At 47.6% G+C, this 72,089-nt stretch overlaps 1 protein-coding gene across 1 annotated transcript; it reads right to left on the bottom strand.

Annotated features, from left to right (window-relative positions):
• Nucleotides 1-3,966: 3,966 nt before the first annotated feature.
• Nucleotides 3,967-43,389, bottom strand: FBXO32 (F-box protein 32). The gene is made up of 9 exons (XM_075352896.1): nucleotides 43,171-43,389; nucleotides 29,947-30,068; nucleotides 29,722-29,771; nucleotides 27,678-27,770; nucleotides 14,131-14,224; nucleotides 12,518-12,702; nucleotides 10,888-11,070; nucleotides 10,043-10,186; nucleotides 3,967-8,242 (listed from the first exon to the last, which is right to left on the bottom strand). The coding sequence occupies exons 1-9, from the start codon at nucleotides 43,281-43,283 to the stop codon at nucleotides 8,153-8,155; spliced, it is 1,074 nt and encodes a 357-aa protein (XP_075209011.1). The 5' UTR covers nucleotides 43,284-43,389; the 3' UTR covers nucleotides 3,967-8,152.
• Nucleotides 43,390-72,089: the final 28,700 nt, after the last annotated feature.

Below are 72,089 nucleotides of genomic sequence, written 5' to 3' on the forward strand. Positions count from 1 at the left end.
CTATTTAATGCCCAGCGTCATCGGTGGTGACGCGCGTACATGTGTCCATTGTCACCGCCTAAGATGCTGGGTTTAGGCTCTGTGTATGATCAGAAGTCCCGGCACTTCCGGTCATGTGCACTATGAAGCTGGGTGTACGCGTCCCAGCTTCAGAGAGGTTTAGTGTGCATGATGTAATTGCCGGTGACTTCTGATCATGCGCACTGACCCTAAACCCGGCGTCATCGGCCCTTACAATGGACACAGGTACGTGCATCACCGTTCATGATGCTAGGCATTGAATAGCATGTTAGCATACCCCTGTGGGGGTGCTAACATGCTAACAGGGTGGACTAGTCAGGGGGAAATAACGCCCTTGCAACTAGTCCCTGGCCTCATTAGCATATCATAAAGGATCTGTAAAAATACTTTTTCTAAAGATCTCTTTAGCTATGCTACTAAATACAGGGACAGTTAGGCAGGGATTAGTAATATACACCCAGAACTGCTCATGGTTCTGGGTGCATATTGGACCTGACAGGTTCCCTTTAACTTGCCAAAAAGCTGTAACTTTTTTTTACCAAGTAAAAATTCCCCCGTTTTCCTGAATCTGGCTGTGTGTGTGATCGCAACTTACACAGTGCAGCAGAGCTGAGCTTTGTCTCATTACAAACACAACATGTACAGCTCTCATCTCAAAGACCCTGGCCCCTATAAGAGTCAATTAGGACCCAAACTTTGGTGCTGTAATAAAAAGCAAAATGGGGGTAAGAGCTGGACAATTGCCCTGCAAACAAATGTGAATAGTTAAAAAATTAATAAAAAATGACTTGGGGTCCCATCTATTTGTGATAACCATTGTAGGTAAAGCCAACAGCTGTGAGCTTCTACTTTTAGGCTGGGAAGGGCCAAATAGCCATGGGCCTTCCCAACCTGATAATATCAGCCCCCAGCTGTCTACTTTAACTTGGCTGATTTGCAACTAACACAGTGCAGCAGAGCTGAACTTTGTCTCATTACAAACACAACATGTGCTGCTCTCGTCTCAAAGTGCAGTCAGCGCAGCTGAGGAGCTCTGCCTGATTACAAGTAACACTTTGTAAGCTTCCATCTCACAGGCAGAAAGCAGAGAGGATGGAAGCACAGCTGAGCTGACAGTACTATGGATGGAGAGCTGCAGCACAAAAGATCATTTCACCCATGAACGGACATTTTGTTCATTCATCTTTTGAATGAATCAAGGCCATCATTTTTGTTTCACGCTTTTTCTTACCTGGATTTTTCTGCCAGAAAAATCCACATTAAAGATCTCCCTGTGCACAAAATGTAGAATATGCACTTTTTCCACTGCAAAGTCTGTAGCAATATTTACTACAGTTTTTACATTGTGGTAATTGCACGGAGTGTCGGCCACTGGGGAACATACCCTGATAAAACAATGGATGCCACGTCGTTAAGCTGTTTACTCCCAATATCTGCTGATCTCAGTAGCTCCCCGCAGTGAGATCTCCATGATTAATTAGATTCTGGAGAATGATCCCAAATAAGAGAAACCCTTTATATGCAGGTGAGGGCCGCACCGAGGCTGTGCTGCTGTTCAGTGATGCCTTGTGCTTCTGTATTCTCCATCCACTGCTTCTCTTTAGTGATAGGATTGCGTCTAGACAGTGGTAAAAACAGGAAATGTATATGATTATACTAGAAGCTACCACTGCGAACCAGAGCCAAAGAGCCGGACTAAATTTACAGCTGTGCAAATTAAGACCACGTTCCTTCGCCAACTTTTGCTTACAGTCACTGCACAAACATAATGAGAAAAAAAGAATACTAGTAGCTCTGCAACTAGAGATGAGAGGACCCATGGAAGTTCGAGTTTGCTGGATTCGGCTGGACTTTAGTTAAAAGTTCGTACTTAACTCCAGACTCTGAACCCTATAAGAGTCAATTGGGACCCAAACTTTGGTGCTGTAAAAGGAAGCAAAATGGGGGTAAGAGCTGGACAATTGCCCTGCAAACAAATGTGAATAGGGAATAAATAAATAAAAAATGACTTGGAGGACCCCTATTTTTTGATAACCATTGTAGGTAAAGCCAACAACAGCTGTGGGCTGCTATTTTTAGGCTGGGAAGGCCCAAATAACCATGGGCCTTCCCAACCTGATAATATCAGCCCCATCTGTCTGCTTTATTTTGACTGGTTATCAAATATAGAGGGAATTCAATGCCATTTTTTTTTAAATTATTTAAATCATTTTTAAAAATGACGTGGGGTCCCCTCTAGTTGTGATAACCAGCCAAGGTAAAGCAGACATTCTGGAAAGGCTGGAAAGGCCCATGGATATTTGGCCCTTCCCAGCCTAAAAATAGCAGCCCGCAGCTGCCACAGAAGTGGCGCTTCCATTAGATGCACCCATTGTGGCGCTTTGCCCTGCTCTTACCGATTATCCTGATGCTGTGGCAATCAAGGTACTACATTTGGGGTTGATGTCAGCTCTGAATTGACAGCTGGCATCAAGCCCAGGAGTTAGTAATGGAGATGCGTCTGTCAGATACTCCCATTATTAACACGGCAAGTGTGCAGTTAAAACACACACTCGAAAAATATAGTATATTTCAATAAATCTCCCCCGACACTCCTTCGTTCACCAATTGATTAATTCAAAAGAAATTCTTGAAGTTCTGACGAAATCCAATGGTCTAATGTCCCACGATTGCCCATAGGACCCTATGGAGCTTTGTTTTGATAACGAGGCTCCATAGGTCACTTGCAGTCAGCGGCAGGTACATGAGAAATTCCGGGTCTGACACTGACCAAGAGTGACCTATGGAGCATTGTTCTGAGAACAAAGCTCCATAGGATTCGATGGGTGTTGTGGAACATTACACCATTAGATTACTTTACTTTTCACCCAGGCACAGTGAATAGTCAGTATTTTTCTATGAAGGGAGATGAGCTCTAGGAACAGGCACATACAGTATGTACAGAGGTGCTACTGTGCCAACAAATAATAACCAAGATTGTCCTGCAGATCAGTGGGTGTGCCAAACAAGGTCCATGCACAGGGCTTTAATGTTGACTAGGATACTTGACACTGGTAATCCAGTGGTTACTCCCGTCTTTAAATAACAGGATTTATTCAGCTGCTGGAGATCTATTGGCTTAGGAAGGACCGCCCCCGAAGAGCAGGAGATAGTAATACAACTACATTACCTGTAAACACTACAGTTCTTCAATGTACATCAGGAACTGATGGCACATTTAATATTACTGCTCTTCTTATACAATCCTAGAAATTCTGTTAATATGACATGTACATTTTTATGAAAAAGACCTCCTTACACTGAATTTCTCATAGCTAACCTGACTGATAGGTGCTTAGTGTCCCAAGAAGCCCTCACTTCATTCTTACAGCACATTAAGAAGGATTTTTGGTAAAGGTAATGAATGCTGGATAATAGCAGGGCATAGAACAATGTGTTGTGTGGGTATGGTCACGACTGATAGTGAATTAGACAGTATTAGTTCTAAATGAGTCACAGCAGAGACCCCAGGATGAATTATGAGGTGTCTTGGTCTCTACTCCTGCTTTTTCTTCTGTCAGAAGCGTAAAAGAAATGTGGGGGTTTTAGTTCAGGACAGGCAAACCATTGGACGACAGCAGGAGCTGGGAAGTTAGGGAAAGGACGTTCCAGAACCTATAGTGCTGGCAGAGTGCAGGTGAATATGAACTGACCACTTAAAAGAAGTGAATGTCAAGTTACATAGTATGGAAATCATGACAGTTCCTGGACTGGTATGTACACCAAAACCAGGACCATGCTTTTCTACAGGGGTGTTACTTTAATTTAATAGGGCTGAGCTGCAATACCTGTGACGACCTTCACACAAGAGTGGCACCACTTCTGGGAAAAAACTAAAAGTAAGGCCTTTTCTTCCTTATCTCATACAACCCTTGAATGTTTAAAGAAAGCAGAAAATGCCAGGAATGCTTGTAAACATGTCATGTTTTATTGCAGTGTATGAGTTCATACAGTAAAAATTTCACAGGTCACGGCGGGTGAACAGCTTTATGGTCCGTCTCATTATAATACACTCACAGCAGTAAACCAGCAGTCTGCAGTGTAGCCGATGTGTCACACAGAAATACGGGGGGTCGTAGATATAATGAAGCCGTATTTACCGGATGCTTTAAAAGCGAAAAGCGAAATCGGCAAAGATCCAATAAATATATATATACATGTGTGTCTCCAAACTTGACAAATCTTGCGGTGAAATCTGCTTAAAAGTCATTAAAAAACAAAACACACTCCGACAGTAAGGGATAGAAGGCAGCGCCGACATATAGAGGAGGCCCCATAGCAAAAAAGCAATATGGGGCACTCCACGTCATGAAAGCTGACACCTCATATCCCTAATCTCCGGTTGTTTGCACCGAAGGGTTCAGCCCCATAGCAGTCTGTGCTGTCGCCTTCATCTATAATATATATTATATATATATATATATATATATATATATATATATATACCGTATACAAAGCTATATATATATATATATATATATATATATATATATATATCTTTGTAGATATTTCTGAAAAAGAAGAATCCATTATACATGGTGAATAATTACTATAACATAGGAATCGTGGAGCCATCACACCCCAAAAAAGTAACAAAAAAAAAACACTGCGTAAAACAAGTCTGTCTAACATGCAAAGTGGAAAAGTAAAAAGTCATGGTGGAATGAATATATATATATATTATATATATATATATATATATATATATATATATATATTTATATATATATATATATTATATATATATATATACACATATACGGGGTGGTCCAAAAGTAGGTGGACAGTGTAATAGGGTTATGAAACATGGTGTAAAGTGAAACTGACACAGCTGCCCTCAGCAACCAATCAGAATCCACATTTCATTCGTCACAGACTGTTTGGAAAATGAAAGGTGGAATCTGATTGGTCGCTAAGGGCAACTGAGTCAGTTTCACTTTACACCATGTTTGATAACCCTATTACGCATACTGTCCACCTACTTTTGGACCACCCTGTAATATATATATATATATATATATATATATTATATATATATATACACACACACACACATACACACACACACACACACACACTGTATATACACGTTCCTCCCTTATAATAGATTGCACTTCAGATTTCTGTCGTCTACATATCAGCAGGTGAGGACCTCTCTATTGCCCAATTTTTGGGCCCATAAGTAAAGTTGAAGAGACGTTCTAGGCAACAAGTCTACTGAGTAAAATATTTGCAGGCTATCCAAGCCATGTCCTGACCCTTTCATCTATCATTACAGCTGATGAATGGGACTAATCAGGGACTCAAGGTGACAGAGACCTTGGGCACCCAATGGGTCTCCACCATTTACTGTTCTGCTCACGGTTTGGTGGCTTTGCGAGGTGCAGAGGTGGCCTCATGGGTCTCTCAATGTCTACTTCTCTTACAAGTCGTTATAATATTGGTCAGAGGAAGTCTCTTGGGTGGCATGGGGGTCTCCACCAACTTTTTGCGAGATGCAGAGGTGGCCACACGGGTCTCTCAATGTCTACCTCTCTTAGTCGTTATAATATAGGTCAGAGGAAGTCTCTTTGGTGGCATAGGGGTCTCCACCAATTTCTTCTTCCAGCCCTAGCCCTAGCGATGAAGACCATTAATCTGCCACACTCAGGCCCTTCCTTTTCAGCCACACAAATGCAGCCATGCTAGGGATTGAAATGGAAGCACTTTGTGCTTCACGTCTCAAAATTTTAGGGAGTAGAGGAACCTTCCACCATTATGCCTGAGGGGAACAGATACGGTATACAGAGACTGAAAATTTACCTTGTCCTTTTACACATTATTTTTGATTAAAATATCAATCTTTGTACCGCTATGATTATTATTATTATTATTATTATTATTATTATTATCCCAAAACTGTTCAGCCTGGATGATCCACTCCTTTTCTCTGAAATATTGAGCCCAGGACTAATTATTGTCCTTGATTAAAAAAAAAAAAAAAAAGTCTGCTTTCCTCCATGAATAGCCCTATACCTGGCCATACATGTTTCTGGTATTGCAGCTCTCCTGTGGTGCTGGTTGTGGAAGAGAGCAGCCATGGAGAAACCCTTTAATGATAGATCCTGAGGTCAGTGTGTCAACCGAAAAGTAGATCATCCAGGTGGAAATGTTTTGGACATGTACAATATTAATATCCTTAAAGGCAAATGTTGCAACCCTTAGAGTAAAATAACCCATCCTGTCTACAGTCCTTAGGACTGTAACCAAGTTTAGAATAAGACTGCCTAGATGAAGAAGTGAACTTCAATTGAAAATTTCACTTGCAACAAATATATATTATTTTTATCTGGTATGAATGCCGCTGTTCTCCTGAATCCGGAGTTGTTTTTCTTTTGTTCTTGCGCCTTTCTGTTCCTGAGATATGGCTTCCTCTTCCCGGTGTATAAATCTAGGCTCTTTCTTAAGTGGGCGTGGTCCTCAACTCTGCTCTGTGGGCATCCCCGCCCACTGGACTATAGAGACTAAACTTTTATGCAGGGAAGAAGATGTCATATCTCAGGAACGGAGAGGCACAGGAACAAAATAAAAGTAACGCCGGATTCAGGAGAACAGTAGCTTTTACATAGGGTAACCAAATTACATATTTATGGCAAGTGGCAGATCCCCTTTAAGTCACACCATACTTGTGACTATGACCTTGCAGAATACAAAATCTCATATTGAATGGAGAAGGGCTATATTTGGACTCACACAGTGTCGGACATATTATTGGTACAACCTGTATGGTCAAACAGGGCCTAAAAGTTAAGGAGGCCCATTACTACCTCCAAACAAGGAGGAATTGTGCATTTTGAGGAGCTCTTTGGCTGCAAAGAGCCCATATATTGTTCTTGCACAGGGGTCCTTTTCTGTCTGTAATTATATACTGTAGTAATCCCTGGTGTTTTACATCATTGCACTTCCATCATATATCATTGCACCAATAGACAATACACTCATAGGTTGTAGAATATAGACCTTTTGCCCCATCCAACCCCCAACCTTATTGATAGTAGACGCTCCTTGATCATTTTGATCATTTTAACCCTTCACATATGCCAAATATGTACATAAGCCAGCTGTACCATGCTTACAAACAGACAAACACATATAAAAAGTACAAAAGTGCATCTTGTGTGAACATATATGTAAAATTTGTGCAAAAAAAAAAAAAGTGCTGTGTAACTCGCCTTTATGGAAATAAAAAGCTTCCTCTTTCAATAGGTTAAGACACCGAGGAAATATTTATCACTACAACGCTATAAAATAGTCCAAACTAGAACATAGTGTGAGAACGACCACACAAAAGTATAATAGATGGCGTAAAAAAAAAATCTATTTCCTATCTGACAATGTTTATTTGAATCCTGACCATTCCTTAAAGGGGTTTTCCACTTTTTGCGGTGATTATTTTAATGAATTTATCTGAGGCTAAAAATCATTTTTGCAATTGGGATTCATTAAAAATTTTGCACCGTTTCCGTTTTAAAGCTGATTTATGACCACATCAAAGTTGAACAAGCAGGAACATAAAGAGCCTGTACAAGCCAAACGGAGCAAAATTTTTAATGAAACCCAATTACAAAAAATATTTTCAGCCCTAAATACATATATTTAAGTAAAATATATTTTTTTTTCCTAAAGGTGGACAACCCCTCAAAATTCACATTATCACACCTGACCGCTTGCTTCAAGAGATGGGTGACTACTATCGGTTTAGGGAGGAGAAGAGGTAGAAATACATGTAGTGGGTGAGTTCTCGGAGTACAGTAAAGTGGGACATTTGAAGTAGATCCCAATATTCTCATTATAATGGTTCATTCATGGGCCCGACATTCATTCACGTCGCCGGAGGAACTATTATATAAACAGTATCCTCTCAATTTCAACTTCTTGGATCTAAATCCTCCAGTTTTTCGTTATTTTTTCATCTTTTCTTCAGACATGCACTCTCTCGGTGAACGTCGGTATTGCCAGAGGCTACGATCAATGTCTATATATGAAATTTACAATATTTACAGCTTGATCTCGCCCATTCAAGGGTTCAGTTCGTTAAGTTCAGCAAATCAATTCAGAATCGGAACAAGTTGATAAAATCCTGTGGGGACAGAGAAACCAGGCAGCTCTCCGGGTTGTTGGCTGTGCAGGGGTGCTCTGTGCCCTAAAAGGGAAGATATGAGAGTGAGCGGCACAGTAGATGGTAGTACCAAAGCTTTGCCAACAGGTGGCAGTCTCGCTATCACCTTTCTACATTGATAGGGGCACTAGCCTGTCCTACAGTAGCTTATTGGTTCTAGCGGGGTTGTCCTGGACTCCAACAAATAGAGCACAGTGCAATATAAGGGTGATAACAGAGACAACAGCTGCACTCTGCTTCAGTTGTATGTGTGCTCTGGTTGGCCCTATTATCGAGGCACCCTAGCTGTCTTCTGTGAGCACTCTGGCCCTATTTGTGGGCACTCTGGCTCTGTTATGTGAGCACTCTGGCCCTGTTATGTGGGCACTCTGGCCCTGTTATGCGAGCACTCTGGCCCTGCTATGTGGGCACTCTGGCCCTGCTATGTGGGCACTCTGGCCCTGCTATGTGGGCACTCTGGCCCTGCTATGTGGGCACTCTGGCTCTCATATGTGGGCACTCTGCCCCTCTATGTGGGCACTCTGCCCCTCTATGTGGGCACTCTGGCCCTCTTATGCGGGCACTCTGGCCCTCTTATGCGGGCACTCTGGCCCTCTTATGCGGGCACTCTGGCCCTCTTATGCGGGCACTCTGGCCCTCTTATGCGGGCACTCTGGCCCTCTTATGCGGGCACTCTGGCCCTGCTATGTGGGCACTCTGGCTCTCATATGTGGGCACTCTGGCTCTCATATGTGGGCACTCTGCCCCTCTTATGCGGGCACTCTGGCCCTCTTATGCGGGCACTCTGGCCCTCTTATGCGGGCACTCTGGCCCTCTTATGCGGGCACTCTGGCCCTCTTATGCGGGCACTCTGGCCCTGCTATGTGGGCACTCTGGCTCTCATATGTGGGCACTCTGCCCCTCTATGTGGGCACTCTGCCCCTCTATGTGGGCACTCTGGCCCTCTTATGTGGGCACTCTGGCCCTCTTATGCGGGCACTCTGGCCCTCTTATGCGGGCACTCTGGCCCTCTTATGCGGGCACTCTGGCCCTCTTATGCGGGCACTCTGGCCCTCTTATGCGGGCACTCTGGCCCTCTTATGCGGGCACTCTGGCCCTCTTATGCGGGCACTCTGGCCCTCTTATGCGGGCCCTCTGGCCCTCTTATGCGGGCCCTCTGGCCCTCTTATGCGGGCCCTCTGGCCCTCTTATGCGGGCACTCTGGCCCTCTTATGCGGGCACTCTGGCCCTCTTATGCGGGCACTCTGGCCCTCTTATGCGGGCACTCTGGCCCTGTTATGCGGGCACTCTGGCCCTGTTATGCGGGCACTCTGGCCCTGTTATGCAGGCACTCTGGCCCTGTTATGCAGGCACTCTGGCCCGGTTATGCAGGCACTCTGGCCCGGTTATGCAGGCACTCTGGCCCTGTTATGCAGGCACTCTGGCCCTGTTATGCGGGCACTCTGGCCCTGTTATGCGGGCACTCTGGCCCTGTTATGCGGGCACTCTGGCCCTGTTATGCAGGCACTCTGGCCCTGTTATGCAGGCACTCTGGCCCTGTTATGCAGGCACTCTGGCCCTGTTATGCGGGCACTCTGGCCCTGTTATGCGGGCACTCTGGCCCTGTTATGCGGGCACTCTGGCCCTGTTATGGTGACATTCCGGCTGTTATTATCAGGACATGCTTTGCATCTTGACAAAATCTAAATTCTCCCTGGAATCATGTGGGCAACTATCCAGTAAGGCCCCCGATATGCAATGATATAATAAACTGTGCCTGTTGCCATTAGATATTAGATGATGGGTCCAGGTCTGCATTGACTTGCAATCATCCCTTCTTCTTACCTTCCAGGACAAGATGTGACAATGCCGGCAGAACTGTAATGTGTCCCCATACTGCTCTCTCCTGGGGTAACACCGCACCAGCTTAAAGTACATTTTCTTCCAATCCAGGTGCCCCTTGTCTGACATGATAAGCCTCTTACGAATCTAAAAATGAAAGAAATAAGTATGAATATAATGTAATTTATTACAGTCTTTAATACAAAATAGTGAATATGTGTCGCAGTGTCTGGGGGGGCGTCGCAGTGCCCGGGAGAGCTGCAGTATTTCTAGAGGAATGTCACAGAGTCCGGGGGTATCGCAGTGACCGAGGGGTGTTGCAGTGTGTGTGGAGCGTCATAGAGTCCGTGGGAACATCACAGGGTCCAGGGGGGGCGTCATAGTGTCATGAGGGGTGGGTTAGAGTGTTCGACAGGTGTCACAGTGTCTGTGGGGCGTCACGGTGTCAGGGGAGTGGGTCAGAGTGTTCAGCGGGTGTCACAGTGTTTCTAGGGGGACGTCACAGTGTCCTAGGCGAGGGATTTCGCAGTGCCTGGGTAGCAACACAATGTCCTGGGGGGTGTCATAGTGTCGGGGGGGTGGGTCAGAGTGTTCAGCAGGTGTCAAAGTGTCTGGGGAGCATCACAGTGTCCGGGGGGATGGGTCAGAGTGTTCGGCAGGTGTCACAGTGTTTCTGGGGAGACGTCAGTGTCCCGGGCAGGGGGCGTCGCAGTGTCTTGTGGGACATCGTAGTGTCTGGGAGGCATCGCAGTGTACCCCAGGTATGAGGAGACAGCGGCTATTGTAAGGGATGAAGGAACGCAGTGATGGGTGGACAGATTGTGTATTGTGCCTGCGGGTAGAGTTACCTGCCGCTCCGTAAAGTGATACTGACAGAGCTTTTTCCACAACAGACGGTCCTCGCTGAGAACCTGCAGATCTGAGGACACTTGGCCCAGGCACACGATATCCCGGCCATCTGTTAACCTCTGCAGGATGTTGAGTTGCAGACACAAGGGCAGATCTGCTAAGGTCATTCCTTTCCCCGCAGGCTAAAGATAGAGGAGACAATGCGTTAATCTGCGAGGAATCAGCACAAGGACAAAGCGATCATTTTTCTCTATTTTTCAAATTTTAAAGCAAAATTCTACTTCTATTAGAACTAATAAAATTCTACCTAAGAAGTTGAGTAACTTTGTAAACACTTCGCTGATGGGGTTTTGTATTGATTCTGGATTATTCTATCACATGTTTTCCAATCCCAATCACAGTTAACTTTCACTCTTCTGCTGGTTGCCTAGGGAACAGTGTTAGCTCCACCCACTATTACACCTAAGTGCTGAGGGGAGATCACACAGGACGTCATTGTGGTCCCACAATGCACTGCTCTATCCTAATGGTGCGCCAGCGGAAGGCAGTCTTTCTTTTTTCTCTTTCTCCCTTCGTTCTTTCATTCTTTTTCTCTCCTTTCTTTCTTCCTTCCTTCCTTCATATCCTTCAGTCTTTTTCTTTTGTTCTTTCTTTTTCTCATTTTCTCTTTCTTTCTGACGCTTTCCTTTGTTTTCTTCCTTCCCTCTTTCCTTCTATTTCTTTCTTCTCTTTCTTTCATTCTCTTTAATTTCTCTCCTTGATTATTTGTTGTTTTTCTTTTCCTTCCATCTTTGTTTCCTACCTTCTTTTCTTACTTCCTTCTTTCCTTTTTCATTACTTCTTTCCATTTCATTCTTTAGTTGTTTCTTATATTTTCTTTCTTTCCTTTCTCTTTTTCTGTCATTCGTTTTCCTTTTTCCTTCTTTTTTTTTTCTTTCTTTCCCTTTCTTTTTTTTTCTCCTTCATTCATTGTTTTTTTTTCTTTCCTACTTTGTTTTTTACTTTCTTTCCTTCACTTTCTCCTTTCTTTTTTCTTCCTTTTTCTCTCATTCATTTATTGGTTTTCTTTCTTGCTTCTTTCCTTCCCTTTCTCCTTCCTTCGTTCCCTTTCTCCTTCCTTCCTTTTCTCCTTCCTTCCTTTTCTCCTTCCTTCCCTTTCTCCTTCCTTCCTTCCCGTTCTCCTTCCGTCCCTTTCCTTCCCTTTCTCCTTCCTTCCCTTTCTCCTTCCTTCCTTCCTTCCTTCCCTCCCTTTTTCTTTCCTTCCCTTTCTCCTTCCTTTCCTTACTCCTTCCTTCCTTCCCTTTCTCCTTCCTTCCCTTTCTCCTTCCTTCCTTCCCTTTTGCCTTCCTTCCTTCTTCCTTCCTTCCTTTCCCATCCATTAATGTAACATCCGTCAGTGCCTTATCACCCCCTAGGCTCCCTCACTATCTATCTATCCCTCTATCTATCTATCCCTCTATCTATCTATCTATCACTATCCATCCATCCATTTTTCTATCTATCTATCTAATTATCTATCTATCTGTCCCTCATCTATCTATCTATCTATCTATATCCATCCATCCATCCATCTATCCATCTATCCATCCTTATATATTTATTATGACTGTATCTTGGTTTTCTATTTACCCTGGTGATCTGGATGTTATTGAGCTGCTGCTGCCAGTCCATGATGGTCTCCATTCGGGGGACCCAGAAGTTGATGTTCCCCACCAGTACAGACTTGCCCACTCCTTGGACTAGGGTGCACAGGGACGTGTACAGGGTTTGCAGTAATTCCTTGATCAGACGAATATTCTGCTGATCTCCAAGAACTGCCATGAAAAAGGGCAAAAGATGATGATGAGTAATCTAGATAGTTTAGCTGCTTCTCCATCCTAAATTTGTCAAGTGACCTAACGTAATCCCAGTAGATTCCCCACCGATTGGTCATGTGATCTGTATAAATTCATCATAAGTCACAACCTGCAATTGTTTTTGAACCATGATGCTTGGACTGGCCGAGGGGTCTCCTGACCCAAACGGTTCAAATATGCATGAGAGGCTGTCTAATTTGGGTAGGAGACCTACAGCCGGTCTGCTTATAGAGGTCCATACTTGGACCATGAAGCATGGATATGTGACTCCAGCCTAAAGGTATCGTCACACTAAGCGACGCTCCAGCGATCCCACCAGCGACCTGACCTGGCAGGGATCGCTGGTGCGTCGCTACATGGTAGCTGGTGAGCTGTCAAACAGGCAGATCTCACCAGTGAGCAGCCCCCAGCCAGCAGCGACGCGTGGAAGCGATGCTGCGCTTGGCAACTAAGGTAAATATCGGGTAAACAAGGAAAGCACTTCTCTTGGTTACCCGATATTTACCTTAGTTACTAGCGTCCGCCGCTCTCACGCTGCCAGTGCCGGCTCCCTGTTCCCTGCACTCCTAGCCAGAGTACACATCGGGTTAATTACCCCATGTGTACTCCAGCTACATGTGCGGGGAGCAGGGAGCCGGCACTGGCAGCGTGAGAGCACACCGCTTAGCGCTGGCTCCCTGCACTCCTAGCCAGAGTACACATCGGGTTAATTACCCGATGTGTATTCCGGCTACGTGTGCAGGGAGCAGGGAGCCGGCACTGGCAGCGTGAGAGCGGCGGACGCTGGTAACGAAGGTAAATATCGGGTAACCAAGGAAAGGGCTTCTTGGTTACCCGATGTTTACCTTGGTTACCAGCGTCCGCAGAAGCCGGCTCCCTGCACCCTGCACATTTAGTTGTTGCTCTGTCGCTGTCACACACAGCGATGTGCGCTTCACAGCGGGAGAGCAACAACTAAAAAATGGTCCAGGACATTCAGCAACAACCAGCGACCTCACAGCAGGGGCCAGGTTGTTGCTGGATGTCACACACAACAACAACGCTAGCAAGGTCACTGCTACGTCACAAAAGTCGTGACTCAGCAGCAATGTTGCTAGCGATGTTGCTTAGTGAGACGTGGCCTTAAGGCTAGAAAACCAGTGTAACATAAAGCCATTGTACAAACAACATGTTCTAAATCCTATTCTGACCTGGTGTGTAAAGGGAATTTAACTCTTCATCCGCCATTACTTTCTCCAAATACATACTGCCCCTTTTAATCCATCTTTGTTTGTGCCACAGAATCAGAAGGGGTTATTATTTGCACCAAAAACCATCCCCATTTACGACCGACATCCCATGCTATCCTCATACTCATGGGATTCCCAGCAGATACTGTGCACGTACCTTTCTGTACAACCTTCTCTAGGATGTTCATGTAGTTCTTCTGGGCGATGCCGCTCAGGGACGTCAGCTGAGACTTGGCAATCAGTTCTAAGAGCTGAGGGGAAAGAAGAAAATATTAATTGGGATAAAATTAAGAAGAGAACAAACATGAATTACCAGGTAATGCTTTAAAAAAATTGTTTAAAAGAACTAAAGGCTACTTTACACACTGCGATATCGGTCCCGATATCGCTAGTGTGGGTAGCCGCCCCCATCTGTTGCGCGACACGGGCAAATCGCTGCCCGTGCCGCACAACATCGCCCAGACCGGTCACACATACATACCTGTCCGGCGACGTCGCTGTGACGGGCGAACCGCCTTCTTTCTAAGGGGGCGGTCCGTGCGGCGTCACAGCGACGTCACTGAACCGCCGCCCAATAGCAGCGGAGGGGCGGAGCTGAGCGGGACGTAACATCCCGCCCACCTCCTTCCTTCCTCATAGCGGCCGGGAGGCAGGTAAGGGGAGCTTCCTCGTTCCTGCGGCGTCACACGCAGCGATGTGTGCTGCCGCAGGAACGAGGAACAACCTCGTTACTGCTGCAGTAACGAGATTTGAGAATGGACCCCCGTGTCGCCGATTAGCGATTTTGCACGTTTTTGCAACGATGCAAAATCGCTTATCGGTGTTACACGCAACGGCATCGCTAATGCGGCCGGATGTGCGTCACGAATTCCGTGACCCCAACGAGTTCGCATTAGCGATGTCGCAGCGTGTAAAGCCCGCTTAAGAGTCCTCTTTTAAACAATTTTTTTATCTCTACTGGCTAACACGGTACAAAGATATATTTTACAGGTAATGCTTTGTGATTAGAGTTAAGCAATTTGATTCACTTTGCCCTGGTCCAGTCTTCACTGCTGCGGTGAGCACCTCCAGCCTGGCATGGGTGCCTTAAACGCTTACTAGACCATGTGACGTTACAACATTGTGGTGCCTGTCGTGATTTTGCCTAGAGATGACCCAGAGTTGCCCAAAATGCTTGGCACAGAAATAAAGATTGTTGTCACGTTGGGGCGAGGGAACACCTGGCAGCACAGAGGGAAAACCAGAGAAGATGTAAAGGAAAGACCTGGCAATAAGGAGAGGGAAGAATGGTCACCACATCCCACTCAACGGTGGCTGATCCCTGCACTCCCTAACATCCATAGAAGGGTCTCTTCCCCCATGCGCCACCACTAGCCTCAACTCTCACACATCCTGAAGTTACCCTGACTAGGGTGTTGGCTAGTGGGACACTAGTCTTATTTCTACGATAAAACAACACAAGGAAGGTAAGAAAAACATGTGGGTTAAATAGACAACAAAAATCACTCCTTGGTTTCTTCAGCAGGAAACTTCACAGCTGCAACTGAAGCAACACCACAGCTATGCAGAGACGAGCTCCTATAAAGTGATCAGCATACAGAATATTGATCACCGGCATGGAGTAAAGCCAGGAGTGAGTATACATAGCGGAAGGGCGTGATGAAAAAATGCTGCAGCTGTGATTAAGGCTAAGAGTAATCTCAGCCAGCAGAGAAAAAGTCCTTAACCCCTTTAACAACAAAAGAAAGTAAATTCACTCCAATACAAGATGTAACCTGCGGACACAATACACTTGTGACAACTGGCTGCCATAGAGGACAGAAGAAGAGCAGTGCAAATTATATTGCTCATTTCTCATTGCTTTAATTTACAACTGTTTTTGGGAAGCAAGCTGACAACTAATATGACCACCATTACTGCGCCACCAAGGGTTGTCTTCCAGCTCTATGAATGGCAAATCTATAAGTAGTCATGTTCTCCCTATATTTCAATATTAGGGAAAGCAATTTGACAACCCCGGCAGAACCTATAATGACGGCTATATTGGTTGTCACCCAGCTTTCACAGAAAAAGAAAAAAAGAACATTTATTAACAATTCTATTTCTTCTAATTAAGGGGAAAATGCTCCAGGATATGCACACTTGTTGTCACTCCAGTAACTGTTACATGGCTGGGATAATGTGCACCTGAGCTGTCCCTCAAGGTAGGGATCCCTAGGCTAATCCCTGTCTCCAAGATTACCCCTAAAGGTTGAGATGCTTGGGTCTTGTACCTTGCTAAGCTCCTGGAACCGACTCACTTAGATGTCCTCCTCCCCTCCCAAGGTAGTGAATGGGGAAGAGAGCAAGGGAACTCAGGCAAGGTAACAAATATACAAGGGCTCCAAAATCTTCTCCAGAAGGTAACGTAACCGATGCTAAATGAACACCACCTCTTTTTAAACAGAAACAAACTCCTCCACCATGGTCAGAATAGAAATTCTATATCTGGCATGGAGTGAAGCCAGGGGAAGGTAAATATAGTGGAAGGGGTAGGTAATCATAGGTTGCAGCTGTAATAAGGGCTAAGAGAATTCTTAGCGAGCAGTGAAGGGATCCTTAACCACTTCAGCATAAAAGGAAAATGCATCAGAAAGACAATGGTCTAAGGGATCTCAACAGAGAGCCTATGACCGATTAAACGCTGACACCCCCTGACCTCAGGTCCCCCAGAGGTAACATCAGGACGTGGCACAATCATGACACTTGTTAATCTTACCCCTAATTTTATACACTTTATGCCTCAAAATAGAACGCCAGACCCATCAATGCTGTCAGCACTGCATCCTTACGCTTGCCATCCACCTTTTTTTGCCAATGTAAACATTTCCACCTTATGAATCCTATGTAGAGCAATGCAATGCAGAAAGGCACGGCACTGTCCTTATTTATTTACTACTGAAACTTCCCAACTGGCAAGGCATTAAGTCATATGGCAAATAGCTACTTTACAAGCGCCTGTTTACACCTGGCAGCCACCATCAACAAGTGTCATCCACCTGCAGCCATCACTCTGCACCGTCACCGGCATGTGACTGTCACTGGGATACCGGCATCATGACTCCGTGTGGGATCAGGTTCTTTTTCCATTGCACACGCCAATACACATCTTACCAGATGTCAATCACCCCTGCAACACACTAGCATCAGGATGGCGCAGATTTTTTAAAATTATTTTTATTTTTTTGTTTATGTTTTCCTGGAAATCAGATCCTACTCACTTATTTACTCTGGTGACTAAACAAGAAATAACATATCTTAGTGACCATCAGTGACTAGAAGCAACATGCAAAACATAGCCTTGTGTGTAACCTGAGGAAGCTATGAATCAGTCCAAGGTCAAATAAATATTACATTACTGATCACTTGGTACTGCGATGGGGTCATTAGCAATGGAAGGACCTAACCTCAAAGTTTGCACAAACCCAAAATGTTATTTCCATCTATATTTATAGTAATATATTGCCTTTTGTATCCTCAATGACAATACAAATAATACCGGCCAAATGAAAACATTACTGATCACGTGGTACCGCAATGGGATCATTAGCAATGGCAGGGACTAAATCTCAAAGTATGCGCCCACTCAAAATGTTATTTCCATCTATATTTATATTAATATATTGCCTTTTGTATCATCAGTGACAATACAAGTATGCAGCCACTCAAAATGTTATTTCCAGCTATATTTATAGTAGTATATTGCCTTTTGTATCCTCAATGACCATACAAATAATAATCAGCCAAATCAAAACATTACTGATTACGTGGTACCGCAATGGGGTCATTAGCAGTGGCAGGGACTAAATCTCAAAGTATGAGCCCACTCAAAATGTTATTTCCATCTATATTTATATTAATATATTGCCTTTTGTATCATCAATGACAATACAAATAATACCGGCCAAATCAAAACATTTCTGATCACGTGGTACCGCGATGGGGTCATTAGCAGTGGCACGACCTAAACTTTAAAGTATGCAGCCACTCAAAATGTTATTTCCATCTATATTTATGTTAATATATTGCCTTTTGTATCATCAATGACCATACAAATAATAACGGCCAAGTCAAAACACCATAACTATGAGACTGCCAGTATTGCAAGTTTACATAGAATACTATCCACCTGGTTTTTGCTATGTAATCTGAAAGCAGTATTATGTAGGGGCAGAAATCCTAATTCCAGCGATAGTGGGCTATGCATTGCTGTTTCAATGAAATCAGTGTTTTATCAGCAGGAGATTTTCTTCACACAAGAGGTCTAGGTGTCTCGTGCCTGCTAGTCCAACCACATCCCCACCACTGATTATCAGCTTTCGGTCAATATACAGTTTACACAAGAAGCAGCCAATCAGTGGTGTGGGTGTGGTTATACAAGGAGAGCTGCCAATCAGTTGTGTGATCGTGGCTATACAAGGGGAGCTACCAATGAGTGGTGTGGGTGGGGTTATACAAGGAGAGCTGTCAATCAATGGTGGAAGCAGGGTTATACAGGGCTCAGTATTCCGAGCTCTGCAAAAATGCAGCAGAGAAAACTGTGATTGAATCACAACTCCTGCACCCAGTAAAATAAGTGATGCATCACTGAAATCAGGATCTCTGCCCCTACATCATGCTGCTGTTAGATTAGATAGAAAATACCTGCTGACAGATTCCTTTCAACAATTAAATAGCTATAGGGGGTGTAGAGGTGTAAGTTGCCCCATGGGTCAGGTGCCCAGGAGGATCCAAAATTCCCCCTGTATTATAAATTAAACATAGTCAGTTGGGCCCCTGTTTTACAGTGGCATGTAAAAGTGTGGGCACCACTGGTCAAAATTACTGTTATTGTGAACAGTTAAGCAAGTTTAAGATGAAATTATCTCTAAAAGGCATAAAGTTAAAGAGGACACATTTCCTTTGTATTTTAGGCAAGAAAAAAAAGTATCATATTTTACACTAAGGAAAATGGGCCACTGCAAAAGTTTAGGCACCCTTGGAGATCTGTGTGCTCTGATAATTTTGACTAAGATTTCAGACCTTAATTAGCCTGTTAGGGTTATGGCTTTTCACCATCATCGTTATGAAAGGCCTGGTGATGCAAATTTCACAGCTTTATAAAAACCAAGCTTCCTCTAACCTTGTACCAAAAAAAACAGCAGCCATGGGTTCTTATAAGCAGCTGCCTAGCACTCTGAAAATGAAAATGGTGGAGGAGCAGGAGAAGGCTACAAGAAGATAGCAAAGCATTTTCAAAAATGGCAGTTACCAGGAACAGAGGAGGTCAAGATATGGTCTTGTAGATCAAGCAAAATTGCTGAGAAAGCTGCTCGTATGATTGCTAGAAGTCAAATCAGAACCCCTGCATGACTGCAAAAGACCCTCAGGAAGATTTAACAGACTCTGGATTTGTGGTTCATTGACACCTGAACAAATATGGGCTTCATGAAAGAATCATCAGCTGAAAACCTCTACTGCGTCCTCACCATAAAATTCAGAGTCAGAAATAAGCAAAAGAAGGTCTAAACAAGTTGATGCATTTTGGAAACAAGTCCGGTTTTGAACTGGTTCCTGAAATATTGGATAGAACAAAGATCATCTATATATATAATTGCCTTATTCTGTCTGTCTGTCTGTCTGTCTGTCTATCTGTCTGTCTGTCATGCTCCGAAATTGTGTCCTTACGGTGACACAAAGCTGATTGGCCGCTGGGCTCGCCATGGCCCCGCCCCCCCACACGGATTGGCCTCTCGCCCCGGCTCTCTGCAGGCCCCGCCCCCCTCACGCAATGCACGCTCGCTCTGGCCCAACTGACAGGGAGCTCCGATTCCCAGGTGAGTACACACACACATCAGATCACACTCACTCTCACACACACCTCACACATCACAACATGCTGGGATATCGCTTGCTTCTACACCGGCTCCGTCAGGATCCCGGCAGCGCCAGACATAACCTTGCGATGCTGGGATCTTGACGGAGGCCGTGAAAGCTGGTAACCATTATAAACATCGGGTAACTAAGGTCCCTTAGTTACCCGATGTGTATCATAGTTACCAGTGTACACCGGCTCACACTCACTCTCACACACACCTCACACACACATCACATCGCATCCACACATCAAGGTCCTGCAGCTGCGGAACATACACACACATAACAGCACACACACACACACACACACAAATCAGATCACACTCACCCTCACACATCACATCGCATCCACATACTCACAACATCCTGGGATATCGCTTGCTTCTCGGCGGCGATACTGTGCAGTTGTGAGCTTCCAGGACCTGCCGGGGGATCACATGGCCAGAAGCATGTGATATCCCCGGATGTTGTGAGTATCAGCGCGTATGTGCAATATCGTCAGTGTGTGTGTCTTTGTGTGTGAGTGTATGCGATCGGGTGTGTGTGAGTGGATGCGATCGGGTGTGTGTGAGTGGATGCGATCGGGTGTGTGAGTGGATGCGATCGGGTGTGTGTGAGTGGATGCGATCGGGTGGGTGTGTGTGGGTGTGTGTGAGTGGATGCGATCGGATCTGTGAGTGTCGGTAGAGGAGCACGGCGTGCTGGAGGAGGCTGAGAGGACAGAGGCTGATCCTGGGGAAGGCTGGGATGGGGAGGCTGATGCTGGGGACAGAGAAGCTGATGCTGAGGACAGAGAGGCTGATGCTGGGGACAGAGAAGCTGATGCTGGGGACAGAGAGGCTGATGCTGCGGGAGGCTGATGCTGGGGACAGAGAGGCTGATGCTGGAGACAGAGAGGCTGATGCTGGAGACAGAGAGGCTGATGCTGGGGACAGAGAGGCTGATGCTGGGGACAGAGTGGCTGATGCTGGGGACAGAGTGGCTGATGCTGGGGACAGAGAGGCTGATGCTGGGGACAGAGAGGCTGATGCTGGGGACAGAGAGGCTGATGCTGGGGACAGAGAGGCTGATGCTGGGGACAGAGAGGCTGATGCTGGAGACAGAGAGGCTGATGCTGGAGACAGAGAGGCTGATGCTGGGGACAGAGAAGCTGATGCTGGGGACAGAGAGGCTGATGCTGGGGACAGAGAGGCTGATGCTGGGGACAGAGAGGCTGATGCTGGGGACAGAGAGGCTGATGCTGGGGACAGAGAGGCTGATGCTGGGGACAGAGAGGCTGATGCTGGGGACAGAGAGGCTGATGCTGGGGACAGAGAGGCTGATGCTAGGGACAGAGAGGCTGATGCTGGGGACAGAGAGGCTGATGCTGGGGACAGAGAGGCTGATGCTGGGGACAGAGAGGCTGATGCTGGGGACAGAGAGGCTGATGCTGGAGACAGAGAGGCTGATGCTGGAGACAGAGAGGCTGATGCTGGAGACAGAGAGGCTGATGCTGGAGACAGAGAGGCTGATGCTGGAGACAGAGAGGCTGATGCTGGGGACAGAGAGGCTGATGCTGGGAGGAGAGAGGCTGATGCTGCAGGTAGAGAGGCTGATGCTGGCGCAGCATGGCGGATGGAGCACCTTTGGGAGTGCGCAGCATGGCGGATGGAGCACGTTTGGGAGTGCGCAGCATGGCGGATGGAGCACGTTTGGGAGTGCGCAGCATGCCGGATGGAGCACGTTTGGGAGTGCGCAGCATGCCGGATGGAGCACGTTTGGGAGTGCGCAGCATGGCGGATGGAGCACGTTTGGGAGTGCGCAGCATGGCGGATGGAGCACGTTTGGAAATGCGCAGCATGGCGGATGGAGCACGTTTGGGAGTGCGCAGCATGGGGGATGCAGCACGATGGGGAGTGCGGAGAATGGCGGATGGAGCACGTTTGGGAGTGCGCAGCATGGAGGATGCAGCACGATGGGGAGTGCGGAGTATGGCGGATGGAGCACGTTTGGGAGTGCGCAGCATGGCGGATGGACCACGTTTGGGAGTGCGCAGCATGGCGGATGGAGCACGTTTGGGAGTGCGCAGCATGGGAGATGGAGCACGATGGGGAGTGCGCAGCATGGCGGATGGCGCACGTTTGGGAGTGCGCAGCATGGGGGATGGAGCACGATGGGGAGTGCGCAGCATGGCGGATGGAGCACGTTTGGGAGTGCACAGCATGGCGGATGGAGCACGTTTGGGAGTGCGCAGCATGGCGAAGGGAGCACGTTTGGGAGTGCGCAGGATGGGAGATGGAGCACGATGGGGGGTGCGCAGCATACGGGATGGAGCACGATGGGGAGTGCGCTGCATGGGGAATGGAGCACGATGGGAAGTGCACACCTCCCCCCAACACACACACATGCGCGCGCGCGCGCGCGCACTGCACAACACACCACACCACACACACACACTGGGAACCACAAACAACTGCCCTACACAGACACCCACACACACACAGACAACGCTGCACACACAAATATACGCACATACCGCACAACACGCACATTGCACAAAACATACCTCCCCCCAAAACACACCACACACACACAAACTGCACAACACACACACAACGCTACAGACACACAGCGCTCCACAAACAACGCAACACACAAACAACACCGCTCTCACCCCCCATCACACCCAGACAACATCCAGAACATGTACAGCCCCTACACAAACACTTGGTAACTACACACAACAACATCTATATATATATATATATATATAACAAAAATCATACATGAACTACACAATACGTAAATTCTAGAATACCCGATGCGTAGAATCGGGCCACCTTCTAGTTTTATTATATTAGTATATTCCAGAATGTGATGAAATATTGATGGATTCGCTCTGGCTTTTATATTAATGACGTGGATTAAATACTGATTTGTGGATGACATTGTGCCAATCAGCTGAATTGCGATTCATCATCTCGGCTCTCAAAAAACAAGAACTTGTTGTTTCTAGTTTTAACATTTTTGAACACAGATGTTTTCCCAAGTGCCCCAGAGATAGATGCAGAGGGGAAGTGGCATAGACGTTTTCATCTACTAAAATTCCTATTTCTTCAGCCAAGACCATAAAGTTTGAAGTTCTTAAGAACACCTTAAAAGAAATATTCCTAAAAAAACAAAATCCTATACATATGTTTGGGGATAACTTGTCAATAGCTGAGAGTTTGATCACTACGACATTTGACGATTCTGAGATCGTGGCTCTGGGAACAGGACATTCATTTTCAATGGGACTGCTGGAAATACCTCAAAACAGTGCTTGATTATTTCCGTCAGTCCCATAGACAATGAATGGAGCAGAGATTGAGCATGCGCACTTCTGCTCTATTCAAGAAAGCGCTGCAGAGCCTCGTTTTTGTGGTTCCAGAGCCCTCATTTTGGGAGCGCTGGGGGTTCCAGGCAATCAGCAAGTTATCCGCTAATGTAAATATGCAAAATTTGGCCCCCTTCATCCACGCATGTTGGTCAGATGTATGTATATATATGTATACATTTAGTGTTCTATATCCTATAAAGACATACGAGTTGCCCTCCCCCCACTATGTAGTAATGTCCCTCATTCTGTTCTAATGTACTCCATCCTGGGCTCCTTCCTGGTAAATATGTCCCCCATCCTGAGCTACTTCCTGGTAATTATGGCTCCTAGCCTGGTATATATGTCCTCCATCCTGGTATATATGTTCCCCATCCTAGTATGTATGTTCCCTATCCTGGTATATATCCCCCCCATCCAGTAATGTCCCCCATCCTAGTAAATATGTCCCCCGTCCTGATATATATTGTCCCTCTCCTAGTAAATACTGTCCCCCTCCTGGTCCTCTCCTGGTATATACTGTTCACCTCCTGGTATATATGTTCCTCTCCTGGGCCCCTCTTGGTATATACTGTCTCCTTTCTGGTATATATTTTCCTCTTTTCTTCGGCCCCTTCTGATATATACTGTCCCTCTCCTGGTATATATGTTCCTCTCCTGGGCCCCTCCTGGTATATATTGTCCACTTTCTGGTATATAATGTTTCTTTGCTGGTATATATGTTCCTCTCCTTGACCCCTTCTGATATATACTGTCCCCCTCTTGGTATATATGTTCCTCTCCTTGGCACCTCCTGGTATGTACTGTCTCCCTCCTGGTATATATGCTCCTCTCCTGTGCCCCTCCTGGTATATACTGTCCCCCTCCTGGTAAATACTGTACTCAGCACCTCTCCGGCTCCCACACCAGGTGGCGTCCTCCTGTATAGCTGGCCCGCAGTTTTCATAGGCATCCATGTTATGGCAGTGCATAACATCATTGTCATGCACCACCTCAGCCACGGGGACGCCGATGAAAGCTGGTGGCTTCTGTTTGCGGGTCTCTGCACTGCGATACATTTCAGCTGGATATGCAGCCTCAGACGCACATCCAGCTGAAGCAGGGGCTGGGTCCGGCGGGCCCCTGCAACCCCGGGCCCGGTCACGATCCCTGCAACCTCGATCGTTCCGCCCTTGGTGAAGACATTGACAGCAGGTTAGTTCTGTTTCTACTATAGATTAAGTTGGAGAAATCTTATGGCTAAGCATAAAAAAATATTATGGGTTGGTGACAACCACATTTATTTCCAGATGTAAAATAATGCTAATTTTGGCCACAAATCCCCGCTAAATATTTGGGAAAAGTGTGCATTTTGCATGACGGTACCTCTTCAGGTTATGTTAGTTTTAATCAGATTTATTTTATTATTTACCTTACAAAACAAACATGAACTTGATTTTAAAAAGCTTGAGATCATCCTTCCTCCCGGATATATGTGAAAAAACAAACAAATGATGTCATGTGTAGATGACATCACCATAAGTAAGAAGTGATGTCATCTGCCACAGGGAGCTGATATTATCCTTCTCTACCCTGTGCCAGTAATTTACCCTTCTGGAAGTCAGACGTTACTTCACAAGGTCTCAATGCAGAGAGAGCTATAATGAGGATGGAACAAGGCTCTCATAGACTTTTATTTAGTTGTGGGAGTAGTCTGCCTGAGAGTAACTCTAGACTCTGATCTTTCTTTCAAGCCACACATCCAAGCCCTCTTCACCTCCTGCCGCCTCCAACTCAAAAATATTTCCTGAATTCGTATATTCCTTTCCCATGACACTGCAAAAACCTTAGTGCATGCTCGTATTGTCTCCCGCATGGACTATTGGAACCTCCTGCTCTTCGGCACTCCTTGAAACGCTGGAGCAGCCAGCAGGTCACAAATCGCTGGAGACCAACCGGAGCGGCGGCAATAGAACGTGAAGCCGTCGGCAGGTGAGTATATGAAAGGAGACAGGGGACTTAGGCTATGTGCGCACGTTGCGTACTAGTCCTGCAGAAATTTCTGCAGCGATCTGAAGAGCACATGTGCGCTTTAAATCGCTGCAGAAAATGTCCGTAGAGAAAAAAAAAAAAAAAGCCGATTCCATGCGCTCTGCCTGCAGCTCCTGCCATAGACAGAGCGGGAGCTGCCGGCAAAGCGCACGGAAGAAGTGACATGTCACTTCTTAGAATGCAGCGCTTCGGGCAGCAGCCGAATCACTGCGCTCTAAGACGCCACGTGCGCACGGCCCCTGCACAATCTCCATAGATTATGCAGGGGACGCAGGACGCATGCAGTTACGCTGCGCTACAAAGCGCAGCGTAACTGCATGTATTTACGCAACGTGCGCACATAGCCTCAAATTTAAAGCGCCACTCCAGTGGTGCAATATATAAAAGGTGGAGTAGTGCTTTACGACTACACAAAACTAGGCAAGTACGGAGGTGAAGCAAGTAAGAGTAGGCCATCTTCTGCTCACGGCACCGCTTATACGAGAAGTCTCAGTGATTTATGACCCGTCCGGTCCGGCTGCCAAGACACATGGTATTCTTGTTTTTGAAAGGAATACAAAGAGCGTCGGGTTACTCCGTGCGATTACACAGATGCTCCTTCGATGGCACACAGACATCTGTGTAAATTACATTTTATTTGGGCCTGCCAAGACCAAAGTAAATATTATTATGGAAAAATGCTTGGACAAAAATAATATTTGCCCCTGACCTATATTTTAGGAGCTTTGTACAATGCATTAAAATAGTCAACAAATGAACCTATGAGGCTGCTTTCACACCTCCGGTTTCTGCAAAGCGGCACAATCCGGCACTTTGCAGGAAAATCGCAACCGGTTTTTTTTGCTGCCGGTTGCGATTTTCCTGCATAGACTTTAATTAGTGCCGCATTGTGCCGCATGGCCTTGCGTTCCGTCCGGTTTTTGACGCATGTGGCAGATTTAGCATCGATCGGCCGGCCGGATGGAACGTTGCCTGGCACGTTTTTTCGTGCGGCAAAAAAAAACGCATTGCGCCGCATTCGGCGCATTTTTCAATGCATGCCTATGGCGGCCGGATGCGGCAATAACCGCATCCGGCCGCCGCATGCGGTTTTTGCCACTGTGCATGCTCAGTAGCATGCCGCAAGCGGCAAAAAACGGACTGGCCGCAAAGGAAAAACTTATGCAAAGGATGCGGTGTGTTCACCGCATCCGTTGCATAGCTTGCACAGCCAGATTGAGCCGCAGAGCTCAAGCCGGATGTGTGAAAGCAGCCTGATTCCGCCAACATAGAGGTCCAGGGAATTAGCCAGAAACCCTGAGCGCAGCCGCTCCCTGCCTCTCCATAGCCTCATAGTTGCACCCAGGCGCAGGGTCTCCATAGGTTCCTCTGTTACATAAACAGATACCCATATGTCACGTGATGGATGAAGGGACCTTTTACACATTTTTCACAGTTGCTCGGGCCAGTAATGATTCCACTGGCAGAAAATAATGTATATATCCATCGATGTCAATGGCTGCTCACTCTCCGCAGTCCCACGTGCTCGCTGCCTGGGAGTAACTCTAGACTCTGATCTCTCTTTCAAGCCACACATCCAAGCCCTCTTCACCTCCCGCCTCTAACTCAGAAAAAAACTCCCGGATTCGTAAATTTCTTTACCAAGAATCAGCAAAAACCCTAATGCATGCCCTTATTATCTCCCGCCTAGACCATTGCAACCTCCTGCTCTGTGGCCTCCCTTCTAACAGTCTCGCACCCCTACAATCTAGTCTACACTGTGCTGACCGACTAATCCACCTGTCCCCCCGCTACTCCCCGACCTCTCCTCTCTGCCAATCCCTTCACTGGCTTCCCATTGCTCCACGACTCCAGTTCAAAGCCCTAACCATAACTTACAAAGTCATTCACAACCTGTCTCCACCCTACATCTGTGACCTAGTCTCCTGGTACCTACCTGCACGTAACCTTCGATCCTCAGTAGATCTCCTTCTCTACTCCCCTCTCATCTCCTCTTCCCACCATCGCATCCAAGACTTCTCCCGTGCCTCCCCCATACTCTGGAATGCTCTGCCACAACATATCAGACTCTCGCCTACCTTGACAAGCTTCAAAAGGAACCTGAAGAGCCACCTCTTCCGACAAGTCTACAACCTGCCGTAATCCTCAGTCTGATACAGCACCGCACAATCAGATCTACCCTAACTTACTGTATCCTCACCTATTCCTTGTAGACTGTGAGCCCTCGTGGGCAGGGACCTCCATCCTCCTGTACCAGTCTGACTTGTATTGTTTATGATTATTGTACTTGTCCATAATATATATACCCCTTTTCACATGGAAAACGCCATGGAATATAATATTATTATTATTATTATTATTACACAGATAGAAAGATTTTCCCAGAAAATTCCCCCAAAGGCTCAGACGGAGTGGATACCTACGCGTACAACATAATTGAACCTCCTCGAATCTAAGATGGCAGTGGAGAAGTCCAAGTGGTTGAAAGCCTCACCCAGAGTGCAATATCCATGACGCTGTAGAAACAAAGGGTTGAGAGTTATTGATGGAGGCTAATTTTTGCACCTTAGGACATTGTTATTGCTAAATATCATCTTGACATCATCATTTCCAAGTTCCTACTGGTTGCAAAGTGCTTACATCATACATTGCCCCTGTCACATTATTGGACAGGTCACTCTCATCCACAAACTCAACACCTTCCTCTCCTGTAGATGTAACCTAGTCTTCAATCTCATCATTAGACAGGTCACTGCCTTATACAAAGTCAACATACTCTTCTTCCGTTGATGTCACCATTCTTATGATTCAATATACTACTATGTTTTTAGCTTCCCATTTTGGATACTAGACCTATCATCATGTGATAGAATGTGTCACTGCCTGCCACAAAATCAACACACTCTGCTTCAGTTATTTTAATCATTCTCTTGAAAATATTGGCTGCAGTGTTCGATTCCCATCCACTTAATGACAGTAACAGGGCTCACTTACAGCCCAGTCTGTCATAAAATAATAAAATAGTCATGTAAAGGTCACTACCTCCTACAAAATCAGTACACTCATCTTCTGTTACATTCAACATTCTTAGGATCTCATTGGACTGCATATACTATATGTCTTTCCATTTCGTGATACTGCCCTTTTCCAAAGTGGTCCTCACAAAAAATAATCACAAGTGATGAGGTCACTGTCTCCCACAGAATCAGAATACTCATCTTCTGTTGCTTTCCACATTCTTAGGATCTCATTGGATTGCATGTGATACAGTATGTCTCTTTCGATTTCGTGATACTACCCTTTTTCCATGCGGCACTGTCCTTACTAAAATAATCACAAATGAAAAGGTCACTGTCTCCCACAAAATCAGTACACTCATCTTCTGTTGTTTTTAACATTCTTAGGCTGCTTTCACACAAACGTTTTTTTGCTGAGCAGCACAATACGGCGCTTTGCAGAAAAAACACAACCATTTTTTTTTTTTGCCGCCGGTTGCATTTTTTCCGCATAGACTTGCATTAGCGCCATATTGTGCCGCTTGGCCTTTCGTTGCGTCTGTTTTTTGCCGGATGCGGCATATTTAGCCCATGCGGCGGCCGGATGGCATGTTGCCTGGCACTTTTTCTGTGCGGCGAAAAAACTGCATTGCGCCGGATCCGGCGCGATTTACAATGCAAGCCTATGGACGCCGGATGCTGCGTTCTGCGGCAAAAACCTCATCCGGCCGCCAGATGCGTTTTTTTGCACTGCACATGCTCAGTATCAAGCCACATCCGTTAAAAAACGGACGGGCCGCATGGAAAAACTTATGCAACGGATCCGTTTTTTTTCGCCACATTCGTTGCATAGGTTTTTGAGCCGTATTGAGCCGCACTGCAAAAACCGAATGTGTGAAAGCAGCCTTAGGATCTCATTGGATGTGTTATCTTCTTCCATTTCGCGATACTGCCCTTTTCCCATGCGGCACTGTCCTCACTAAAAATAATCACAAGTAATCAGGTCACTGTCTCCAACAAAATCAGTACACTCATCTTCTGTAGCTTTCAGCATTCTTAGGATCCCATTAAATTGGATGTGTTATGTCTCTTTCCATTTTGTGATACTGCTCTTTTCCCAAGCAGCACTGTCCTTACTAAAGTAATCACAAGTGATCAGGTCACTGTCTCCCACAAAATCAGTACACTCATCTTCTGTTGCTTTCAACATTCTTAGGATCTCATTGGATTGGATGTGCTATGCCTCTTCTCATTTCGTGATACTGCCCTTTTCACAAGCGGCACTGTCCTTACTAAAATAATCACAAGTGATCAGGTCACTGTCTCCCACAAGCTCAACACACTCCTCTCCTGTTGCTATCAATCTTCCCATGATCTGGTTGCTCTACAGGTGTCAAGTTTAAATCATAGGACACCATAATGCACAGTATAAATGGTCCTAATCTAAGAAATCCACCATTCATGTCCGTACCTCTTTGGTGCTCCCTTTGTGCACATAGATCCATTTCTCTTGATAAAAATCTGTTTAGGGAAAAAAAATATGAGTCATAAATTGGAAGAAAAAAAAAAACAACCCCTCCCCCCTCAAATTTATTATTTTATGTTTCCCCATATAAAGCCCATTCTTCATTCTAGAACAATGTATTACAGTAGTCATACACCCGGCCTTTGACGTGATCCGGTCACTGCCACTTACATTGCGTCTTTGTATTGTTGTTGAGAAAGTCTTTCTTTCTCTTCTTGGCCGAGATGTCGTAGTTCAGGTTAGTGACGAGATTCTCCTTATTGTTCTCCTTATTGTTCTCCACTTGGCAATAACTGGAAAGATACAGGAATCCATCAGTGTTGTCCATGGCTAGAAAATAAATCTATTTTCTTCTAAAAATAGCGCCACCTTTGTTTTCAGGCTGTGTATGGTACTGCAGGTCAGTCTCATGCAAGTAAATGGAGCTGAGCTACAATACCACTTACTACCTGGGAACAGGGGTGATGCAGGAGGCGATGTAATCATTATGTATATGGAACACCTCCACAACTTTCTGATATTTATTGTACATTATGCCTCACTATATTCAAGATCTGTGCTTGCTGTCACTGACAGGCGAAATATTTTGCTTAAAAACTACCGTTTTGTAATTGCATCCAGTCTGGACGATCTTCTTATGAGCATGTGTGTCTGATAGTTTGCTACAATGTATCAGTGAAGCTAAAATGTGTATTTTTTTTCTGTCTGACCCGCATACAAATTACTGTTTACAATTTTGCAATTTTAAAAAAAAAATAAATAATAATAATAAAACCATTCTTTGAGGGGGGGCACATTTTTGGAAAATCGCAGAATATATATATATATATATATATATATATATATATATATATATATATATATATATATATATATATATATATATATATATATATATATATATATATATATAGATATATATCTATATATACACATACTGTAATATATATATATATATACGAATAATAACTATAAATAATATACAAATATATAAATATTATATAAATAATAAATATATAAAATATATATAATATATTTCAAATATATACAATAATAAATCTATATAGAATAAAAAAGATCGGTGCCAGGGAGCGCAGGAATCTGTTTAGTTCAGTGACTCACAGTACAGGAATACAGGACAAAACAATGCGCAGCGATACACAGACAAGCCTGGACACGCAGATGTAGCAGAGCCGGTGACATATGATTGCAGCTTATTTCTCCAGACCAGTTGCTTACTTGCTTTGCCCAAAGTTTGCAAGCGATGGGGAAAGACGAAGAATCATATGGGAGGTCTCATAACTGTCATTATGGGGCCAGAAGGTTGTCTGCAGTCCAAGACTGGAACACTATCTGGAGCAAAGGTTGCAGTCACATCTTGTACTCATTCCTCAGGGGGTCGCTGTGGCCCTTTACTAATAAATTATATATATATATACTAGAAGGTGGCCCGATTCTACGCATCGGGTATTCTAGAATTTACGTATTGTGTAGTTCATGTATGATTTTTGTTATATATATATATAGATGTTGTTGTGTGTAGTTACCAAGTGTTTGTGTAGGGCGCTGTACATGTTCTGAGTGTCGCGGGGGGTGAGAGCGGTGTTGTATGTGTGTTGCGTGTGTTGCGTTGTTTGTGGAGCGCTGTGTGTCTGTAGCGTTGTGTGTGTGTGTGTGTTGTGCGGTTTGTGTGTGTGTGGTGTGTTTTGGGGGGAGGTATGTTTTGAGCAATGTGTGTGTTGTGCAGTATGTGCGTATATTTGTGTGTGCAGCGTTGTCTGTGTGTGTGGGTGTCTGTGTAGGGCGTTGTTTGTGATTCCTAGTGTGTGTGTGTTGTGCAGTGCGCGTGTGTGTGTGTGTTGGGGGGAGGTGTGCACCTCCCATCGTGCTCCATCCCCCATGCTGCGCACCCTCCATCGTGCTGCATCCCCCATGCTGCGCACTCCCAAACGTGCTCCATCCGCCATGCTGCGCACTCCCAAACGTGCTCCATCCGCCATGCTGCGCACTCCCAAACGTGCTCCATCCGCCATGCTGCGCACTCCCAAACGTGCTCCATCCGCCATGCTGCGCACTCCCAAACGTGCTCCATCCGCCATGCTGCGCACTCCCAAACGTGCTCCATCCGCCATGCTGCGCACTCCCAAACGTGCTCCATCCGCCATACTGCGCACTCCCAAACGTGCTCCATCCGCCATACTGCGCACTCCCCATCGTGCACCATCCGGCATGCTGCGCACTCCCAAACGTGCTCCATCCGTCATGCTGCGCACTCCCAAACGTGCTCCATCCGTCATGCTGCGCACTCCCAAACGTGCTCCATCCGCCATGCTGCGCACTCCCAAACGTGCTCCATCCGCCATGCTGCGCACCCCCCATCATGCTCCATCCGCTTGGGAGTGCGCAGCATGCCGGATGGTGCACGATGGGGAGTGCGCAGTATGGCGGATGGAGCACGTTTGGGAGTGCGCAGTATGGCGGATGGAGCACGTTTGGGAGTGCGCAGCATGGCGGATGGACCACGTTTGGGAGTGCGCAGCATGGCGGATAGAGCACGATGGGGAGTGCGCAGTATGGCGGATGGAGCACGTTTGGGAGTGCGCAGCATGGCGGATGGAGCACGTTTGGGAGTGTGCAGCATGGCGGATAGAGCACGATGGGGAGTGCGCAGCATGGCGGATGGAGCACGTTTGGGAGTGCGCAGCATGGGGGATGCAGCACGATGGGGAGTGCGCAGTATGGCGGATGGAGCACGTTTGCTCAGCCTCTCTCCTTCCAGCCTCCCTCAGCATCAGCCTCCCCCTCCCAGCCTTCCCCAAGATCAGCCTCTCTGCTCCCAGCCTCCTCCAGCACGCCGTGCTCCTCTGCCGACACTCACCCACACCCGATCGCATCCACTCACCCACACAACCGATCGCATCCACTCACCCACACAACCGATCGCATCCACTCACACACACAACCAATCGCATCCACTCACACACACAACCGATCGCATCCACTCACACACACAACCGATCGCATACACTCACACACACAACCGATCGCATACACTCACACACACCCGATCGCATACACTCACACACACAGACACTGACGATATTGCACATACGCGCTGATACTCACAACATCCGGGGATATCACATGCTTCTGGCCATGTGATCCTCCGTCAGGTCCTGGAAGCTCACAGCACAATATCGCCGCCGAGAAGCAAGCGATATCCCAGGATGTTGTGAGTATTTGGATGCGATGTGATGTGTGAGGTATGTGTGAGTGTGATCTGATTTGTGTGTGTGTGTGTGTGCTGTTATGTGTGTGTGTATGTGTGTGTGTGTGTGTGTGGGCTGTTATGTTATGTATGTTCCGCAGCTGCAGGACCTTGATGTGTGGATGCGATGTGATGTGTGTGTGAGGTGTGTGTGAGAGTGAGTGTGAGCCGGTGTACACTGGTAACTATGATACACATCGGGTAACTAAGGGACCTTAGTTACCCGATGTGTATAATGGTTACCAGCTTTCACGGCCTCCGTTAAGATCCCAGCATCGCAAGGTTATGTGTGGCGCTGCCGGGATCCTGACGGAGCCGGTGTAGAAGCAAGCGATATCCCAGCATGTTGTGATGTGTGGATGTGATGTGTGGATGTGATGTGTGGATGTGATGTGTGGATGTGATGTGTGGATGTGATGTGTGGATGTGATGTGTGAGGTGTGTGTGAGAGTGAGTGTGATCTGATGTGTGTGTACTCACCTGGGAATCGGAGCCCCGTGTCAGTTAGGCCAGAGCGAGCGTGCATTGCGTGAGGGGGGCGGGGCCTGCAGAGAGCCGGGGCGAGAGGCCAATCCGTGTGGGGGGGCGGGGCCATGGCGAGCCCAGCGGCCAATCAGCTTTGTGTCACCGTAAGGACACAATTTCGGAGCATGACAGACAGACAGATAGACAGACAGACAGACAGACAGACAGACAGACAGACAGACAGACAGACAGACAGAATAAGGCAATTATATATATAGATATATATAACAAAAATCATACATGAACTACACAATACGTAAATTCTAGAATACCCGATGCGTAGAATCGGGCCACCTTCTAGTATATATATATATATATATATATATATATACATACATACATACATACATACATACATACATACATACATATACACATATACACATACACACACACACACCGTATATATATATATATATATATATATATATATATAATGTATATATATCATGATGAGATGTATATATATATATATATAATCACATCTCGGTTGTGGGATTCTGGTTCTGGCACAGATTTTGCACTGGAGGGTGCCCAGGAAGCTCTCTTGGATGCAAAGTTCTTAAAGGGGTTGTCCACTGCTTTGTCCACTGCTTTTTTTATATATATATAATTGCCTTATTCTGTCTGTCTGTCTGTCTGTCTGTCTGTCTATCTGTCTGTCTATCTGTCTGTCTGTCATGCTCCGAAATTGTGTCCTTACGGTGACACAAAGCTGATTGGCCGCTGGGCTCGCCATGGCCCCGCCCCCCCACACGGATTGGCCTCTCGCCCCGGCTCTCTGCAGGCCCCGCCCCCCTCACGCAATGCACGCTCGCTCTGGCCTAACTGACACGGGGCTCCGATTCCCAGGTGAGTACACACACATCAGATCACACTCACTCTCACACACACCTCACACATCACATCCACACATCACATCCACACATCACATCCACACATCACAACATGCTGGGATATCGCTTGCTTCTACACCGGCTCCGTCAGGATCCCGGCAGCGCCACACATAACCTTGCGATGCTGGGATCTTAACGGAGGCCGTGAAAGCTGGTAACCATTATACACATCGGGTAACTAAGGTCCCTTAGTTACCCGATGTGTATCATAGTTACCAGTGTACACCGGCTCACACTCACTCTCACACACACCTCACACACACATCACATCGCATCCACACATCAAGGTCCTGCAGCTGCGGAACATACATAACATAACAGCCCACACACACACACACACACACACACACATACACACACACATAACAGCACACACACACACACACAAATCAGATCACACTCACACATACCTCACACATCACATCGCATCCAAATACTCACAACATCCTGGGATATCGCTTGCTTCTCGGCGGCGATATTGTGCTGTGAGCTTCCAGGACCTGACGGAGGATCACATGGCCAGAAGCATGTGATATCCCCGGATGTTGTGAGTATCAGCGCGTATGTGCAATATCGTCAGTGTCTGTGTGTGTGAGTGTATGCGATCGGGTGTGTGTGAGTGTATGCGATCGGGTGTGTGTGAGTGTATGCGATCGGGTGTGTGTGAGTGTATGCGATCGGGTGTGTGTGAGTGTATGCGATCGGGTGTGTGTGAGTGTATGCGATCGGTTGTGTGTGTGAGTGTATGCGATCGGTTGTGTGTGTGAGTGGATGCGATCGGGTGTGTGTGTGAGTGGATGCGATCGGTTGTGTGTGTGAGTGGATGCGATCGGTTGTGTGGGTGAGTGGATGCGATCGGTTGTGTGGGTGAGTGGATGCGATCGGGTGTGGGTGAGTGTCGGCAGAGGAGCACGGCGTGCTGGAGGAGGCTGGGAGCAGAGAGGCTGATCTTGGGGAAGGCTGGGAGGGGGAGGCTGATGCTGAGGGAGGCTGGAAGGAGAGAGGCTGAGCAAACGTGCTCCATCCGCCATACTGCGCACTCCCCATCGTGCTGCATCCCCCATGCTGCGCACTCCCAAACGTGCTCCATCCGCCATGCTGCGCACTCCCCATCGTGCTCTATCCGCCATGCTGCACACTCCCAAACGTGCTCCATCCGCCATGCTGCGCACTCCCAAACGTGCTCCATCCGCCATACTGCGCACTCCCCATCGTGCTCTATCCGCCATGCTGCGCACTCCCAAACGTGGTCCATCCGCCATGCTGCGCACTCCCAAACGTGCTCCATCCGCCATACTGCGCACTCCCAAACGTGCTCCATCCGCCATACTGCGCACTCCCCATCGTGCACCATCCGGCATGCTGCGCACTCCCAAGCGGATGGAGCATGATGGGGGGTGCGCAGCATGGCGGATGGAGCACGTTTGGGAGTGCGCAGCATGGCGGATGGAGCACGTTTGGGAGTGCGCAGCATGACGGATGGAGCACGTTTGGGAGTGCGCAGCATGACGGATGGAGCACGTTTGGGAGTGCGCAGCATGCCGGATGGTGCACGATGGGGAGTGCGCAGTATGGCGGATGGAGCACGTTTGGGAGTGCGCAGTATGGCGGATGGAGCACGTTTGGGAGTGCGCAGCATGGCGGATGGAGCACGTTTGGGAGTGCGCAGCATGGCGGATGGAGCACGTTTGGGAGTGCGCAGCATGGCGGATGGAGCACGTTTGGGAGTGCGCAGCATGGCGGATGGAGCACGTTTGGGAGTGCGCAGCATGGCGGATGGAGCACGTTTGGGAGTGCGCAGCATGGCGGATGGAGCACGTTTGGGAGTGCGCAGCATGGGGGATGCAGCACGATGGAGGGTGCGCAGCATGGGGGATGGAGCACGATGGGAGGTGCACACCTCCCCCCAACACACACACACACGCGCACTGCACAACACACACACACTAGGAATCACAAACAACGCCCTACACAGACACCCACACACACAGACAACGCTGCACACACAAATATACGCACATACTGCACAACACACACATTGCTCAAAACATACCTCCCCCCAAAACACACCACACACACACAAACCGCACAACACACACACACACACAACGCTACAGACACACAGCGCTCCACAAACAACGCAACACACGCAACACACATACAACACCGCTCTCACCCCCCGCGACACTCAGAACATGTACAGCGCCCTACACAAACACTTGGTAACTACACACAACAACATCTATATATATATATAACAAAAATCATACATGAACTACACAATACGTAAATTCTAGAATACCCGATGCGTAGAATCGGGCCACCTTCTAGTATATATATATATATATATATATATATACATACATACATACATACATACATACATACATACATATACACATATACACATATACACATACACACACACACACCGTATATATATATATATATATATATATATATATATAATGTATATATATCATGATGAGATGTATATATATATATATATAATCACATCTCGGTTGTGGGGTTCTGGTTCTGGCACAGATTTTGCACTGGAGGGTGCCCAGGAAGCTCTCTTGGATGCAAAGTTCTTAAAGGGGTTGTCCACTGCTTTTTACACTGATGGCCTATCCTTAGCTCCTTGGGACAGGTATTAACGGTCTGATCGGCCAGGGTCCGATATCCGAATATCTGTTCTTGGTGCAGGCGGCCGGATACACTGAGTTCCGGAGCTGCCCTGTCTTCTGATTGCGGCCACCGCAGCTGGGTACTGCACGTCCTCCTATTGATTGGAATGGGAAGCGGATGTGCAGTACCCGACCTCGGCCACCATGAGAAGACGGGGCAGCTCCGGGACTGAGCATTTTGGGCTGCCGCCACCAGCACTTAGAACAGCTGATTGGTGGGGGTGCCGGCTGTCGGACCCTGGCCAATCAGACATTGATGACCTATCCTAATTATAGGCCATCAGTGAAAAAGTAGTGGATGACCCCTTTAATATGTTCTAAGGTGGGTATTATTTGTTTTAAGGGGCCACACTGGGGGCATTATTACTGGGTGAGTGGGCACAATACTCTTCTTGCCTTGGGCGCAGGCATCCTCTGTAGCGGGGGAGGTTGGCATTATTATGGCATATTTATGATGTAATAAATATGTAGGTTCCCTTTAATTACCGGGAATGTTTCCTGCAGAACTAAAAAGGATCATTGCTTTACAGCGGATCGGGGGCCAACAATTGCAGATGAATTGTTCTGCTATTCCAAGTATTGCCCAACAATAGGTTACATAATAGAGCAAACAAGATGTCAGAGCCACAGGCATTTCTGAAAGGATTGTACATCCCCTGATATAATGCCGCTTCTGTAGTGGGTATGGCGTCAAGACGGTTGTGGTGCCTGGCTGACACCCCTTATTTTCAATTGGTTTATCCCTTCTCTTGTACCAATGCCAAAGGCACTTGGAGGCTGATCCATCGTACCACAAAGAACGGGGGAGGGGAATTCATGTGCAATCCAAGAAATAGCAGGAAAAAAAAACAAAAAAAAAAAAACAGTACTGTGCATCATGGAAATGGGTCGAGCTGCAATACCAGACTCAGCCTATAGACAAAAGTGGCGCTGTTTCTGGAATACGATAGCCATCTTTTTCATACACTTACACCCCCTATTCAAAGCTATGCAATTCCTACCATTATGACAACCATTACAGCTACTAGAAATGTTGTTACCCAGATTTCCCAGGCTCCTGAATGACATATCTGACTAGTTAAACAATGGTATCACATGAGGGATGCATCACTTCAGGTAATTGGAGAGGATGACGATGACCCCAAAGGGAGGTTTAATAGCTGCCATTAGTGGTAGTCATCCAGGTTTTTCTTAGTTGCCAATATTTCTCAGGATGTTTAAGTCCCGCCCCTGCTCATTCTAAGACCTCCCCCACGGAACATGGAAATACCCCATCCAGGTGTGTGTAAGCTCACCATTTCTCTAGATCACTTTACTTTCTATACAAATTCCTACGAGACAATCTGTCTGATGAAGGTCTATGGTTGACTGAAACGTTGTTACCCTGGATTGCACTAGATTTTTTCTCATCAACAATATAAGGAGAGCCAGATCCTATCCTCTAGAAATACTCCCTGCCTCATCCTGAGGTTCATCCTCTTCCTTTCGAAATATGAAATCTGGAGCAGTTAGCAAAAGATTGTGAAAGATTGTGATTGACACATGTCATGAAAAAGGGAGAGGGGCTCAAAAGAGACGGGAGTAACAATCCTAAACACAAAGGTCTATAGATATCATGTTATGTAACAATAAAATCCTATGTACCATTGCAAAAAAATTATCCATTCTGGGACTTGTAGTACAACTTAGCAAAACAACCAATGAAAATTGTGTTTTGATTTTCTAAAAATTAAACTTGTGCTTTGATTGGCTGTTATGGACACATAGCCGGTGTGAAACAGCTTTGATAAGAGGCACCTGATCACCTACTAGATTTTTTCTTTCTAATCGGAAAATTTGTGTTTTTCTGGCATTTCATAAGTTTTTGCAACTTTCTCCAGAGCTTAGCAGAGAAGTGGTCGTGCAGGACCTGTAGTGATGTCACGACTATGTGACCATAATGGGTGGAGCTCAGCAAAGGAGAAGTGGTGGTGCAGGACCTGTAGTGATGTCACGACTATGTGACCATAATGGGTGGAGCTCAGCAAAGGAGAAGTGGTGGAGCAGGACCTGTAGTGATGTCACGACAATGTGACCATAATGGGTGGAGCTCAGCAAAGGAGAAGTGGTGGTGCAGGACCTGTAGTGATGTCACGACTATGTGACCATAATGGGTGGAGCTCAGCAAAGGAGAAGTGGTGGTGCAGGACCTGTAGTGATGTCACGACTATGTGACCATAATGGGTGAAGCTCAGCAGAGGAGAAGTGGTGGTGCAGGACCTGTAGTGATGTCACGACTATGTGACCATAATGGGTGGAGCTCAGCAAAGGAGAAGTGGTGGTGCAGGACCTGTAGTGATGTCACGACTATGTGACCATAATGGGTGGAGCTCAGCAGAGGAGAAGTGGTGGTGCAGGACCTGTAGTGATTTCACGACTATGTGACCATAATGGGTGGAGCTCAGCAGAGGAGAAGTGGTGGTGCAGGACCTGTAGTGATGTCACGACTATGTGACCATAATGGGTGAAGCTCAGCAAAGGAGAAGTGGTGGTGCAGGACCTGTAGTGATGTCACGACTATGTGACCATAATGGGTGGAGCTCAGCAAAGGAGAAGTGGTGGTGCAGGACCTGTAGTGATGTCACGACCATGTGACCATAATGGGTGGAGCTCAGCAAAGGAGTAGTGGTGGTGCAGGACCTGTAGTGATGTCACAACTATGTGACCATAATGGGTGGAGCTCAGCAGAGGAGAAGTGTTGTGCAGGATCTGTGGTCATGTCACGACTATGTGACCATAATGGGTGGAGCTCAGCAAAGGAGTAGTGGTGGTGCAGGACCTGTAGTGATGTCACAACTATGTGACCATAATGGGTGGAGCTCAGCAGAGGAGAAGTGTTGTGCAGGATCTGTGGTCATGTCACGACTATGTGACCATAATGGGTGGAGCTCAGCAAAGGAGAAGTGGTGGTGCAGGACCTGTAGTGATGTCACGACTATGTGACCATAATGCGTGGAGCTCAGCAAAGGAGTAGTGGTGGTGCAGGACCTGTAGTGATGTCACAACTATGTGACCATAATGGGTGGAGCTCAGCAGAAGAGAAGTGGTGGTGCAGGATCTGTGGTCATGTCACGACTATGTGACCATAATGGGTGGAGCTCAGCAAAGGAGAAGTGGTGGTGCAGGACCTGTAGTGATGTCACGACTATGTGACCATAATGGGTGGAGCTCAGCAAAGGAGAAGTGGTGGTGCAGGACCTGTAGTGATGTCACGACTATGTGACCATAATGGGTGGAGCTCAGCAAAGGAGAAGTGGTGGTGCAGGACCTGTAGTGATGTCACGACTATGTGACCATAATGGGTGGAGCTCAGCAAAGGAGAAGTGGTGGTGCAGGACCTGTAGTGATGTCACGACTATGTGACCATAATGGGTGGAGCTCAGCAAAGGAGAAGTGGTGGTGCAGGACCTGTAGTGATGTCACGACCATGTGACCATAATGGGTGGAGCTCAGCAGAGGAGAAGTGGTGGTGCAGGACCTGTAGTGATGTCACGACTATGTGACCATAATGGGTGGAGCTCAGCAGAGGAGAAGTGGTGGTGCAGGACCTGTAGTGATGTCATGACCATGTGACTGTAATGGGCAGAACTCAGCAGAGAAGTTTGGGTGGGACGTGACTAAAGTTAAAAAAAGGAGAATCGTGCCTAAACTTGAGTGACAGTGACTGAACCCAACAAAAGCTTCACCCCTATGACTGAATCCTAAGGTCTGCCCTGCATTCACCTACGCATATAAAGTAATTTTTTAACATAAATACATGGAATTTGTTTTGTTTTTAAAGGCATGTTAGTGATACACATTACATCATTTAGAACACATTGAGGCCGGTTTAGTATCGGAAAACGACATGAAAGGTTCTCTTTAACAACTGAGGTTTTACTACAATTGTATCCAGTCCAGGCAATCCTCTGTGAGATAAACAGTCTGGACTCCACTTAACCTGCGCTGATACAGTGTAACGAACAAGAGACAGATTTGTTCTAAAAACGTTCTTATAAAGAATCATTGTACCTTTCACCTGAGTTTTCTTTATCAAACACTGAATATATTAGAGAATGGTAACCTAAGTAATTTCTTGATTTCAAGAACTTGCAAATGTAGACCAGGCAGTAATAGAAGAAGAAAGATGATGCAGCCTCAAAGTAGATATGTAAAACTAATAGTTTATTCCAAATATTTAAAACATATATGACACACTGTTAAAGGGATTGTCTAGAATTGGAAAAACAAGCCTGCTTTATTTAAAAAAAAAAAAAAATAAAAAAAACAAAAAAAAACAAAAAAAAAAAACAGCGCCACTTCTGACTAGTGGTCGTTTTTGGTATTGCAGCTCCACTCAATTTTCTTCAATGGGACTGAATTGCAAAACAAGACACAATCCACTATTAAGAAGGAAGGAGGGTGCTGATTTTGAAGGAAAGCAGACATCTTTTTCTAATTCTGGACACCCCCTTTACTTACTAATGAATCATAATGTGTTTTTAGGACATTGGGGGAAATTGTAACATTTATAAGGGTTTTGTTATATATTGCACAGGGTCCCCATCTCTGGGTCCTGCACCTATCAGGAGGACATCATCATATTGAATGTGAGCTATAGGTTTTTTAGTAAAATTGTTGTTTGTAAATATGATATACCTTGGATTAAGAGTAACTTGGTTTGAGAGCATTTTATAAGACAAGCAAAGCTTTTTACAAATTTGTAACTTGGTTTAAGAGCAATGATTTGCAATAAGAGCAAATCCTCACCGTGCACACGTCCGGTTCTGTCCTTTCACCACACTCTGACCCGCTCTGGGGGTAATTTTCTGTACATATGTACTGTATACTGTACATACAGTATATACTATATAGCATTTCTATCAATTTGCATTTATGGATACAGTATTGTACTTTCTTTCTGCTAACCAGTGCAGCACATTACTTGTACCTCCCGCACACCAACAATTATATAAGCTAAAGTGTAGTTTAATTTGTTTTATGCTTTTTCCTGTACAGTATTCTGTATCAGTATACTGTAATAATTATATATGAATACAGGACATTATTTTGTATTACTGTAATAAGTTTGTATAAATGCAGTAAATATTTTTGGGTTGTGGAACAAATTGTCTGCATTTCAATTATTTCCTATGGGAAAATTCGCTTTGATATAAGAGTAACTTGGTTTAAGAGCAAACTCCCGGAACCAATTATGCTCATAATCCAAGGTTCCACTGTATATTAATACGTATATTCACATTTGCAGTGATAACATTTGCACGCAGCACTCTATACAGCGTATACCAGGGTGACGACAGCTGCCAACCCTTCTGGGCAATGTCACCCTGCTGGTGAGGTGCCAGGAATGCTGTTGATGATCGCTCCGTTGCCTCCTACAGGGCAGACGAGGACATTGCAGGTCACATGCTTTTCGGAAGGGAAACAAAAACAACCCATGGCTGAGATCACAGCGAAGAAACAGATCTCTTGGAAGGCTCCATCAGCCAAGTCACCGTTTACATTGCCTTAATATAGATCAGCCTGACACGGGAAGCCGGCCCCCGGCCGAGGATGCTGAGACTTGTAGTGAATGCTGCTATACCCGCACTGATACGACGTAGCTGCATTGCACCAAACGGAAACATCGTTATCTCGTCTCTACAACCTGTGGCTCGCGAAACATGACAGCGCTATATAAGCAATGCATAATAAAGAAATAAAAACTACAACTCCCAGCAAGTCCTGGAGTTGTATTGCTACGTTAACAGGATCTGATATTTCCCTAGTTTTTTTGCTTGGGAACACAATGCAGAGATTAATTGTTTACATAATAGAATATAATCATAGAATCATAGAATGGTAGAGTTGGTAGAAGTGTGTTCAGATGTAGCAGAGCCGTGCGTGTTTACGCACTAACAATGTAGCTCTGGATAACGAATCTGGCTCTGCTACGTCAACGAACTGGATTTTTCTACATAGTTTGGATTATACTGACCTGGTAATGTCACCGACTAAGTTACTATGTTCCTCCAAGAACCTTTTCCAGCCATCCTCAGTCTTCACCCAGTTCTGGCCGGGAGACCTCCAATCCTGTCCTAGGAAAGGCATGGTCCTTTGTGATGTGAGCTATTGTCCTGGGTATCAGCTGTTTTTGTTGCGCCTCTGTGTGCTGTGTTCTCTCTCTGCTGTTCCCAGCTTGTTCTATGCTATTTATAGTCGTGGCTTTGTTGCCGGAAGTCTTAGGCCCGGCCTCCGACGCTGACATGTGGCTTTGTTTATACCTCATCTTTGTTATTGCAAAATTGGAAATTCAATCGCCAGGCTGCGTCCAGAGAGCGACAGCTGCAGCCCCGTCGCACCAGCAGCCCCTTCCCAGTTTTCCGCAGGTGAAGCCCGTATTTTCCCCTAATTCTGGGGAACTGAAACATTAACCCTTGTACAGTTGACTCGCCTTGTAAACAGGATCATAATCACAGGGTCACATGTGCAGCTGCGAGGACGGTTGTTTGGAGGACGTATTGCAACAAGGAGGTTATTAGAGGATGAAAATGAGCAGAATGCAATGTATACAGGCAGGTGTGGAAAAATGCTTCAAACTAAAGGGGGCTTTACACGCAGCGATATCGCTAGCGAGCATACCCGCACCCGTCGTTTGTGCGTCACGGACAAATCGCACAATATTGTTAGGAGCCGTCACACTACTTACCTGCCTAGCGACGTCGCTGTGGCCGGCGAACCACCTCCTTTCTAAGGGGGCGGTTTGTGCGGCATCACAGCGGCGTCACTAAGCGGCCGCCCAATAGAAGCGGAGGGGCGGAGATGAGCGGCCGTAACATCCCGCCCATCTCCTTCCTCATTGCCGGCGGCCGCAGGTAAGCTGTAGTTCATCGTTCCCGGGGTGTCACACGTAGCGATGTGTGCTGCCTCGGGAACGACAAACAACCTGCGTCCTGCAACAATCAACGATTTTTTGAAAATGAGTGACGTGTCAACAATGGACGATTTGGTGAGTATTTTCCATCGTTAACGGCCGCTCGTTGGTGTCACACGCAACGACGTCACTAACGATGCCGGATGTGCGTCACGGAATCCGTGACCCCGGCGATATATCGTTAGATACGTCATTGCGTGTAACGGGGCCTTAAGAATGCTTTCCAAAATAGAAGTGTTAATGGTTTATTTTTTATCAATTCATAAAATGCAAAGTGAATGAAGAAAAGAGAAATCTAAATCTCATTAGTATTTGGTGACAGCTCTGCGTCTTCATCAATTCTTCTAGGTTATATATACAATTTTTTTAATGGAACTCAGCAAGAGGTTGTTCCAAACATCTTGGAAAAGTAACCCCTGATCTTCTGTGTATGAGGCTTGTGCGGATACTTCTGTCTCTTCATGTGATCTTAGACAGACAAATGGTGTGATATCAGGGCTCTGTGGGGCCGGTGCCACGGCTCTGACAGAGAGGGCATGACTGGAGGGGAGCCCCTGTGCTCGCCCACAGACTAAGCGTACCCTAGGCTTTCCCTCAACCAAGAGGTACGCTTGAAGGTAGTGAGGTCTGAGCCCCCAGCATCTCCCTATTTCCAGTCCTTGGCCCTGATGGTAAGACCCCCTCCACAGCACACCACCCAAGGAAACGGGCCAGGAAAGAAGTAAAAAACCCCACCGACAAATACAGACAGGGGTAACAACAAAACTCACCCACACCTACAACGAGCATCGGACTGGCTACCAGGGGAATCTCCAGTAATGCCAGGCCTGGATTCAGTTACCTGCATTGCACTCCGGAGCTCTCCCCTGCAGCCTGGACTGATCTCAGAGTTTGCAGAACTGAGTCGCGAGCGCCGAGTGATTGATTCCCCAGCGATTGTGGTTCAGTTCATGACAGCTGCGAACAGGCCGGGCTGATCTCCGGAGTTCAGGTGAGAACACCAGAGATCACCCAGGCCTGTCTGCAGCTGTCATGAACTGAACCGCAATCACCGGGGAATCAATCACTCGGCGCTCGCGGCACAGTCTAGGCTGCAGTCTGGAGCTCAGGTGAGAGTTCCGGAGTGCAATGCAGGTAACTGAATCCAGGCCTGGCATTACTGGAGATTTCTCCGGTAGCCAGTCCGACGCTGCCTATAACAAACACCAGAGGACAGAAAAAGGTGTAACTAAGGAAAGGCGAAAGTAACAACTGGCTACTTTCACACACCAAAGCAGCAGACAGCAGCCTTGTAAACCTTGCAGCAACCACAACAGCCTCCTCACAGCTCCAGGCCTAGCTCCAGAATGAACTGAATAACTGGAACCTTCTAAAGGGAGCAGAGGGCTTTTACCCAGGCCGGAAGTTGTCATCAGAGAAAACACCTGAACAGAGTTAATGAGCTTGCTGCTGGCAAGGAGAACTGATATTAACCCTGCGACTGCCAAAAGAAAAACACATGTTTAATGTGTATGGCTTCATATGATAAATGAGACTCCAAACCTGAGCCTGTCACTAATCTCAAAAAGAGAAGACCGTCACAGCTGGATCATCACCTCCAGGACACCTCGTTCTTAATGACATTGGCTGGATGTTTGGGGTTATTCTCTGCCTGCAGAATACATTTGGAGACAATCAGACCCCTCCCTGATGGTATTACATGATGGATAAGTAATTTTTTGAATTTCTCATCATAGAGTACATCAAGAAATGGGCAATGTTGGGGTACTTTGCACGCTGCGACATCGCTAGCCGATGATAGCGATGCTGAGCGCGATAGTACCCGCCCCTGTCGCAGATGCGATATCTTGTGATACCTGCCGTAGCGAACATTATCGCTACAGCAGCTTCACACGCACTTACCTGCTCTGCGACGTCGCTCTGGCCAGCGACCCGCCTCCTTCCTAAGGGGGCGGGTCGTGCGGCGTCACAGCGACGTCACATGGCAGGCGGCCAATAGAAGCGGAGGGGCGTAGATGAGCGGGAAGTAAACATCCCGCCCACCTCCTTCCTTCCGCATTGCCGGTGGAGGCAAGTAAGGAGATGTTCCTCGCTCCTGCGGCTTCATACACAGCGATGTGTGCTGCCGCAGGAACGAGGAACAACATCGTATCTCCTATTGGTGCGACATTACGGAAATGTCCGACGCTACACAGATCACCGATTTACGACGCTTTTGCGATCGTTTATCGGCGCATCTAGGCTTTACACGTTGCGACGTCGTTACCGGCACCAGAAGTGCGTCACTTTCGATTTGACCCCAACGATATCGCAGTAGCGATGTCGCAACGTGCAAAGTACCCCTAACATGAGCTCAGGACTGGCAGCACCAATTACTATTCTGTCATGCACTGGCTAGTGGGGCAAAATACACAAAATAGAGGGATTTCACCACGACAAACATGGGGTGTACTATAACAATGGTGAGCCCTGATGCTAGTGAGAAGGAAGATGGACACCTCATCCACTTACCTGCCGCTGTACCCTGCACTCCTAGCCAGTCCCCATACAGGTTCCTCACCTGCCCCACTGAGCAAGAACCTGAAGCCCCAAGTGACCCTGTAATAGTCCTGGCTAGTGAGTGGGCAGGTAAGGGACACTAGCCTCACTGCTGCACTAAAACAACACACCAGGCAAGGAAAACAGACAGGGAGAAACCACAATGATCAGCACCAAGACTGCAGCCACCAGAGCAACTTCAACACAGGGTTTCAGCAGCTCCTTCCACCTCTTGACCCAGCATCCAAATGGCAAAGAATAACCGGCACCCTCTGCTGGTAGCAGAGGGTATATAAAGGGACTGGGAGTTTTCTCAAACTGGAAACACCTGACCAGGATTCAGAAGCTGCTGGAAAGCAAACTGAGATTAACCCTATGACTGCCAAAAAAAAGGAAATCCATTTAATATTGAGAGTCTTGCATGGAAATAACTCTCAAGTCCAGACTCCTCAATCTGTCACTAGTGTCATAACGCAGAGGGACAGGCGTAACATATTCTGAGCAGTCTGACCAAAGTGGACTTTGTGTAAGAATTGTGGCCAAAAGCCATATCTAACCAAAGAAAACAGGGCCAAGAGACTCAACTATGCACAAAAATATAGGAACTGGGGTGAAAAAAAATGGCAGCAGGTCGCCTGGACTTGGGAGTCAAGGTTTTTAAAAAATATTTGTCGGTAGCATAAGGAAGTTTGTTCACTGAAGAGCAGCGGCACAATAATGAGGGTCTGCAGGAACACTGAGGGGTCCTCGGAATGTGGTGAAGATTAATGACATCCTTAATGGGAAGGTGTCATTAAAAAAAAAAAAAAATTCAATAACTGAAAAATATAAAGTATTAATGTTTTAATGTTTTGTTTCAATAATATTATTTGTTTTTAATTGAACAAAATATAAAAAAAAATTAAAAAGTTTGATATTTTCCACTGTTAAACACTAGGGGGAGCAGCTGCTGAAATCCTACAGAAATCCTACTGTAGAAATATCTCACATTACAGCTGCAGTAAAGTGGGCAGAGTCTGCTCTCCTGTGTGTGATGTCACCTCCCCTTCCTAATCTGGGTGTTTCCAAAAGGATAAGGGAGGATGAAGCTTAGGATCACAGTGCGGAGCCATTTTGTTGGTGACCACAAATGTCTAAAGTGTCACCAAGGACAGCAGGCAGTATCACACAGGATAGGATTACATACCCAGCTCAGGAGACAGTATCACACAGGATAGGATTAGATACACAGCTCAGGAGACAGTATCACACAGGATAGGATTAGATACACGGCTCAGCAGACAGGATCACACAGGACGGGAATAGATACACAGCTCAGCAGACAGTATCACACAGGAGAGGATTAGATACACGGTTCAGAAGACAGTATCACACAGGATAGGATTACATACACAGCTCAGGAGACAGTATCACACAGGATAGGATTACATACACAGCTCAGCAGACAGTGTTATTATTATTATTATTATTTATTATTATAGCGCCATTTATTCCATGGCGCTTTACAAGTGAATCACACAGAACAGGATTAGATACACAGCTCAGCAGGCAGTATCACACAGGATAGGATTAAATACACGGCTCAGCAGGCAGTATCACACAGGACAGGATTAGATACACAGCTCAGCAGACCGTACCACAGGACAGGATTAGATACACAGCTCAGCAGACCGTACCACAGGACAGGATTAGATACACAGCTCAGCAGACAGTATCACAGGATCGGATTAGATACACGACTCAGCAGGCAGTATCTAATCCTAATTAGAAATACAAGCAAAGTTCTGTATATTGTATAATCAGTGGAGAAGTGAAACGTTCCACAACTTTCTAATATACATTGCATTTCTTTTGAGGATCTCTGTTTGCTGTCAGTGAATGAAAACAGTCTTGTGTTCCTCTCTAAAGGCAGCAAACCTACACTACATGATGATTTGTTACAATATTGAGCTAAACAACCAGAACATTGATACATTGTACAGCTACTGCTGATCATTGTCATCTGGATACAATTGTAATCACCTCTCAGTAGATTGCTGGATCAGCTATGAACGGCTTTGACTGTGACAGGGGTGGACATATCATTGGGGCAAGGGGCCCAAGAGTTCGGGGGGCTCATTACCAACTCCATAGCATGATGAATTGTGCATATAGATGGATTCTTGGGCTGCGGAGGCCCCTATACTGTTCCTGCATAGGGCCCCTTTTCTCCCTGCAAATACAAACTAAAGTGTTCCCATTCACTACAAGCAGATTTATTTACAAATGGAGGCAACAAAACTGTACATCGCTGTCCTTTAGGCTATGTGCCCACGCTACAGGATTTACCGCGGATTTACCGCGGATTTTGCCGCGGATTTACCGCGGATTTGCCGAAAATCTGCAGCAGCAGCACTTCCAAGCCATTTCAATGGCATTTTGGAAATGCTGTGCCCATGCTGCGGATTTTTCCGCGGCGGATTTGCCGCGGATTTTGATCCGGAAAAATCTGCAGCATGTCAATTGTTTGGTGCAGATTTGGTGCGGATTTTTGGCTTTGAATGGGGAAAAAAAAAAAAATCCGCATCAAAATCCGCGGCAAATCCGCGGTAAATCCGCGGCAAATCTGCGGCAAATCCGCAGGTGCGGATTTGCCGCGAAAGTCGCGGATTTTCAGGCAAAAAAATCCGCAGGGACATTCTAGCGTGGGCACATAGCCTTATAGTTTGTTACAATTGTGAGCTAAACAACCAGGACCCCAGACTGATATATTGTGCGGCTGCGGCTGAGTATTGTCTATTGGATACAGTTGTGTCTACTTCTCATGCGATGACAGAACTCCCCATGCACAGATTGTGATCTTATTCCCTGACAGCAGACAGACATCTTAAAAATAGGGAAAAGTTAGAAAGTTGCAAAACTTTTCTTTCAGTCACTGATTAAGCTTTATTTAAAGGGAACCTGTCAGCAGAATTTTCGCTATTAAACTAAAATACTCCCCTTCTGCAGCTCCTGGGCTGCATTCTAGAAAGGTTCCTCTTGCTACTGGCCCCCCTTTCAGACCTAAATAACAACTTTATAAAATATTACCTTTTGCTATGGTAATGAGGTTTGCTGGCCCCGTGGACGGGCTGTATTTCGTCAGTTATCCCCCCTCCTGCCGCTGTTTGCCGTCCCCCAGTGTTCATTTACATAGATGAGGCCGCCGCCCTCATCTTCCTAGGTGCTCCTGAAGTCTCGCTCATGCGCAGTGACACTATTGCGGGACTGAGCAGTTTTCAAATCGCGAGCGCCGGTAATGTTATTGCGCAGGCGCGAGATTATGAGCGGCGCTGTGAATGTCATCACCAGCGTCATCCAAGTACCCGCCCATAATCTCGTGCCTGCGCAATAACATCACCGGCGCTCGCAATTTGAAAACTGCTCAGTTCTGCGATAGTGCCACTGCGCATGCGCGAGACTTCAGGAGCACCTAGGAAGATGAGGGCGGCGACCTCATCTATGTAAATGAACACTGGGGGACGGCGAACAGCGGCAGGAGGGGGGATAACAGACAAAATACAGCCCACCCATGGGGCCAGCAAACCTAATTTCCATAGCAAAAGGTAATATTTTATAAAGTTGTTATTTAGGTCTGAAAGGGGGGCCAGTAGCAAGATGAACCTTTATAGAATGCAGCCCAGGAGCTGCAGAAGGGGATTCTTTAAGTTTATAGCGATATTTCTGGTGACAGGTTCCCTTTAAACAGTGTCTGTCACTGGAGCGGACGCACCAGCCACACAGGGGCCCCATGAGGTAGGGGAGCACTTTCACCTCCAGAGCAGCAATCAACTTCTGCTGCACACTTATTAAAGGGGATGTTATTGGACTGTAAAGGGGCCCATATACTTTTCATGCACATGGGTCCTCTTCTGTCTGTGTCCACTTCTTGTCTGTCTCCTGCAGGAATTTTTATATTAACCCATTACTGCCCTAGTCCAACAAGGATGTGAACATTACCTTCCCCTTGCTCTGGATCTCTAGGGATTCTGACATTAATAGTGCATTTTAACTTCATGTAAAGTGACTTAAAAGACATTTTTCTTTTGTTCCTGAGCCTTTCCGTTCCCAAGATATGGTCCTACCCTCCATGCAGAAAAATCTAGTCTTATCCAAGTGGACATTTTTTGTTATTTTTGTGGTGGGCTTCTTCTTGAAAACTACACCTGTTTGGATAAAAAAAAGACTTGATTGGTATACAAAGAAGAAGGGGCCATATCTCAGGAATGGGAGAGATACAAGCTGTCACGTAACTAGTGTCCAGTTGGCCCCAGTGCCAAATCTGGACCTGCCCCTCCTCGCATGTTGGTCAGATGTATGGGCCCTTGTAGCGTTCTAAATCCTAAAAAGACATGTGTTCCCCCCTTCATTATGTAGTAATGTCCCTCTTCCTGGTAAATATGACAACCATCCTGGTATATATGTCCCCATCCTAGTTTATATGTCCACAGCCTGGAATATATGTCCCCATTCTGGACCCATCCCGGTATATATGTCTCCCATCCTTGGCTCCTTGCTTGTAAATATATCCTCTATTCTGATTTATATTCCCCATTCTGGTAAATATGTTCCCCACCTTGTTAAATATGTTCTCCATCCTTGTAAATATGTTTCCCATCCTGGTATATATGTCCTTATCCTGGGCCCCTTCCTGCTATATATAGTCCCTGTGCTATCTCTAATGCATGAACCAGCGCCCAAATATTATTCTTACCTTCCTTGGCTCCCATGTCACGCAGCGTCCTCTTCTTTAGCCGGCGCAGTGGCTGTCAGTAGACGTCGGTGTACCTGCTATGGCGTTGCATGATGTCACTGCCATGAACCCCAAGACACAGGTGTGCCAAAAACAGTTGTCGGCCTGTGTTTGGCCAGTGGCATGTACTGCAGTCCAGGGATGCGATGGGTCTCTGTGCCGCAATGCATTTCAGCTGGATGGTGTAGCTATGTGAGAGAATAGATTCCATTTTGTTTCTATAGTTTCCATCTTGTCCTATAGCTAATCATAGGGTTCAGCTAAGGGTACTTTCACACTTGCGTTTTTTTCCTTCAGTCGCAATCCGCCATTTTGGAAAACATCAGAATCCGTTAACGGATTCCGCTGCTTCCCATAGACTTGTATGGACGACGGATTGTGACTGATGGACCTGCATTGCTTCCGCTGGCCGACGCTGCGTTGCTTCCGCCGGGCGGAAGGAACGCAGCATGTAACATTTTTTGAGCAGCGGAATCCTTAGGATTTCGCTGCGCATGCTCTCTCTGGCTCCCTGCACACATAACCCGGGTACAGATCGGGTTACTAAGCAAAGCGCTTTGCTTAGTTACCTGATATTTACCGTGGCTACGTGTGCAAGGAGCCAGTGCCAGTGGGCGGGACCAGGTGGATGGAGAACACCCACCTAGGGGTCCTGAGGTGCTAGGGGTGGGATCAAGTCAGAGCAGTTCTGGACAGGGAAAGTGACAGTCGTGTTGTGCTGAGCAGTCAGTGAAGTGTAGTCAGGGGTCGGAGCCCCTTGGCTACAGCAGCACCTGCAAAGGACTAGGTGGCAGACGGCGGTCCATGTCTAGCAGGAGAAAGGAAAGACAGCTGCCGGAGATCCGAGGAGGACCGGGACAGGGTAAGAGCCCGCTGGTACCGACACCGGAGAACCAACCCAGGAACCGTGCACAGAGGGGGTACTTGGATTCTGAAGCCAGGACCGGAACCAACGGCCTAGCTAATTAACCAATTGAGGGCAGGAATATAGGTCCTGTCCCAACCAAAGTCCCAAAAGCAGACAACAGCCCACAGCGGGGGATAGGGCATCCGCCAGGGCCCGGTAGATCCCAAGGGCCTGCGTCAGCGTGCAAAGCTCCTCAGGTACACAACAAGCTGGGAGCGGATTTCTCCCGTTCCACAAGGGGTTAAATCAACACAAGAGAAACACACAGTGCAGGAGGAAGGGCCCCTGCCCTGTGAGCCCGGGTGTGGACCAGCACACCCCTCCAGAAGGCTCCCGGCATTCAGCTTTGGTTTACAATACAGACTCTGTGTTTACTGACCATCCACATCAGTACAGCCTCATCCAGCACCACGACTACCAACTGTAAGTTTCCTACTTCCTGCCTCTTAAAGACTGCTCCATGGAATTCCACACAATACCTGGGCCCCGGGACTACACCCCCCCCACCCGTGGAGGGGATCCCACTTGCTGCCCTGCTCCATCAGCCCCGGGCGCCCCCATAACCAGGCAGTGGCGGTGTCACCATCCCTCACCGCAACCCACGGGTGACGTCACAGACAATCTCCCTTGTAAATAACCCCTTTTCACTCGTGGACAACGGACGGCTGCGCGAGCCTCGGATCCGGCTACCACTCGAGCCACTGCCCAGATCTGAGTACCTCGAGCGGCCCCCCGGTTGTGATCTGTCCCCCGTCCGCGACAAATACATCTATTAATAAAGGAGAAGTCTTTGAGTATACCATACTAAGTTTGTGCTGTATTGACTTCCCAAGCGCTCGTGAAACAAATCTTATTAATTTGGAGTTCCAGAGGCATAGAAGGAGCATATTTTGCTCACAGCTATTGCCATTTAATGATTAAATATTGCCAGGCTATGTCATCCCTTTACATGTGGACGGGTCTGACCTCTCTGATCTGCATAGATTTTCAGATTGAGATATATGCCAACATATTATAGGACGGGAACAGCACTTAAAACCTTTTACTGATCAGTGACCAGTTCTAAATGACTGGAAAATAATGACATCTTATATGTAAAAAGAGGAAGTGGTGTGTTCCATGACATGTTGGCGACCGATAAATTATAAGTTCAACTTATGGTAATTATCACTGTGACTAACCCATGAATTGCCTCATGTGAGGGGAAGCTGAGGAGCGTTGTCACATAGAAATGTCTCAGTAAATTGTCAGTGTCTCTCATCTCTGCATATCAACTTCTTAAAGGAAATCTGTCACCAGGTTTTTGCTATTTAAATTGTGAATAACATAATGTAGATGTTGAGATCCTCATTCCAGCACGGTGTCACTTACTAGGCTGTGTGCTGCAGTGCAGGTTCAATATAATTAGTGTTTTATCAGCAGGAGGTTATCAATGCAGGACTGGGTGTCCTGTGCCAGACTGTCCATCTAATCTGTATTACCTAACCCCCCCCTTCCCCCTGGAGGCAGGAGCGGTGGTGGAATAGGGCGATGCAGATATGGCTGCGGGCGCTGTGCTGGAGCTGTGGGCGATGTGCTGGAGCTACGCTGTGCTGGGGCTGCAGGCCGATGGTGCTGTGCTAAGCTGGGGCTGCAGGCGCCATCCTGAAAATGTCTGCAAAGTGGACTTAAAATAATGATGTCCGGAGTTGGCGCGTGCGCAGATGGAGCTCTCGACTCAAGATTTCACCTGCACGCGCCTGCTTCGGCCCATTTATTTCCCACCAGCGAACTTAAGGAAAATGGAGCCCAGAGGTGGCACGTGCACAGATGAGATCTTGAGCTAAGAGTGCCATCTGCGCATGCGCCGACTCCGGGCCCCTCAGCCCCAGAACAGCACAGGGCCTTTGGCCTGCAGCCTCACCACAGCACAGCTACAGCACATCGCCCGCAGTCCCAGCACAGCGCTCGTAGCACCAACACAGCAAAGCGCCCTCTACCCGTAGCCCCAGCACAGCGCAGCTCTAGCACAGCACCCACGGCATTGCTCCTACGACCCCTCTCCACCATCCCCGATAAGCAACATTTGGATTATAAGACGCACCCCTCATTTTCCTCCCAAAGTCCATCTTATAATTTAAAAAATACGGTATTTCCTTAGCAGTAATGCATGTCCAAACTCCTATAGCCAGTGTTTTGCATACTTTACCGTCTCAGACGCCAGCTGTATATTTGTTAAAGTATATTCATGTTTGGTTTGCATCTGTTCACATTTGTCTGTTACGAAGTGCCATCAGTTTTCTTATTTTAGATTATGGGGTCATACCTTCTGACTGAGCACTCCTTCCAATCAACTTAAAGGGAACCTGCCAGGTGTAATATGCACCCAGAACCACAAACAGTTCTGGGTGCACATTGCTAATCCCTGCCTAACTGTCCCAGCCTATAGTAGCACAGATAAAGGGATCATTAGAAAAGGTATTTCTAAATAACCCATATGATATGCTAATGAGGCCAACGACTAATCGCAAGGGTGTTAGTTCCCTTGGCTAGTCGGCCCCCTTAGCATGTTAGTATGCTCCCGTGGGCGTGCTAACATGCCAATGGATGCGCAGCGTCAGAGGATGGTCGCGCTCACCTCTCTGCTGCCACCGCGTCTAAGTTCTGGATTTTGACTCAGTACGCATGATGTGTCTCAATTTTTACATGTATTTTCTTAGCAGTAATGTATGTCCAAATTCCTGTACTCATTGTTTGCATACCTTAGTGTCTCAGAGTGCAGCTGTATATTTGTTAGAGTATATTTCATTTTCAATTTGCACCTGCTCACATTTGTCTGTTAGGAAGTGCCATCAGTTTTCTTATTTTAGATTATAGGGTCTTACCTTCTGACTGAGCACTCCTAATCAACTTAAGGTGCTTTTTAATTTCCCATTAGCAGCTTCCTGCCCACCCATAAAATTGTAGGCTGTTCAGCCCAAGTAAAGGCATTTAGGTAGGGACTCCGCAAAGGGTAATACGCCTTGATGCTGGCTGCTAGGCTCACATAAAACTGGCTTTTATTTATTTGCTAAGTCTCAATTTCTTTATCGTTCCTATGGGAGACCCAGACATTGGGTGTATAGCTTCTGCCTCCGGAGGACACACAAAGTACTACACTAAAAAGTGTAGCTCCTCCCTCTGAGCATATACACCCCCTGGATAACCAGATCTAGCCAGTTCATTGCTTTGTTGCTGAGACGCAGGGTTCCAAGTCCCTGGGGATGAGTGCTCCGTCCGGCAGGATCCTGAAGGGCTGCGGATGGAGACCGGTCTCCTGCAAAGCAAGGAGAACCGTGCTGGCTCCCACTTCAAGCCAGAGCCTGAGGGATGGTGAAGGAGCGCGGCATGTAAGGCTCCAGCCTTGGAATCAACCTTAACAACACCGCCGACACAGTGGGGTGAGAAGGGACATGCCGGGAGTCCAGGGTTGGACCCGCTTTTCTTCAAAAACTTTCCAAAATGAAAAATCAGATGAGAATGCATGTGTGGATGTATGCCTTCTGAACACAAAGCAATGAACTGGCTAGATCTGGTTATCCAGGGGGTGTATATGCTCAGAGGGAGGAGCTACACTTTTTAGTGTAGTACTTTGTGTGTCCTCCGGAGGCAGAAGCTATACACCCAATGTCTGGGTCTCCCAATACGGAACTATAAGAAAAAGAATTTACGGTAAGTAAACAAAATTCTCTTTTTTTACATTTATTTACTTAGCAGTAATGCATGTCCAAATTCCTATATTCAGTATTTGCATATCTTAGAATCTCAGAGTGCAGCTGTATATTTGTTATAGTATATTTCATGTTTGGTTCGCACCTGTTCACATTTGTCTGTTAGAAAGTACCGTTACTTTTCTTATTTTAGATTATAGGGTCATGCCTGCTGACTGTGCCCTGCTTCACACCAGCTTAAGGTGCTTTTTAATTTCCTTTTTGCAGATTTCTGTCTGCCCATAAAATTGTATGTTGTTCAGCCCAGGTTGATACATTTAGGTAGAGACCCAGCAAAGAGAGATACGCCTTAACGCTGGCTGCTGGGCTCACATAAAACTGGCCTTTTTCATTTGCCAAGTGTCTCAATTTTTACATTTATTTCCTTAGCAGTAATGCATGTCCAAATTCCCATAGTCAATGTTTGCATACCTTAGTATCTGTATATTTGTTAGAGTATAACCACCAGTATGGCTGTCACCAAGCAGCCAAATAACATTTAATTTTCTCCCCTTAGCCACTGCTTCATTAAACTGGCTACAAAGCAATGAAATGATAATTACCTGCAGATTAACCCTAAACCTACAGATAAATTGCAATTTTTTTATGTGACACATTCTCTTTAATATTATGGGGACAATGTTGACATTACTACAATGGGGAGACTGTGACTATTTCTATAATAGGTCACTGTGGACATTTCTCTTATGGGGGTACTATGAGAATTGATGTTATGGGTCTCTGCTCTGTATATATTTCTGTAAAGGGAGCATTGTGACTATTTATGCTATCGGGCATTTTGTCTTTTACTATTTTGGGGGCACTGTGACTATTTCTATTATAGGTCACTATAGCTATTGATGTTATAGGGGCACTGTGGACACTTCTCTTATGGGGGTACTATGAGAATTGCTGTTATGGGGCTCTGCTCTGTATATATTTCTGTAAAGGGAGCATTGTGACTATTTATGCTATCGGGCATTTTGTCTTTTACTATTTTGGGGGCACTGTGACTATTTCTATTATAGGTCACTTTAGCTATTGATGTTATAGGGGCACTGTGGACATTTCTCTTATGGAGGTACTATGAGAATTGCTGTTATGGGGCTCTGCTCTGTATATATTTCTGTAAAGGGAGCATTGTGACTATTTATGTTATCGGGCATTTTGTCTTTTACTATTTTGGGGGCACTGTGACTATTTCTATTATAGGTCACTGTAGCTATTGAAGTTACAGGGGCACTGTGTACATTTCTCTTATGGGGGTACTATGAGAATTGCTGCTATGGGGCTCTGCTCTGTATATTTTTCTGTAAAGGGAGCATTGTGACTATTTATGCTATGGGGCATTTTGTCTTTTACTATTTTGGGGGCACTGTGACTATTTCTATTATAGGTCACTGTAGCTATTGATGTTATAGGGGCACTGTGGACATTTCTCTTATGGGGGTGCTATGAGAATTTTTTTTATGGGGTTCTGCTCTGTATATATTTCTGTAAAGGGAGCATTGTGACTATTTATGCTATGGGGCATTTTGTCTGTTACTATTTTGGGGGCACTCTGGCTATTTCTGTTTTGTCATTATATATTTAGCCAAAAACAACAACAAATCAGGATTACATTTCCTTTGAAGAAGATTTTTTAAAAATTTTTTTGTATGGAATTGTAGTTCCATTTTTTGCAGGGGGTTCAAAATAAAGGGAAATCTATATAAATGGTGCTAGTCTGCAATACCACAGAAAGCCTGTATACAGGGGGGCGCTGTTTGGGGTCAAAAGATTTTTTTTTGAGCTCGGTGCAGTTGCTTCTACTTATCAGTGACACCATCGGCCGCTCACACAGTAAATTCATGAATGACAGTGACACGCACTGTTTTAATCACCGGCTAACCAGCTGATGGTACTGTCATTGTGCCAGATTCGGACAAGAAAGCATTACAGGCTCAGATTAATGAGTTTTAGTTAAAAGCAGATTGAATAGAAGTTTTGCACCGTGTTCTCGACCACAGGGTCACATGAGAGCGCTCTTCTTACAATCACATTAGGGCAGCCAAAATAAGTTCTGCACAGTCACCAGGGCACTGCTGTGGAGTAATGCAAATCAACGAAATGGAAACACATGTGGGAGTGGATGCCAAGGCTGAAAATAGTTTCCAGGGACACTTTGCCGCTGAGCTGGAGCATGTGAGCCCATCACACATCCTACTGCCCCTGTAGACCTTCATAATGGCAACCAACTGGAGTTATTGTGAATGTTAACACTTATACACTATTTCTTTTTTAATCTAAAAGTAAAAAAATCCATGCCAATTTCATGATTTTTTTTTAATGCCTACAGTCACCAGTAGAGGGAACCCAAGAGCGACTGCCCACTGTAGAATAAAAATAACACAACTGTATGCAGTAAGCGCCCCCTTGTGGTGGCTGCAGGCAATCAAAATAATATGTTTTACTATATATATATTCAGACAATATGACCTTAAAAATGTTACTTGTGTACTTTTCTCACAAAATACATTAAATACACTGTAATATATTTTGTTTTATGTAAAAATCCCCATAAATGGAACTTGCCGCCAGATTTGTCGTTTATAAGCTGCGGTCACCACCGGTGAGTCCTTATATACAGCATTCTAGAATACAGTATATAAATGCCTTGGCAGCTCTGTATAATGTAAAAAAAACCTCTTTATTATACTCACCTAGGGGGCGGTCTGGTCCGATAGGCGTCCCTGCTCATGCGTTCATTACCTCCTCTCTCCGGCGTGGCGCCTCCTCTCTACAGCGATCTCCGTCCTCCTTCTTTTGAGCCCCGTGTGGATGATGTGTCCTATGTCATCCACACAGGCCGGCATTGTGGTCCTGCGCAGGCGCACTGCTCTCTGCCCTACTAAGGGCAGCTCATAGTACTATAATGCGCAGGCGCGAGGAAAGGTCAAAAACTACAATACTTTAATCTGCCCTCACCTGGGCAGATCATAGTGTGCCTAAGGCCAGTATCACACATCCTTCTTTTTGCCAGTTTCGTGGATTCGGCGCGCTCCTGTACAGTGAATACAGTACAATGACAGCGCTGTAACTTCCGGGTCACATGCGCCGGTCACATGACAGCACGTGACTGGCGCTTGTTGCGCTGTCATTGTACTGTATTCACTGTACGGGAGCGCGCCGGATCCGCGAAACCGGCAAAAAGAAGGATGTGTGAAACTGGCCTAAGTGCCGGTCTGTGCGGATGACGTAGAATGCATCATCCACACGGGATTGGGAAGAAGGAGGATGGCAGTGGAAGGCAAATAGGAGGTGCTGAACCCATGAACAGAGATGCCCACCAGTCTGTGCACTTATATACAGTAATCTAGAATGCTTTATATAAGGGCTCACTGATGGTGGCCGCAGGTTATAAGGGAAAATCCTGTTGACAGGTTTCCTTTAAATAAAAATCCTGGCAGCTGACATATTCTTGGGTAATTATCAGGAGCGTATATAGAAATCCATGGAAAAAACAGCAAAGTTGCGAAATTGGGGTCCCCCTTGGGCCCCTGGGTTCCATTCAACAGCCCATAACCTACCTGTGTTTGTGTTCTGGAGGCTTATCGGGAGGAGATGGAAGCAGCCCTTACCATCTAACCTCTTAAGATGCTATAGATGCTGTTCTCCATGGCATCTAAGGGTTTAAACTGCAGATTTCAGCGCTAGCTCCAATTGCAGCCTTTACTGGTGGGTGCCTGATGAGTAAAACAATTGGTTCCCTCAAGTAATGGGGCAGGCTGAGCACGTGAACCTATTCCATGCAAAGTGTCTGTCAGGCCGAGGACGAGAGGACCCCCTTGTGAGCAACGCAGCACAAAGGATACACCAGGGCAACAATACAACAGATGGCTCTGGCGCTAGGTAGAGAGGAGAGGGGTCCCCTCCTGACACTCACCTGAGGCTGATCCCTGTAGTCTCTAACATCCATAGATGGGTCCTTCCTCTGTGCGCTCTTGTACCTAGGCCCTGAACTCACCCTAACTAGGCCGAAGGCCAGCGAGACGTTTGTCTCACCACTACAATAAAATAACAGAAGGAAAGTAAGACAAGCAGTGGAAAGACACATCAAATAATTCTCCACAGCTGCTCAAACAGGAATCTTCTCAGCTGCAACAGTTACAACACCTCAGCTGCTCCAGAACTAGGCTCCTTCAAAGTGCTCAGTTATTATAGATGAGCTAAATCCGGCATAGGAGAGCGTGAGGAGTGAGTGTATATATAGTGGAAAGGATGCAACTGAGATTAATAGCTACAAGTTCAGCACCACATTTATTGGAATTATATATGCGCCTAGTTAGGATAAGTGATGAGCGGATTTTAAAATAGATCTGAAATCAACCAAACTCTGAAACCTTCTGATTCTTGATCCCCCCGAGGTGTCAGGAGGGGCTTGACAGGGCGTCACATATCCAACCTTTGGTTAAATCCCCACTCTTAAATGGTCCTGGCTTCCTTGTGACATTTTTTCTTTTTGGATCAGTAGCTCTATGTACAGAGTGGATAAAAGGAATACTCAACTTTGAACATTAATGCGAGGGGTCAAAAGGCATGTTATAAGAAGAGAACATTTCTAGACAATTGCAATAGACCATTGCATGTGATACATGTAATCCTATAGTCCACCGAGTCCTTGAAAAAGACCAAAGATTGTGGTCGTAACGTTGGACTTGAATATTCTGGGGTTTTTTTGCCCTCACAAGAATGACACGAAAATAAAAGCATTTGAAAAAGTAATCTTATTCTGTGGATTCTCATTAGTATGCCGGAATTTTCTCTACATTTTTGGACACTTTTGTTTCCAAGCACTGTATATATTATATAGTTGGGCCAGGCCTAACTTTTATATTGAAACTGTCGCCAGACCTAGGGCCCTGTGCCCCGTGCGTGCCCAGGTTCCAATGGTGCTCCCTCGTACCATCCCTGGGGTCTTGACTCCGTCCAAGAGGTACTTAGTTGCTCCTATGCTGGCAACCTGAATCCCATGCCCCCGGGTCACCGTTACACGGACCCAGCTCCATGCACACTTCACCTCCTGCACTTCACATTGTACTCTCCCTAACACACTGGCTTGCCCCCTCCCACCAGGTGGTCTAGTCTTTCCTGGTTTGGCTCGCCCTCTGGGAGTCTCAGACTACCCAATTAGCCCTGGTGTGGGTGGCAACTGGGGTTTTGGTTGTGTGTTGTTGTTGCTGACACTGGAGTTAGAGGTCCCAGGGAGTAGGTCCTGCATCCCCGAGAAGATGCAGTTCTCTGTAGTGCCCTGAGTGGCTCAGGGGCGCTACAGAACAAAGTCAGGGAGCCTTCTGCACAGCCAAATGCTGTGACCTTCTATGGTCAGAAACCACATGACTGTCTGTCACCCATAACATCTGCGTAACAGAAACAAATCCTGACAACGTGCACTGTTGGTGGCTCTTGTGTTGGTGAACACTGCTCCACACTGGTGGACACAGACAGAAAAGGGCTCATATGCAAGAACAGTATATGGGCCCTATGCAGTCATCATAATGCACAATTCCACATGGCTTGGTGGTAGGAATGTGCCCCCTTACCTCTTGGGCCCCTGCTGCACCAATGATATTTCCGCCATTGCTTTTCCAGACCTACATACATAACCCAAACATACCCAGAGACATGTGATTTTGGCACTTGTATGAATAGCATTATAGTCCTCAAGTTGGGGCTCGACTTGGGATCACAAAAAAAGACCTTTAGGCTATGTGCGCATAGAAAATGGACTTTTCTTAAGAAAAATCCGCACCCTCTGGCAGAATACCGCACCCGCGGCAAAAACCGCTGTAAAAGTGCACCCCCATTTTTGCTGCGGGTTGGTCCCTGCTGTTTTTTACCATTATCTATGGCAAAACCGCAGGTATCTGCAGAAAAGAAGTGACATGATCATTCTTTTTGCTGCAGAAATTCTTCAGCAATACCTGTAGGGGAAAAAAAACGCAGTGTGCGCGCAGCATTTTTTTTTACCATAGGTTTTGCTGAGGAATGACTGCAGAAAGGTTATGAACATTTTCTGCAGCAATTTATGCAGCAAAACCGCGGCAAAAACCGCAGGGTGCGTATAGGGCCTAGTAGGGAATATTGTGGACTTGCACACTATAGGATGCATCCATTTTTGACTGTTGGATTAGCTTGGTCCCAATCAGTCTTGAGAATGCAGGACGTCCACCGGTGTCTCTTATGTGCCACGTGCCAGTCTTTTATTCTAGCACTTAAGTTCATGTTCACACTTGCGAACACACCAAGGACGCATAGGCTGGCAGAACTTCACACCTCCTTCAGCCCATCACCTTTGACTCCAGACATTCCATGCTCCGGCTAATGCATGCTAATATTTTCATCATGGCTCTTGAGACTCATCAGCGATTCATCTCAGGAATATGGCGTCTATATATAACTCTCCACATAACTACAATGCTTCATTACGTTGTATCTGGACTTCACTCCTTGGGCTGCGGGTGCTTGTTCTCACCGGCAGAAATGTTTTTTAAAGCCCATCCTCCAGTAGTAAGTGAGCATGTATTTTACAAGCTATAATTTAAGTTTTACGGGCTGTTCTATTTAAGACATATATGGCATATCCACAGAGTATGTCCAAAAATGAAGAGTCATATTACCGGCACCCGTATCTAACTCTACAAAAGGTCCCTGTCACTTATAACTGGGAAATGAGAGTTAAAAAAATTGCTGAGCAATTTCAAGCAACATATGGTGGGCCCCATTCTTCAGACAACGGCACCCCCGCCAATCAGCTGTTTAGAGTGCCGCCGGGAATGCTTAGTTCCAGAGCTGCCCCGTCAACTGATAGCGGCCAGGTACTGCACATCCATCAAATAAATTAGACACCAATTTGCAGTACCCGGCTGTGGAAACGATCAGAAGACGGGGTATCTCCGTAACTGATCATTCTTTTGCCTACTGCTGCTGTCAGCACTGAAAACAGCTAATCGGAGGGGGTGCTTGGAATCGGACCCCGACCGATCAGACGTTGATGGCCTAACCTAAGGACAGACCATCAATGTAAAAGTAGTGGACAAACTCTTTAAGTCTAGAACATGGGAAGCTCAGGCTGAACATTAATTGGGATCCTCCACTAATCTACTAGAAGGTTTAAGGTACTGTCACACATAACAAGATCACTAGTGTGACGCCCTGGACTAGCCAGGTAGTCACAGACATAACACCACACACACCCCCTCCCCTGGATAGTTAACACCAGTCAAACAAAACCCTTGTTGCCTCCCTCCAGGGTCTGATGTCCACACCAGGTGGGGCGGAGCCAGGTGGTTGGTCCCACCCACCGAGGAGTTCACAGGCCTGGAGGCGGGAAAAGTGACAGATTAAGTTTGGAGGTGAAAGTGAGAGGACAGAACCTGTTAGTGTCTGGGTTGGAGCTCAGGCACTGTCAGCAAGGTTGGCAGATGGTGGTGGCCGTCTGCAGGAGTTAGTGGATCTCTGTGGAACTGTAGCACCGGGGTCGGGCGGTGGCCCGCCGGTACCGAACCGGGGAGCAGAGTGAAGCTAAGCACACAGGCAGGGCCATCGGACCCCGACTAGGCTTGGAGCCGCCGACAACGGTGAAATCCGAGTGTGAACGGAACCCCAGGGGTTTCCTAACAACCAAGACCTGACAGAAGGCAACAGTCCACACTGTAAGGATACACAGCCACCGCCATAGGCTAGAGATCCAAGGGCCAGCGCCTGCGGGCAAAACGGGCTCCTTCGGTACTTATACGCCGGGGAGCGGACTACCGATGGGCAACCACAGGAGTCAGAACATTCTAACAAGGTGCAGGGAAAGACAGCCACCATCACCCTGTCCGGGGAGAGCACAAACACTGCAGCCGGCTCCGAGACCCGTCCATCCAGCCGTTTGGTTTACCAGAGACTCTGTGACTGAGTGAGTACCACAGTGCCATCCGGCACCGCGCCGCGCTGCCCCTGCAACCCTGCACCCCAGCCATCCAGCCTCCCCATTACACAACCGGGCCCCAGGATCACCAACCCCTACCCACGGAGGGGACAACATCCTAGCTGCTCCCTGCCATCGCTCCCGGGATCCCTGTCACCAGCAGCGGTGGTGCCCATCATCACCATGACCTGTGGGTGGCGTCACAAACTATCTCCCAAAACAAATCACCCCCTTTTCACTCGTGGGTGACGAGCGCTGCTCGAGTCCCCGGGTCCGGCCCACCGAGCAGCAGCAGCAGCCGCGGACCCGAGCATAGCGAGCGCGGCCCCTCCACCCGCGACACTAGCGAGATCGCTGCTGAGTCACGGTTTCTGTCACGCAGTAGTGATCCCGTTAACGATCTCGTTATGTGTGACATCTACCAGCGATCAGGCCCCTGCTGTGAGATCGCTAGTCATTGCAGAATGGTCCAGGCCATTTTCCTCAAAGGCGATGTCCTGCTGGGCAGGACACATTGCTGTGTTTGACACTGTGTGACAGGGTCACAGTGACTGCTGAGTTCGTTATACAGGTCGCTACTGCGACCTGTATCGTTCCTGAATCGTTGGTAAGGTCTGACTGTGTGACATGTCACCAGTGACCTCCCAGCGACTTACCAGCGATCCCTATCAGGTCGCATCGTTTTCGGGATCGCTGGTAAGACGTTGTGTGTGACTGGGCCTTTAGACTCATGGGCGAGAGGTGATAAGGATGAGTGAATCGATTTGCAGAACCCTGCCCTAGTGTATCTGTGGCGCCCTGGACTAGCCAGGTCGTCACAGGTACTACAACAACACACCCCACACCCCGAGATAGGCACACCAGTCAGACACAAATCCTTGTGCCTCCCTCCAGGGGCTGATGTCCACACCAGGTGGGGTGGAGCCAGGCGGTTGGCCCCACCCACTGAGGAGTTCACAGTCCTGGAGGCGGGAAAGGAAGGCAGTCGATTTGAGATCTGAGTAGGAGTCAGAGAGTAAGGAGTAAAGTGGTAGTAGAGGAGCAGACTGACCGTGTCCGGGTACGTGGCCCGGGCACCAAGAGCAAGGTTGGCAGACGGTGGTGGCCGTCTGCAGGAGAGGCAGATCAACGCGGAACCGTAGGACCGGGGACGGGCGGTGGCCCGCCGGTACCGAACCGGGGAGCGAAGTGAAGCCAGCACAAACCCGCAGGGCCTGCGGACCCCGACCAGGCTTGGAGTCGCCGTTAAACAGGTCAAATCCGTTAGTGACCGGAACCCCAGGGGTTTCCAAACAGCCAAGACCCGATTGAAGGCAACCGTCCAGACAGCACAAGGGAAATACAGCTACCGCCACAGCTAGAGTTCCCAGGGCCAGAGCCTGCGTGCAAAAAGGCTCCTCCGGCATATATCCACGCTGGGGAGCGGGTTACCGGTGGGAAGCCATCGGGACCGAAGTTACACAAAAGGTGCAGGGAAAGGCAGCTGTGGCGCCCTGGACAAGCCAGGACGTCACAAGCACAACACCAACATACCCCACACTCCCGGTCAGGCACACCGAAGTCAGACAAAAACCCTTGTTGCCTTCCTCCAGGGGCTGATGTCCACACTAGGGGGTGAGCCAGGCAGTTGGCCCCACCCACCGAGGAGTTCACAGTCCTGGAGGCGGGAAAAGTAAGGCAGATTAGTTTTGGAAGTACAAGTGGAAGGAGGAAAGCGTCAGTAGAGAAGCCTGAAGTGGGTCCGGGTGTGTGGCCCGGACGGATCAGCAAGGTTGGCAGACGGTGGTGACCGTCTGCAGGAGAGGCCTATTGGAGCCAGCCGTAAGGACCGTGGACGGGCGGTGGCCCGGCGGTACTGGACCGGTACGCAAAGAGAAGCCAGCACAATCCGGCAGGGGCTTACGGACTCCGGCAAGGCTAGTGTGACGCCCTGGGCAAGCCAGGGGTCACAGGTCACAACACCACCACACCCTACACCCCAGTTAGGAACACCAAGGCTAACCTAAAATCCTTGTTGCCTTCCTCCAGGGGCTGATGTTCACACCAGGAGGTGGGCCAGGCGGTTGGCTCCGCCCACCGAGGAGTTCACAGCCCTGGAGGCGGGAGAACCAGGCAGTTGAAGCCAGACTAGAGTCTGAGGAGGAGTGGAAGCTAGGGGAGTGAAGTAGAAGGAAGGAGTAGTGGAGCTAAGGAGAAAAGCTGAAGTGACAGAAAAAGCAAGAGTAGTAAAGCCTGAAGTTGTTCCGGGTGTGTGCCCCGGACAGTGACAGCAAGGTCAGCAGACGGCGGTGATAGTCCGCAGAGGTGACTGCTTGGAGGTTGCTGGAAGGACCGCGGACGGGTGGTGACCCGGCGGTCTGGAGCAGTATACGAAGAACAGTCAGCACCAGGGCAGGGGCCTTTCGGATCCCGGCAAGGGTAGGAGTCGCCATAATTTGCCAAATCCGTCAGTGAAGGGGACGTCTGTCTCCTAACAACCAAGTCCCGATTGAATGCAACAGTCCAACCGTAACGGAGAGACACCGCCACCGCCAGGGCACCAGTTTCTCAGGGCCAGCGCCTGCGGGCAAAGTAGGGCTCCTCCGGCCCATATCCAAGCCGGGGAGCGGGTTACCGGTGGGAACCCATCGCAACCATCATCATCTTAGGTGCAGGAAAAGGGACCGTCACCTACTGGGGAAAGCAAGTGCAGCCGTCTGTGGGAACCGTCTTTCCAGCCGTGTGTTTTACCGAGAACTGTGTCATCGTCTCAGGCTGAGTGAGTACCACAGTGCCGCGAGGCACAGAGCTGCCCCCGCGTCCCTGCACCCCACCAAGCCCTGCATCACCCACCTCATCACTGGGCCCCGGGACAATCAACCCCCCTACCCACGAAGGGGAGGACTCCCATCTAGCTGCTCCATACCACCACTCCCGGGATCCCCATACAGAGCAGCGGTGGTGTCAACAAATCACCACAATGGCGTCACGGACAATAAACTATCCCAAAACACCAATTCCCCTTTCACTCACGGGAGAGGAACGCCGCTCGAGCCCCCGGGATCCGGCCCATCACTCGAGCCACCGAGCAGCGGCAGCAGCGGGCCGCAGCAGCCGGACCCGAGCAGTAGGGAGGGCGCGGCGTCCCCTCCTCCGCCCGCGACACTAGAAGTCGCCGTGAATTTGCCAAATCCGTTAGCGAAGGGAACCTCCTGGGTTTCCCAGCAGCCAAGTCCCGACAGAAGGCAACAGTCCAACCGAGAGAGGGAAACACAGACACCGCCAAGGCTAAAGTTCCCAGGGCCAGAGCCTGCGGGCAAAAGGGGCTCCTTCAGCACCCATCCAAGCTGGGGGAGCGGGTTACTGGTGGGAACCCATTGGAACCGTACACGTTACACAGGTGCAGGGAAAGGCAGTCACCATCAACCTGCCGGAAGGAGAAACACCGCAGCCGTCTGTGGGACCCGTCCATCCAGCCGTGTGTTTTACCGAGAACTGTGTCCTCATCATTGGCTGAGTGAGTACCACAGTGCCGTGCGGCACAGCGCTGCCTCCGCGACCCTGCACCTCACCAGGCCCCGTAACCCACCTGCCATTCACCCCTACCCCCATCACCGGGCCCCGGGACAACCAAACCCCCCCCCTGCCCACAGAGGGGAGAACTAACATCCAGGCTGCTCCCTGTCATCGCTCCCGGGATCCCCGTCCAGAGCAGCGGTGGTGTCACCAATATCACCACAACCGTGGGTGGCGTCACGGACAATATCCAATCCCCACAATCAATCCCCACCCTTTTCACTCACGGGCGAGGAACGCCGCTCGAGTCCCCGGGATCCGGCCCACCGCTCGAGCCACCACCGAGCAGCGGCAGCAGCAGCCGGACCCGAGCAGTGGGAGAGCGCAGCGTCCCCTCCTCCGCCCTTGACACAGCCACCACCAACCGTCCGGGAGAAACCACAGCAGCCGGCTGCGGGACCCGTCCATCCAGCCGTTTGTTTTACCAGAGACTCTGCATCCGTTCTTGGCTGAGTGAGTACCACCGTGCCATCCGGCACCGCGCTGCCCCTGCGACCCTGCACCTCACCCACCGTGCCTCCCCGCCTCACCTCCCCTGGGCCCCGGGACAATCAGTTGACTCGCCCACCCCAGGGCTATGGGACACCCGGTGCCGGGCCGGACTAGTCCGGTGGGGGTCAGTGGTGGCTGGGCCCGGCTCCGTGGCCCTGGTGGGTGTCAGTAGAATATGTGGCTGATGACTTTAAGTTTGTGTTCATGACGCCACCTGTGGTATGCGGCTAATAAGCCGCCGCTGCTGTGTAAGGCCTCCGGGGTGATGAAGTGGCAGCAATGATGGTACTGCTCCCCACAGGTGGAGCGGTGCCCCGGGACACAGTTGGTGCTTGTGGAAGTCTATAGTGTTGTGTGACTAGCACGGTGCAGGGCCGACAAGCAATGAAAGAAACAGGCACAAACAGTAGTCTCTTTACCTTCTCCTCTTTTACTCGGCAGTAGTTTAGTCCAGGGAGACCGTCACAGATGGTAAAGATGGTCCGGCCGGCCTGGAAGTGCCTGGGGTGATCTTTGGCCAGTTGAGTATGAGGCCTACTCCTTAATCTTTCTTTGCTGTTTAGGACACTGCACTTTGGGTTAGCAATTGCCCTCTTTCTGCTGGGACTGGTGGTTCGTCCCTTTTTCTGTGGGGTAGACTGCGCAGGCCCTCTCTGGTGCTTCTCTGCTGGAGTCCACACCAGGCCCTTGGGATGCAGCTGTACCCTCAGTTTGCTTCTGGGCCAGGGGCTTGCAGCTCCCCTGCCCTCCGGATTCAGCCACCAGGGATGGATTTTATGCCCTGGCAACCACAGACTCCGATGTCCGAGTCTCCTCTGTGCCTCTCTGCACCTCTTGCTTCACTGGGCCAAGCTATTCCAGCTCTAGGCTCCAGTTCCACAAGGCAGCACTACTCTTTGTCTGTCCTCTTTCACTCCTGTCTCCAGACTAACTACTACTTCCTCCCTTCAGCCAGACTTAAGGAATGCTCCCTGAAGTTCCAGGTTCAGAGCTCCCCCTGCTGGCCGGAGGGAGAACTGTGTTGGGTGTTAACTTACTGGCCAATAGATCTCCCAATTACCTCCAGGCTCAGCATTAACCCTTTGGGAGGGCAATGCTGTTGTGGCGACCAGGTCCTGGGGCGCCACACTCCCCCTTAGTTAAATTCAGTACTCCCGGACTGTAGAAACAAACATAACATGTTAGAACATTTCATCCCATTATGGGAGGCGCATTACTTGAACGTTACAAACTTAAACATTACTATAAGAGTCCAGTGCGGCTCCCTGCCGGGTGTCCATTACACTGCTCCATGGGGGACCCGCCGCGATCAAACCCCCAACGTAGGCTCTGGGCGTGCGTCAGAGCATTGATGACCCCACTCTATGCACGCCGGACGGGTTTTTCTTCAGGGGTGTTGAACACACTAATGCTAACTATGAACAATTTAGGTGTTGGCCACCCATAGTCCAGTGGCCCAATTGTCCATTTTTGCAATCAAAGAAAAAGAAAAACATTTTGTACACAACATTACAGACATTTCGCATAACTATTTACATTTTAATAAGTACTCCCTCTCTTTCCCCTATACAGTTGACTCTCTATACCTTGGAGGGGGTTGTCCCCGAGTGCTGCGTTGAGACCTGCGTAGCTCTGGTGTTTGCCCCTGACTACTTGGTGTGTCTTCTACCTCAGCACTACAGGTAGGCCTAACCCCGATAGGTAAGCGTGATGATTGCCTATGTGGTCTAAGAGTCGCCAAGGGTATGACAGGTTCACCACTGACAGGGGGTTGATCCTCCTGTTCCACTGCTGGCGTGTCATCTCTTGTTGGAGCGGACGGTTCTTTAGGTGGATCCGGAACCTCTTCTGTTTCTGGCTCGACCAACTGTGGGAACGTCAAAACTGGTACCACTATGGCATTGTTTATTCGGGTCCAAGTTTTGGGGAATTTTCCAAGGATTGTTTGGATCATCTCCCCTTCTTTCTCTTGACTTTGGGGACTTCCTTGTACTTCTTCCATTTCTCCTTGGATTCTGCACCGTTCAGGGCACGCTTTCAGGCGGTCTCGAGAGACTGCTTGATAGGTCTTGCCTTCATCCTTGCTTATGAGGCATACCTTACTGTTGTCAAAGTTGGAGGGGATAATGGTGTAGGGCTCGTTTTCCCACTGATCATCCAATTTGTGCATCCTCCGCTTCTTCTTGAGGACTTGTTCTCCAGGTGCTAAGGGAGTTGCTGGGGCTGTTTGATTGTAATGCTGCTCTTGTCTCGTTCTTGCTTGAGACAGGGCCCTCTCTACGCATTCTTGGACCTTGCGGTACCGCTGCTGCCGCTCTGTATCCCAATCTTCCATTTCCTGAACCGCCTCAGGTGACACAGTCCCCATCTCAAAGTCTACAGGTAACTTGCCAGGTCTGGCTCGCATCAGGTAAGCAGGGCTGCAGTTGGTCGAATTTACCGGGATATGGTTGTACAAGTCTACCAGATCTGGTAACTTTTCTGGCCATTGGTTTCTTTCTTCCAAAGGTAGAGTCTTGAGCATGTCAATAACCACATGGTTCATCTTCTCGCACAATCCATTGGTTTGGGGGTGGTACGGTGTGGTTCTGATCTTCTTACAACCGTACAGGTTACAGAACTCTTGGAACACTTCTGCCTCGAATGCAGGACCCTGATCAGTCAGTACCCTTTCGGGGTAACCGTGAGGTCGACAAAAGTAGGCCTGAAATGCTCTCGCTGCTGTTCTGGCTGTCTGGTCCTTCACGGGCACTACTACCAGGAAACGGGAGTAATGGTCCACAATGGTGAGGGCGTACACATAGCCTGACCGGCTTGGTGTTAACTTCACGTGATCCAGGGCCACCAACTCCAGGGGCTGCTTCGTGACAATTGGCTGTAGGGGAGACCTTTGACTGGCATCATCTTTCCGCCTCAGGTTACATGGACCACAGTCTCGGCACCACTTCTCGATCATCTTCCTCATGTGCACCCAGTAGAACCGATCACGGAGTAGGGTCTCCAACTTCTTCCACCCGAAGTGTCCTGCGTTATCATGATAAGCTGCTAGGACCATTGGAGCATCCCTCTGTGGGACCACTATCTGCCAGACGAGTTCATTCGTTCGCCAGTTGACATATCTCTTACAGAGCTTGCCTTGATAGGTGAACAGTCGTCCCCTCTCCTTCCACAGCTGCTGGGCTTCCTCGGGAGCGTCTGGGCCAAGATGGGTCTCAGCTTGCGCTAGCTTCTCTTTGACCAATCGCACGGCCGGGTCACCGTTCTGTGTCTCTTCCCAATTATGGTGGAGTAATGGGTTTACCGAGACCTCGTGCTGGCTCGAGCGCTTCACTCCCACAGCATGCTCACACTGGGAAACACCTTGGTGATGGAAAGCCGGTAACTCTATCTCTTCGAGTTCATCCAGGTCTTCTCCAGACTCGGGTAAGTGAGGCATTCTGGACAGCGCATCAGCATTGTTATTCTTCTTGCCAGCCCGATACTTGATGGTAAAGTCAAAGTTAGACAGCCGGGCCATCCATCGCTGTTCCAACGCACCTAACTTGGCTGTTGCCAGGTGTGTCAACGGATTGTTGTCCGTGAAGATGGTGAACTTGGCCGATGCCAGATAGTGCTTGAAGCGTTCAGTCACTGCCCAAACAATAGCGAGGAACTCCAGCTTGAAGGAACTGTAGTTTTCTGGATTCCTTTCTGTGGGCCGAAGCTTCCTACTGGCGTACGCTATCACCCTCTCTCTGCCTCCCTGTACCTGGGACAGAACTGCTCCCAGTCCCACGTTGCTGGCATCTGTATACAGTACAAACGGCTGGCTGTAGTCAGGGTAGGCCAGAATTTCTTCTCCCGTGAGAGCCCCTTTCAGCCGGACAAAGGATGTCTCTAGTTGGCTGCTCCATTCAAATGGAGGGCTCTGCTTCTTAGCCTGCTTTGGCTGGCCCACCAGGAGATCTTGAAGGGGCGCTGCTATCTTGGTGAAACCATCAATGAACCTTCGGTAGTAGCCCACCAGCCCAAGGAACTGCCGCACCTCCTTCACTGTGT

This window comes from Anomaloglossus baeobatrachus, chromosome 6 (genome assembly GCF_048569485.1).
Source record: "Anomaloglossus baeobatrachus isolate aAnoBae1 chromosome 6, aAnoBae1.hap1, whole genome shotgun sequence".
Lineage (NCBI taxonomy): Eukaryota > Metazoa > Chordata > Amphibia > Anura > Aromobatidae > Anomaloglossus > Anomaloglossus baeobatrachus.

Excerpts from the sequence above, each read along its gene's own strand:
- FBXO32 (XM_075352896.1), bottom strand. The coding sequence starts at position 43,283 with ATGCCTTTCCTAGGACAGGATTGGAGGTCTCCCGGCCAGAACTGGGTG. Across the intron at positions 27,771-29,721 it reads ACAAAGGGAGCACCAAAGAG|CGTCATGGATATTGCACTCT; the intron begins GTACGGACATGA and ends TTGTTTCTACAG. Across the intron at positions 10,187-10,887 it reads ATCACTTTACGGAGCGGCAG|ATTCGTAAGAGGCTTATCAT; the intron begins GTAACTCTACCC and ends TTTCATTTTTAG.